This window comes from Lepisma saccharinum, chromosome 8, assembly GCF_977018435.1.
Source record: "Lepisma saccharinum chromosome 8, izLepSacc3.1, whole genome shotgun sequence".
Classification (NCBI taxonomy): domain Eukaryota; kingdom Metazoa; phylum Arthropoda; class Insecta; order Zygentoma; family Lepismatidae; genus Lepisma; species Lepisma saccharinum.
Window position 1 is genome coordinate 60,141,859 of NC_139236.1, and position 72,089 is coordinate 60,213,947.

At 38.5% G+C, this 72,089-nt stretch overlaps 1 protein-coding gene across 1 annotated transcript; it reads right to left on the reverse strand.

The window, feature by feature from the left end:
- Positions 1–35,439: 35,439 nt before the first annotated feature.
- LOC145991495 (DENN domain-containing protein 10-like) lies at positions 35,440–57,352 on the reverse strand. The gene is made up of 9 exons (XM_083127513.1): positions 57,293–57,352; positions 52,605–52,801; positions 51,600–51,696; positions 48,491–48,622; positions 46,363–46,466; positions 44,307–44,405; positions 43,413–43,530; positions 37,184–37,319; positions 35,440–35,747 (listed from the first exon to the last, which is right to left on the reverse strand). The coding sequence occupies exons 1-9, from the start codon at positions 57,330–57,332 to the stop codon at positions 35,612–35,614; spliced, it is 1,059 nt and encodes a 352-aa protein (XP_082983639.1). The 5' UTR covers positions 57,333–57,352; the 3' UTR covers positions 35,440–35,611.
- Positions 57,353–72,089: the final 14,737 nt, after the last annotated feature.

Sequence of the window (72,089 nt, forward strand, 5' to 3'; positions counted from 1 at the left end):
TCAGGAACGTCACGCTGCAAGCACCAGCAATAGTCGGCCATCATGTTTTCATTTCATCTCTCCTGATATCGGTGGTCCATGGTTTTTATGTCTTGGTGGAAGCGTTCGCCCTGTTCTTCACTTACGGCACCAAGATTGGACGGAAATACTTCTAAGTGGCTGTGCAGGAAGTGAAGCTTGACACTCGTATTTACTCCTAACTTTTGAAACGTCACCAACAAATTTTCAACTAGAACCTCGTAGTTGTGCACCCTGAAGTTTCCAAGAAAGTTTGTAATGACATCAGAAAAGGCACACCATGCATCTTTCTCTGTGCGGTTCATTGTTTGTAAGAATTCTTCATCTTTCATTAGCATCCTTATCTGAGGACCATCAAAAATACCTGCTTTTACTTTCTCAGGCGTCAATGCAGGAAATTTTGAGCAAATGTATTTAAAGCAAGCCCCATTCTTATCCAGAGCTTTTACATACTGCTTCATTAATCCAAAATAATGTGCAGTGGAGGAAGTAACACTTTCTTAGGATCAACAAGCGGCTTGTTCTGGATGTTTTTCGCCCCGACTTCAAAGCTTTTCCTGGCAGGCCACAGTCTTCGTACCCAATGTTCGTTCCTTGCTCGACTGTCCCATAAATACAAAAAGCATGGATATTTCGTGAAACCTGCTTGTTGACCAAGTAACATTGAAATGACCTTGAGATCTCAGCACACAAGCCAACTGTCATTTGCATACTTTTTTCTTTCGAAGCAGTTCTTTCATTGTTTCGTAGCTTTCCTTCAAATGTACGGAGTGGCCAACAGGAATGGATGCTAACTTATTGCCATTATGCATCAACACACACTTCAAACTCCTCTTGCTATCAATAAAAGCCTCCATTCTCCTGCATTATACGTACATCCCATAGCTTCAATTAGTCCCTTCACATCTGTACAATAGACATATTCTTCGTCCCTTTGAAAATATCTTAATAGATGCCTATCTCTGTCCAGATACATGAAGGTTGTTCCAGACGCTAACATATTTCTTTCCTTCTTTTCTACACAGTTCCTGCATACTTTATGAGGTGCCCAGGATTTATCTTGGTCACCCAATTTAATTCCGAAATATGCACTATATGCTTTCCTTACAAAGTTAGTAATATTTGTCCTTTGTTTTGAGGTTAACAATGTTCAAATAACTGATTTAGATAATAATCATTATAATATTCCATGTGCTGCCATCTTGTGACCTCTTTACGGACTACGTTGTTTCATTACTCTAAATATACATCCCTAATATTATATAATTTTCTATTTTCCTCCGAAACCTGACGTGATAGAAAAAAACGGATTTCGGTTTTGGATTTACCACCCTCGAATTACTAAAGAACAACCATCAGCCTCCAGTCAGCAAAATGGACGTAGACCAGTGTAATCTTTACATTACTTACATATAAGAAAACATTTAGGCAACGATATTAATGAAGATATGGTGATATTAAAATGGGGGATCTTCAGATTCAGATCAAAATATGTACAATTTTACTCTTCCTTACCTTAGAAGAATGGAGTATTTACGCCATAATAGTTTACCGTCAGCTCCTATCCTGCTTCTCTTCAAGCGATGAATGGCTGTGGTAGTTTTGACACTTATTTTAAGGTCTTATGTTTATTATATTTCTATGTTGTTACGAGGAAACTAATGCTAAACAACATACAATGATATATAACAATCAGTATATACTCTTGTCTCTATAGAGATAACATCTGCACAGGGAACTAAGTAGATTGTTGCAAAGGAAAGAAGATTTTCATTATTGGAATGCTGACAGAAACAATGGCCAATTACAGGGAAGCTTTAAGGGGGATAATACTACTCAATTCAACCACATATGATGCCTAAAAAACTTTGGTTGTAGGGGAAAGTGGGGGAATTGTGACCACCTAAGGGAGATTTTAAAAATCTCAAAAACTGTACGCAGTGAAACAAAAAGCAAATGTGGGCCTGAAAAAGCAATGTTTGTAGTACATCTCTGCGTATCACTTTGCTCCCTGTCGTTAATAGTTATATCTGTAAACGTCAAAAAGTAACAATATGCGTGTGAGCGCAATTGCCCTATTGGTAGGGTAATGGCACTCAGTAATCATCCTAACAGTAAATCAATACTATACTATGTACTATACAGAAACTATATCTTTAAGTACTTATATTTATTAATATGCAGATACAAATTAAATTGAGCACAATTTTGCACAAAAATGCACACATGGGACGCTTATTATGAGAAACGTCTTTGCACCCTTCATGTTCCCATCACAAACAGCGTGAGCGTAATTGCCCGATAGGCGCCATATTATGTTCTTTGTTTCTCGTCTCATGAAGAACCTCAAATGTTTACTTTATAATAATTAAGAAATAAACAGGAGATACTATTATTATATCTGTAAAATTTTCAAGACTCTAGCTTAAACGTTCCGTCTACTTACCTTGCACTTTTTTCCTACCCAATTTTATAAGAAAATATGACAAATTCGTTTTTCGCCCCCTGCTTCTTAAAGGTCAACCCCACATGTGCCGCCTTTTGTTTGGTGCCTCGTAGTACTGGGTTCTAGATGTCAGCACAGGTTACTCTTCAATAACACCCTCCGTAACGACTACAGAAGGGTGAGCGCCATTGCCCGCTGAGCGCCATTGCCCGCTGAGCGCCATTCCCCCACCTTCCCCTATTAAAATTTTATGTCGGATAAATTATAACCTCACCCCGAAAGACTTCTAGGAAGATTGTAATATCGCCATGCTGCCAATGTGATGCAATTGAATGATCTCATTATATTATCTTTGAATGTCGATTCCATATAACTACGCGTGATTGTTCTTATATATATATATATACAAAAGAAGAAGAAAATATTATGGGCAATACACCTTGTCAAAACATTTGAAGAATCCAACTACGAAAATAACATGCATCAGCATCGACTAGTGGCTCTGAATTTTGATGAAGAGCTAGTAGGAAGAAAATGGGGCAATAGAGAAAATTAGATCAATAGTTACATTGGGTTTCTAACAAAAAAAAACACCTGTTAAAGTCACAGTGCGCACTGATGTTTCTTAATCTATGTGATCAATATATTCTTAATGCTTAGATTAACGTAGAGAGATGGTAAAATTACTTAACTTTATTAAAATGAACCATGTTGCTGTACAACGCTTATAGCTAGAAACAAGGTCAGTCCTAAATGGGTGCGGGGCCTGGGGAATAGAACCAAACCAAAGTTTTTCAGACTTCCGAAAAAATCAGAAATTCGGACTTCTGTAGTCCGACCTACAGGTTTCCTACACGCGTATATTCGGAATATAAACATTATTAAAATTAATATATGTATTTCGTATTATTACATAAGAGTAATTAGCAGAACGTGTGTAAAGGTGAAAACCAAGAACTATAGCCACGTGGCGTAGTGGTTGGCACAACGAACTACGACGTTCGAATCCCGACTTGGGCATGGGTGTTCTTTGTAAGTGTCCCTTCATCAATTTAATATCATCTCTCATCCTCATCTTTGCGATTTTGCCAATAGTAGCAGAAAAGCGAAGTAAATTAAACCAAAGCAATCAATATATCAATAATTCTCGGAGATTAATAAGCGTCTAAGCTAATGTTTCTTTTCATTTCCGATGTGCCACTGGTCCATTTCTCATTATATTTAACTAGCTGATTGCCCGGCGTTGCCCGGGTAATTAATATTTACCCGATCTTCTATTAGACAGGAAAATAATGAATTATAACTATTCTGTAAAATGAACTTGGAGTTGAACGGCATTGGAAGTGTCACTATTCACCTTAGCGACCCCGAAAACTATGGATTCCACACTAATATTGGTTTTTTCACATGTCACCCGCTTCCCACCCGCACCCCTAAGGGTGCCAAAGGTGTCTTGGAGTTGAACGGCATTGGGAGTGTCAGTATTCATGTTACCAAACCCGGAAACTGTGGATTCCACACTAATATCGGTCGTTTTCGATTATTTTTACCTGTCACCCTTTCCCACCCCCACCATAGGGGTGCCAGGGGTGTCTTACCCCCACAGTATTTATTTCCAGATTGCAAGTGATACGTGTACCAAGTTTGGTTGAAATCGCTCCTGGCGTTCGAGAGTTATGGCGGAACAAACACACACACACATATATGTACAGTCATGGAAAAAAGTTCTTCCCCATAGGCTTTAATAGGAGCAAGTAATGCAGGAGGGTAGGCAACACATATTGCACCCTTCGATGATCGGGTGATTTTGCCTGTCTTAACACCGAGAAATGTGTTCCACGCGAAGGTCAACATGACAGGAAAGCAAAGAGGGTCACGTGACTATTGGTTACGTGAAGTTTTGTGCTTCTCCACGTCCCCAGTTCTTGATCCACATTGCAGAAAAAGTAGAGCTGCATGCAATATATGAAAATAGGTTGTTTTCAACTACACGCTTAATTATGATTTTCCCAATTGTAAATCTATCAGACGTGTCTCCCGATTTAGTCGGGACAGTCTTTTACTTTGAATTCCTGTTCGTCATAGGCGTAACTTGACGGGAGCAGAAAGGGCATTTGTAACCCCCCCGCCAAAAAAAAATCAGATTTCTTAAAGCTGCTAAAACAGGAATTAAATACTATGATTTGACGCGTCCAAAAAAAGTATTATATTGAAAGATTTTTCCCAAATACGTAGATAGAAATTTAATACTTTGAAAGTGTCTCAGATTTGTTTATTGTCACAACTTAGTGTGGCACAGGTCTACTACAAAAGTGGAATTTCGTAACAGAAATATGAACCCACTCCTTTTATTTCGTAGCCGATTTCATCTTGAAACTGAAATTAAGAATATTAGTTAATAATGTCATTGGTAAACAATAAAAAATGTGTTAGACCCAATTCTTTAATACCTTATCATAATCTTTATCGCAAGTTGAAATTTTGTTGTAGGTCCACTGTATGCAAAAAAAAAAAAAAGGTAAAGTTCTCACCTGTGCTTGGCGCTACGGCATGAAGGCGTATAGGTGGTGTGGGGGTAACGCCCCACACTTTCTTGATTCGTTCGTGAGTGGGGGTGATGTGATCAGCATCACGCCGCCCCACACTTTCTTGATTCGTTCGTGAGTGGGGGTGATGTGATCAGCATCACGCCCCTGACCGCCTTTACCACCAGGGTTTCCCCCAGGTACCCATGTCATTCGACGCTGGTTGGGCGCTGGGGCCGCTTCCAACGTTAGAAAAGTTCCCGGGCTTGAACCGGCCGGGAATCGAACCCGGGACCTATAGCATGGTAGTCAGACGCGTTACCGACTGAGTCACCGGCACAGATAGACTAATCTGAAGTGCATACAGTTTAAAGTGGGATCCGAACCACTATGTGCGATCACCTGGTATCGTACCCCAGGCCCCTTGATTACAAGGCTGATTACAAGGCCTTACCACTACGCCATCAGTGAGGCGCACAGAATCTTTGTATTTTGACCTTTTTAAACCTATATGTATCATATAAGAGGTTGTTTAACGTTGCTATGCCTCTATGGATTATATTTAGCCAGTATTCGAGCACATAGCGTCAGGTTTCATAGAATATAAGCTTCTCTTCCATGTTTATGGTTTCCTGTCTGCAGTAGAAAAACTGGCAGGTTCCCATAGCTTTTCTTTCAATAGTCTTCCAATGGTTGCATATCATATCACTCAAATTTGATTCATTCGTTTCGAACACAATCCCCGATGGCGCAGTGGGATCGTGGGCGCCTTGTAATTAAGGGATCCCGGGTTCGATACTCGGTGGAGGAACATAGTGGTTCGGATCCCCCTTTAAATTATAGGTCCATTCACGATTAGCCTAACAGGACATAAAGTGGACTTAAGACACCAAATCAAGCAACTAACACAATCCCGTTATTGTTCAGATTATCGAATCCAGAACCTTCGTCGCGAATAACATAAGCAGGGAGACAACGTGAAATAACCGAACAGAAACAGAACCTAAAACCTACATCGGATAGATTGGATTAAGTCGACGATACAGCACGGGTTCTGAAATGAAAAAGAATACGAAAGTTGAAGGACCTTTATACGCACCCACTTTTCCTCCACCCAATGGGGAAGATATCCTTCTAGCTGAGAAGCCTTTACGTAGGAGTGCCCTGAGGGAACTTCAAGGCCACGACGATAAAGTGCAATGACGGGACCAAAACATACGGCAGATAGCTGTGTTCCTCCTTATTTCGTACGCCATTGATAACTGGAACACGTGACCTCGTCTTTGGTAGAGCAGAAGCCTGCTTGCTTGCCACCACCCTTTAGTTCAGTGACCTTCGCCCGTAGTCAGCAAGAGTGAATGACTCACCATATACTTGTCTGTGAGGCTACACAAGAATAGATATTTCGTTAGTGGCTGTAAGTATTGTTTCATCTGCAGTTATATCAGTTACCATTTCAATAGTTTCCTTCCTAATGGTTACTTTAGTGACAAACATGTAAATTAGTTCTCGAGAGTGAACGTTTTATCTATTTGAACGGGGGATTTTTATACAGCCTGCATGTATTATTTTTTCCTGAAACAAGAAGAAATTCGAAGACGCAAAAAGAGTTGTATAAGAGTAGTTAACAAAAGGAAAAAAGAAGAAGAAATCGAAAATGTAAATGCTGAAATAAATTATGGTAGAGATCGAGTGAATAACATTTTGTCATGGGGCCTCCTCTATGGCGTAGTGATAACGTCGTCGCCTTGTAATCAGTGGATCCCGGGTTTGATACACGGTGGATGCACATAGTGGTTAGTATCCCACTTTAAACTGAAGGTCGAGTCCAGATTAGCATATCTGTGCACCAAACCAAAACTAAGAAAGAAGTTGTCACAGTGTAAGAAAATTTCATGTTCAACCACATACGAAACACAAGGGAATAATATATTGCAGTTTGCCCGACCCTGTGGCCGAGTGGTTAGCACATCGCGCTGCGACGCCAAGGGTCCCGGGTTCGAATCCCGGTCGGGCTTGGTTGTTTGTGAATGTCCATTCATCAATTTCATCATTTCATCACTCATCCCCATCTTCGCAAATTAGCTAAGAGGCACAAAACGCGAAGTAAAATAAACTAAATCAAATAAAAATATATATATATATATATATATTGCAGTTTGGAGTTCACATCTGTAGCATCTAACCAGCACAATTATGAATCGCAACATATCGTATCAGATCCATTTTTATTATACATGTATGATAATATAAGAGAAGTAGAGGAAAGAGAAAACCAAGCGAAACACGGACGCCTTCTCCAGAATTTCAAATCTCGTTACATAAGGTTCTGGGTTGGAGTCCCGAACAGGCATGACTTTCTTGTTCTTGCCCTTTTATCTGCTTCATTTCATCATAATTCATCGTTATGGTTTACCTGCAGGGGAAGAATACTGGCAATAATTGCCAATACAAAGCCAATGACAAACAGAACAACTCGATTACGGAGGTGCCAAGAAGAAACGAGACTTGACAGTTTCTCCGTCTCTCGGTTTGTCGAATTGAAAATTGCTCTCCCGTTCTCGGTCTCGATTAGTTAAATATAGAAATCGAAAATGTATGTGAATGAATATACATGTATTTTATATATTCCGGTTTTGTAGGAGATTTCGTGAGAGATGAAATAAGTACTCTTCCATCGTATTTATTTTTATAATTTTTATTCCCTGTTCGATGATCTCGACGATAAGGACGAGTGACCATTACATGAAATTGATGACGAAATAGTCAAACACCCCCGACAAGGACGGTACTCAAACCCGGGAACTTTGGCGACGATATCGAATGTCAATCACTTAATGAGCTTGACCACCGAGCCTGCTTAATGTTGTTTCTGTCAGGTAATTCGTAATAATATCCCACATTCACTATCATTTGCTTCATAATTTATCTTATTGTTGTGATTAACCTGAATTCAAAGAATTAGTTGAAAGGCAAAAATTCAAGATTGAATGTCTCTGATGTTACTTCGTGCCGAATAATATGACGTGGTATTATGATATGAATTTATTAATCATATAATATGCCTATTCATTCCATTGATTGATCCCAACTGAGCACACAAAATATGCTATAATGTCCACTCCATGGAGGAGTGGTTAGCACAGCGCGCTACGATGCCATGGGTCCCTGGTTAGAATCTCGACTTGGGCGTGGGTGTCCTTGGTAAGTGTCCCTTCATCAATTTCATCATAGCATCACTCATCTTCATCGTCGCTATTTGCCAAAAGTGAAAGAATAGCAAATCTAAATAACAAACATCCAATCAAATCGAACATCTCTACCGATTTAATTCTATACGGTACCGAATTCCCACTTTATTACTGCATCTTAAGTCATTTTACAGCATCTCAATTGTATTCCGATTCGAAAACATTTGGAATGTTGTTTTGTGCAGTTGATTGTGCATTGTTTCGTTGTTTGGATTGTTTAATTAACGTCGCATTAATTAGTTTTAGACCAATCGTGACGGGGGAAGCACAAAGAAAGCATAAAAGACAAGGAAGAGACCACGGCTTTCTTTAAAGATAGCATCCTGTGAATACAACTCAAGTGACTGCAGAATATTATGAATAAAATTTATTTCGCTTTTTCCTTTTATTTCTGTTTCAGTTATTTTACTTCGCTTTTCTTCTACCACTCGCGTTACTCGTGTCGGTGAGGAAGAATTATAAACTCGTGAAATGGACGATGGTACAAAAAAATATATGCCTCTCCCACGGTTCGAAACTGTCAGTACAAAATATTGTCTTATTTTTAAAATTTACGGGGAAATATGGTTTGTCACGCAGCAATTTTCGCTTATCTCTTTCTCAATGGGTTCCATTGCCTCTCTGATGTCGTAGTGGTAACGTCTTCGCCATGTAATGAAAGGCTTCCGAATTCAATACCAAATAGAGAGGCATTTGGTTCGGATCCCATTTTAATCTGTAGGTCCAGTGCATGAACTGGACTTAAACAATTAACGTGTGGCATGTGGTCTGTGATGAGAACCATCATTTCAGCGAACCTCTTGACAATGACTCTAATATCACTTGAAAGAATAGTATTTCTTTACGAGTAGATCTTGTCAAGAAACCAGTTCCTGAAATTTTCTTCTGGAGGCATCGTAGCACCCAGCTGTTTGTTGTGGCTGGGGCACGAGTCATGTGACTCATGCTATCAAAGCTCAATCCTTCCCGAGAACTCAGAATCACCAGGCAAACATAAGCGAATATTTTGTTATTTGGGTTGCATAAACAACAGGCTTTAAGACGTTACGAAATTCTACGTCCCTTGGCCCAGGTATTTTTTTCTAAGACTGTACACATAACCTACATCCATTTTTATACATATAGAGATTACAAATCTGAATGTGTTCAATATCAAACTATTATTTTACGTACCAAAGTGGCCATTTTTAATCATATCCAATAACATTCTCTATCATAATTCTCGTTTGTTTACTTTTCATTGGATTTTGATTCTGTAATGAAGTTAACATTGTTTCATGTAAAATAATATTTTCATCTCGTGGCTTCATTCTATAATTAAACGAATAGTGCATATAAACTATTTTGTTACTTAATTGAAGATGATTGTCATGTAGTAAGATACCTGAACCCAATATGGCCTATTTGCTGTTTCCAAGTTACATGGTTAATTCAACAGATGACGGTAGTATGTCATTTAGACCGTCCGAATGACGTGATTGAACCTGTTGACTGTACCTATAGTACAGTAACCTGAAGACAAAGAAGCGAAATAGCTGGATCTTGTAATTGTGTTCTACGTGATCTAATATTGCATATGGAAGTTATTCCTGCATCTTACAAGTGATAGGTGGTTTAGGTTACATCTCTAGGACATATTATGGTAGCTCATAATTTGTAGCCTACTTTACAACAATGTACTTACAATATATTAGACTTTAATCTAAATTATTGTTTATAAAATGGTAATGGTATAGGTGTAGTATGTCTCCACATTGGAAGAATGTCTCCACATTTGTGTAGTATGTCTCCACATTGGAAGAATATAGGTGTGATATGTATGTATGTTTCAAGTTCTTTATTTGTGTATCTTTTCTTCACTTTACTTACTTGTTAACCACGTTAGGTTAGGTTAAGTTAGGTTGGGTTAGGTAAGGTTAGGTAAAGAAAATAGACAAAAAAAACAAGGTGTGTATGTTTTCTTTACCTCACCTAACCTAACCTAACCCAAGGTGGTTCACAATGATTTATCGAGAAAAAATGTGGATACATACTGCCGTGATTAAATGAGGAGACATACCACACCTATACCAGAAAAAATAACACTGTGTAATGTGGACTCAATATGGCGTACATAGGAAAAATATCGTAAAGGACATGCGCAAATGTGACATTTGTTACTCTTATGTTCACGTAGAGTGTGTTGGAGTCTCTAAGGATGAGAAAGGACCATTCATTTGCCCAGACTGTGATGTGTAACCCATAGTCTTCTGGTAACAAATTGTGACATGTCACTCCCTTGTTTATTGGTTTGTAAACAATGTTATTTCTCTGTGCAAATCTCACATGTCATTATGTAAATAAAATATATGTATATCAATATACTTATCCACCTATAAACACAACATTGTAGTACTTTCTTTACAATTTCTGTTGAACTTTTTTTATGTTAAAGAACAAAATATATGACTAGGCCATATTGGGTACATATGTAACTACCCAATATGGCCAAAACGTTACTTTTTTAATAAAATCTTCCCTGCACCCATGTTATTATTTGGAACTAACTCCAATTTTCAGTAAACGTCCAGGAATGTTTCCTTTTTTGAATCTTGCATTAGTTATACCATTCTGACTTTATACACCACTATAAACAATCGCAAACCTTGGTAGGTCATATTGGGGTTCAGGTAGAGTGAGATTATTTCCGTAACAGCTCTGGCCGTTCTGCGCTTCCACCTTGGGAGCGAGTCGTATCTCCCGACGCCTCCAATCAAGAAGTGAACCGCTGACGTCATCTCTACTCTGCGCCTATAGCTAACTCTATTGCTCACGCTGTACACTGCTCGCAGGCTCGCTGGCTAGACTCGCGCAGTCAGCTGGATATGTTCCGAATGCACTCGGATCATACCTTACTCTGATTGGAAATGATTTAATTAATTTTGAATATTTTTAAGTACGTCAAAACAATCCATGAAGACAGGAAAAATCACATTAGTTGCTTAGTTGGAACTAAGTCAATCATCCCACACTGTACACAAACAATTATTTTCATCTGCAACACGAAGCTCGAGTTGTCCTCCCTAGGGCCGGCCGGCTATGGCTAGAACCTATACGCAGAACTGATACATAGAGTTCTTTGCATAGGAGCAGAGGGAACATGACTGTCAGAAAAAAATAATGCACAGCAGAGCCATCTGCGGTGACTTTTTGGTATCTGAGGTTTCGCCATTCGTGTTCAATTAAGCGGGAAGGGATCGGGTGTCCGTTTCAGCTGAAAGTGGTTCCTGAAAAGGGCGTCTTTCAACGGAACACAAAACGATTACGGTTTTCGTTCGAGTGTGTGCTCCCTCTCTCTGCAAAAGATCCTCGCTGACCTCTCGCCAAAGATACAGCGCCCCGAAAACCGCCACACAACATAGAGGCGCTGTCATCGCTAACAAAAGATGCTGGACGTGAATAATTTATGTTTCGGTAGGAGATCACGTGCGGTTGGAGATGGAGATTGGTCACTTGCGAGCACAAGGGAGAGGGGGTGAGGTGGGGGATCATAGGGGCTTGGGAGGGAAGGGCTATTTGGTTCCTCCACCACCCCCTCTCCCCCGCACACTAGAAAAAACGGGTGGCTTCTCCCAAAATATTGTCGGTGCGTGCAGATGGCATCAAGAAGAGACAAGATTTGGCACAATCTCGGTTTCGCCTCGTTCTCGTCTCGATTTATAAGCATATGTCTCGGTGTCGTATCTCGAAACATATTGTAGAAACAACAGTGGCGCAACCACAGCAACCACAGGGGGGGCGGGGGGCAGGGGGACATTGCCCTCCCCCCAACCTTGGTCGGAAATTGCGTACATATCAATAAATAATTTACAATACATTACATAATTCTTGTGAAACATCATAACATCAATCAGACGTTATCTCTCGAAAGTTCGGAAGCCTATCCGGAAAATATCTGGTTCATATCCAGAGAAAATCTCTATCGTGAAAGACACAGTTTGATAAAGAAATATAAATGTAAGTAGCTAAACGCACTGAAATTAAAAAAAATAAAAAATAAAAAATAAATAAAAAAACTGCATATGGTGACCAAGACAGCCTATATTTCAGTAAAAAGAATAAACAACTTCAGGTTTCAATCCTCTATCGGGGTTTTCCTCAGACTTGAAACCAAACTAAAATTTTAGATTTTAATATTTCAGTTTGGTTTCAAATATTTTTCTGTCATGGAAACAAGAATTAATCGTGTTACCATTGAAAAGTTAATAATAGAAAAATAGCATGTTTATGACACTGTCATGCAAAGAATTGAAAGGCGAAGAATGCGACGATACTGATTACCTTGTGCCAGTGGCGCCGATTAGGGGGCGAGGGAGGGCAGTTGCCCCCCACTTTTCACCAATTTTGCCCCGCACTATACTAAACCTTATCTAAAAAGGGAAATATACTGTCTTTGCCCCTCCCCCCAGTTCTGGCACCTTGCCCCCCCTGTTTTGGAACCCAATCGCCGCCACTGCGTTGTGCTTATGGCATCGTTTGATGTTGTTTCAGTCTTCAGAAAACACTATAATTTTACAGTGACATAACTGGCATCCTAGCTGCCTCTGAGTACACCGGACATTAACTGTAATTTTTTTTACAGTGCAAATTCTCGGACATTAAGTCTCGACTTTACAGAGCTCTGTCTTGTTCTTGGACTCGTCTCGGAATATATCGAAGGGTCTGCTTTCTTCCTCGGCTTGATATATTTAAAATATCCATCTCAATTTGTCAAATAGTCCAAAAATATTGATTAATGCACCAAAGATATCAGGCTGATATCTCAGTTTGGAAGCAAAATGGGGGGGGGGGGGATTACATTTAATATTACCATATTAAACCATAGAAGCAGCTATTCGCTTAACTTCAAGGCTCGAACTACAAGCGCTACTCACCCCTGCATTCGTCGGCAATATCCCAACAAATGTATGCAAATTTGTCCATGATGGCGCATACTTTATGAAGAAAAAAACCTAAGGTTTACATGCTCTAAAGCTCTACAAGATACAATTTAAACCTTGTGAAGAGAGCCCTCAAATGCACTAAATGATGCTAATTACAGTAACTTATGCATGGATGAGTACCGGTAACGAGTAATGTGGGAAAATACAGAGAATCATCATTTAGGAGAGTAAACTAAAATTTTAAATTTAATAGTTTTTAAAATAATTTGACTGAAGTTAAAGATGCTATTAAAAGGCTAAAGAATAACAAAGCGCCTGACATTGATTTAATACCAGCTGAGTTAATTAAATATGGTGGAAATTCATTAATATGTCAAATTCATAAATTAATTTGTTTAATATGGAATAAAGAAGAAATCCCTCAACAGTGGAAAGAATCCATAATTGTTCCTGTGTTTAAAAAAGGTGATAAAATGAACTGCAATTATTACCGTGGAATTTCTCTACTCTCAACAACATATAAAATATTATCTAACATTCTTTTAACAAGACTAACACCATATGCTAATGAAATTATAGGTGATTATCAATGTGGATTTAAACGTAACAGATCAACTACAGATCAAATTTTTCACATCAGACAGACACTTGAAAAAAAGTGGGAATATAATCAAAATGTCCATCAGCTATTCATTGATTTCAAAAAAGCATATGATTCGGTCAAAAGAGATAAATTATATAATATATTAGTCGAGTTTGGAATACCTAAGAAGCTTGTTAGTATGATAAAAATATGCACCAGTGAAACAGAAAGTAAAATTCGTGTGGGTATTAATATGTCTGACAAATTTACAATTCATGATGGGTTAAAACAAGGAGATGCATTATCTCCATTGCTTTTTAATTTTGCCTTAGAATATGCTGTAAGGAAGGTAAAAGAAACTTAAGAAGGACTAAAATTAAATGGTGTGACTCAGTTGTTAGCATATGCAGATGATGTAGACTTACTGGGGGATGATGTGAATACAATAAAGAATAATGCTAAAATATTTTTCAAAACTGCTAAAGAGATAGGTTTGGAAGTTGACAAAGAGAAGACTAAATATATGCTTACAGGCCGAAACCAAGTGTAAGGTAATAATCAAAATCTAATTATTGATAACAACTCGTTTGAACCAGTTTCCAAATTCAAATACTTAGGAGTAATATTAACAAATGAAAATTATATTAAAGAGGAAATAAAAAGTAGGCTTAATTCAGGAAATGCATATTACTTATCTCTTCATAAACTTTTGTCTTCTCGTTTAATATCTAAGAAACTAAAAGTTAAAATATACAAAACAGTAATTTTGCCTGTAGCATTATATGGATGTGAAACTTGGTCCTTACATTGAAAGAGGAACATAAATTGAGAGTATTTGAAAATAAGATCCTTAGGAAAATCTTTGGACCTAAAAGGGATGAGGAGACAGGTGAGTGGAGAAGGTTACATAATTTAGAACTACATAATTTGTATTCATGTCCAGATATTATTAGAATAATTAAATCAAGAAGACTTAGGTGGGCAGGCCATGTGGCACGAATGGGAGAGGAAAGAGGAGTTTACAGGATTCTTGTTGGGAAACCTGATGGTAAGAGACCTGTAGGAAGGCCAAGACGAAGATGGAGGGACAACTTTGAGATGGACCTAAGGGAAATTGGTAGGGATGGAAAAGAGTATATAGAACTAGGGAAAGATGGAAGGCCTGTGTTGCTGCAGCCATGAACCTTCGGGTTTAAGAAGGCTAGGGAATTAGTTAGTTAGTTATAGTTTCTAAAATGATTTTAAAAATATGATAAAGAAAACTTTTCTTAATGATTTCATTTTTGTTCTTTGGCGTCGCTTTTCCACCACTTTTTGGCTACGACGATGAGTTGAGTTTTTAAAGTTCAGTTTATGCACAGATAGGTTAATCGGGCCAGGACCTGCAGTTTAAAGTGAAATCCGAACCACTATGAGTCTCCACAGGGTAGCGAACTCCGGACCCCTCGATTACAAGACGACATTAATCACTACGCGACCGGGGAGGTCCGATCGTGACGATGAGTGATGATATGATGAAATTGATAAAAGGACACTCACAAAAAACTACCCATCTTCATCGTCGCGATTAACTAAATGCGAAGTAAAATAAACTAATCAATCAATATACGTATCAAGAATTGCCTCTAAATGGGACAGTTTAGTTTCGTGTGAGCCACCCCCCCTCCCATGATGTAATGCCACCCCTTCCCTGCATTCCTGTGCAAAACGGAACTTCTGACGTTAAGATGCCAAAAGAATTGAATGAGCGACCGGGGTCGTGAATGTTTAAATTGACCTCGCTATGGACTCGGTCGCCATCGCTCTCCTTTCAACGAGGCCATCTGGTCGCAGCGCTTTGTGCGTAATACAGATCTTCATTTGACAACCGAAGCTAATCTTTTATACGGAACGGACCACCAAGCTTGAGGAACGACCGTGCACGAAAGGCGAAACGAAATGTTTACATTGGCTCACCCAAGGTGGCACTTATTTCCCCTCACTGATAGGTCGGAATGTTTCGGCCGGTAGGGAAGGATTTTAAATCACTGTTACAGTTATCTGTACTAGAATTTTCTCTAGTTGCATTGGTTAAAATTACCACCTGAGCACTAGTGTCGTCTCCAATATGGCCGCTCCATGTAATGTTTGTTTACATTCAGTACTAGTACGTAATAACATGGTAATAGCAGCGTGTTGTCATTGCTGGTAGGGAAGAAACGTTTAAATTACGCGATATTTTTAAATATTGCGAATGCTATGTGAATCCCAGGAACTACAACATAACGAAGGTGAAGCTGTGCTGAGAGCGAAGGATTTACTTATGATAGGCAAAAATAACACGGAAAACGCAGACGAAACTAATGTATACGCACTGGTTCTTCGGTTGTAACTGGGGCTCTCAGAAATGATTTGAAAATAAAGCAATTCACCTGTATTGCAAAGCTTGGGCAGGAGAAAGATGTAAACATGCCGTTGCAATTGTTTCCCCGAAGAGGCAGGCTAGTTTATAACAACACAGGATAATATTAATAATAATAACAACAACAACAATTTCATTGAGGTTATCTTCACTGAAAATTAACTTACTGAATGAAACAGAGACATTAGCATGCCAATTTCCCTTTTCTGACTTACCTTTACGATTACAGACATTAATTAATTCTCAAACTATTTTCATCTTCGCACTTAATTGACTTGCACCTGCTCCAAATTACATACGTAATACATTGTTTTCGAAAAAAAAATTATATTCATAAAGAACAATTTAAAACTTACTTTCATGGTAATATATTTCGGAAAATAAAGTGAACAGACTCGTGCATTCTTCGTAATTTCCTTGCCGCATTTCAATTATGCCAATCAGTTGTTCTGTTTGCCCTGATTTATTTACAAATTTCATTTTGTTGATTCCACGGGATGGAAAACACATGTAAGCTTTTCACTTGTCCTGACCCACAAAACGATTTAGAGCAAAAAACTAAACAGTAGACGTTACTTTCTCGCATGTTCCCCATGCTTTGAATGGCTTCAACACAGCGAAGTGTCCTACGTGGAGTGGTTCCTGAAAATCTCATCAGATGGCATATCGGATAATTTTAATCGCGAATAGCCAGATACACGAGAGCACGAAATGCTTTCCAGAGGTTTTTCTTGCTTTGGTAGCGTTGTATGCCAGGATTCTCTCTCTCTCAGTATCCCATTTTCGATATCGATTTATTTCACTACCTTTCTCTTTCCTTCTCTTTATATTCCTTTCTCTCCGTTTCACTCTGTATCTCATTCTTTCTATATCCTATCCTTCATTTCTATCTCTGTGTGCGTGTGTCTCTAGCTCGTACTTTTCATCTCTATCTTTTATTTTCCTTCCTCTGTCATTTTCTTTCTCTTTATCTCTTTATCTCTCTCTCTCTGTCACTGTTTCATTATTTATTTATCTTATTCTTTCCCTCCCTTCCTTCCTGTTCCCTCTCTTTCTCTCTGTTTCATATCTTTTTCTCTCTCTCTCTCTCATTTTTTCCCTCTCTTTCTTTTCTTTCTCTTCCCGTTTTTCTTTCCGTTTCACTATTTATCTCATTCTTTCCGCTCTTTCCTCTCTCTTTTTCATTCTCTATCTCTTTCTTTCTATTTCTCATCCATTGTTCCTCTCTCTCTCTCTCTCTCTCTCTCTCTCTCAGCAATCGGGTTGTTAAAATATATATTTTTTAAATTACCATTTAAGCTATTTGGTCAGCAGTGACACCCCCCAAAGAAAAAATAGTGCGAAGGCGGTGACATTTACATCACCAAATACCAGACAAAAATTTGCACATTTATTGATTTAGTTTTCCTGCCGTCACTGGTGGGCAATAGAGACTAGAGCCATTTTATGCCCTTTGATATATCAGCCTGCAAATATTAAACGAATGTACTTTTCCGAACTTACAATATCAACTTGTATTTCTCGAAAAAGCCATTATTTCAAGGTTGTTGTGAACATAGGACTGTACATTACGTTCAATGACAAACTTACAAAATGCACTTTGCAGAGTTCTAGTGCGATAGAAAAAAAAAAGAGGAAAATTTAACATTAGAGAAAGACTTGAAGCCTTCGCATCGCACTCGAACCTTCAGGTATCGTCTGTTAGTAATTCCCGCAACATAAACACCTGGGACCTGACAGTTGACAGAAAGAGCTCAAAATAGCAGCGAACGTGGGGTGTTAGAAAAAAGGATTCGGTTCTGAAATCCGCACAAGAAACAGTGGCAGGCGTTCACAGATCTTCCCTTTCTAGAGCGACCGGGGGGGAGGATCTCGGTGACAGCGACCACAAAGGGGTTGTCGGAAACCCCTTCAAGTCCTCAAGTGTCACCGCGTCTTTGCCACCACAAAGGACCAACTACAAACAACGCGATAGATTTGTAACCGAGACCCTCTGGTGACTTTGCATTGAAGGGTAGGCACCCCTCCCCCCTTTCCTTCCCCCACCTCTTGGTATAGTTAACCCCAAAAGTCCCCCGTGAAGAATTAAGAAGCTCACTGAACTGAAAGATCCACTCTTGAAAAAAAAAAGTCAAAGATCATTTGATGCAGAAACCTCATGCGGTAGCTGTGAAGACGCAGCGGCTTATTTCTAGCCACCTAGCGGCTGCTTTGGGAACTAGCGTGGAAACGAGAATGTTTTTCTTGAATGGAACCTACCTGTGCCACTGTTGAGTCTCTTGTGGAGCATGGCTAATGCAATTTTTCTACCACAAATAAGATTGGGCGCTCGTTTTCATGAAGACCGCTGTTCGTCGTCCTCACCAGGTGAAAGGAAACTCTCTTGTCGTCTTTATCGGTGAACAAATTCCCTTCGCTTAACAGGACCTCATTTGTAAGAACCTCGGCGGCACTTTATTTTGCAGCACTCTACGAGGCTGTGTTCTTTTGTGGGAGCACATGCTGTGCAACTTGTTCTGAAGTAGCATTTCGTCACGATTAGCCAAACGTGGCAGAATAGTGACGTAAAACAAATGCAAATACTGATGTAGCTGAAAGTTACTGCTGTCTATTCTTTGTAATTGTATACTATGATTGAATTCACATTTATTTTTGTTTTATGACCTAGAAGTCCACTCAAGAATAGTTTGTACGACAGAACAGAATTTATTTCTAGTGCTGTACGCACACACCCAATTGTTTTGGTTTATTTTACTTCCCTTTTCTGTAACTTCTCGCCAATCACGAAGATGAGGATGAGGGATGATATGATGAAATTGATGTAGGGACACACAAAGAACGCCTATGTCAGGCCGGGATTCGTCTTAGCGCGCTGTGCTAATCACTCCACCACGGAGGCCAGCAGGATGTACAATGTGGAGGAGAGGTTGGCATTTTGGGTGTCCTCAGAAAGGATCACCTCATACCCCCCCCCCCCCCCAATTGGCACTAACAGATTGACTTAAACATGACATGTGTCATATCTACAAATAATCCGCTTGCTACGTCTGAAAAAGTCGTATAGTAAAGTAAATTTGGTTCAAGTAAACCTTTTAAATATCTTACCACACTGTAAAACAAATCGCAACTTTAGGATGTCGTCACCGTTAAATCTACTCGCGATTCGTCTACAGTTTTTTTTCCACAGTAAATAAGACAAGTGTGAAAACACCGGATTCAAATTTTAATTTGCAAATTGCAACTTCCCAAATATCCTCAACACCCCTCTAATTTTTTTCACAAAGCCCAATTTATTGTCATTTTAGCTGTAAAATTACCCTTACACCCCTCTAAATTTGGACTTGCATCCCCCAAATGGAAAATTCTGGATAACCCCCTGACTGTAGTCGTGCATTCTTCCATATATTCCATTACTCTTCTCCTCTTTGTTAACCCAATTACTACCTTCCCTTTCCTGCTTTATATTACGTTTCACTATAATCAGTAAGTTATTCGTTGTGGTTTTAGTACCACCCCCTTTCATTCGTTTTCCATCTCACCCAGGGGTGTAAGTTAGGCTGGGGCAGCCGGGGCCCGCGAGGTAAATGGGCCGAAGACTGTAATTTTCCTGACCTTGTGTTTTTGTTAAGACTTGCCCTCTGCAGGCAGATTATAGTAATGTGTGAGGCCCAAAGTTGCTGGTTTGGTATGCTACTCGTCTCTAGCATTTATATAAAAAAAATATTTAATCATAATAAAAAGTATTATATTTCAGGGTAGCTACTCTAGGATCATGATAAAATTCAAGTATAATTCCCGGTTTTCAAGGCGAACTTTCAAAAATTACAAGTACATGTTTTCTTTATTTCAACCTTACGTATTACCGCCTCTCACCCTCCCCCCCCCACAAATGCTAACAATATAATGGGTGTGTGTGGTTCCAATGTATGCAACAAAATTAATTCAAATTAAATTGAACGATATATTTATTTAAAATATTTAATTTAAAGTGCGGAGTTTATACGCACCTTAAATTTGCGTATACACAAATCGCAAATGTTTAGGTTTACATTCCAACCTACGAAAAATTGTTAATTGCATGAGAATTTCAGACTAAAATTTACCTAATCATCTTCAAGATATCTTCCGTCTGTCTGATATTGTTCTGTAAAGGGACGCTAACAAAGTAAACGGATTGAGAGAATTCTGTTTCATTTTCCACTCAGCTTTCTTCTCCTTCCTCGAGAGAAATAAAAACTAAACTGTGAAAAACTTGCCTGTGGGCATTTATACATATGCATAAATTCAATGGGATTTGGATTAATAAAAGTTGAAATTTTTAACGTTGAAATTAAGCATAATTCACGCATAATTCCCGGAGCCAGTAATGCACACAGTATTCCCTGAATTCAAGGAATTCCGGTGAGTAGCCACCCTGCATTTTCTTACACCCCACATGCTAAAATTATGCATTTTTTGGTATTCGTATACCAAGCCACTATAATAGCAATAACTGGGGGCCCCATTAGAGTAGTCTTCCCCGGGGCCCCCATGACTCTCGTTACGCCCCTGATATCACCTCTGACAATCTCTGCCCTCTTTACCCAAACATAATGTAAGAGACTTCTCCATTTCTTATTTGACCTTCGTCACTCCTCCGTTCTTGTAATCGTTGTCATTATCCAATTGAACTGTTTGTGACTACATATTAAACTTTTAATCGCAACTTGAACTCTTTCTAAATCCGACGTTTGGGAGACTACAGCCACTGAACGCATATTGGAGGTAACGATGTCCACAACCATTCACGAGTCGACAGTTGAACCCAAATGGCACTGAGGAAGAGAACACAACATAAATTCTTGGTCGATTTTTCTCAATTGTTTACCTTTACCTGAACACGATGTAGCAAAATTATGTAATTTCCAGTATGCTGTTGGTGCCAATGAAAATTTCAAAAGACAGTTCTCTGGAAATATTCTTGTAACAACCCGTAAAAAGTATATCGTAGTTCACATCTCATCTAAATCGCCACGGCAGGTGAAATGTTGAGGCTGAATTGGAAATCACCCGACTTCCGTGACATGCTCTCCAGCTTCTCAATAAAGAAGCAATAAGACATAAAGTTATATATATATATACATATATATATATATATATATATATATATATGTATGTGTGTGTGTGTGTGTGTATGTGTGTGTATTTGTATGCGTGAGAGAGATAGATTGAGAGAATAGCACCTGATATACATTTATCTGATGTATCGATTAACAAAAATATTCGTATTATTAGTTTATTATTAAATTATTGTTATATTTATTGTTCAATTTCATATCAACAACCTGACCGTTCCCTTACAAAAAATTCTGACGACACACATGGTGACATCATTTGTTGCCCTGCATTACGGTGACCCTAAAATGCAAATACCTTGCGTTGCTACTTTGTTGCCAAGTGATAGAACATTACGGTCGTTACGTAAATTACCGATGGAATTATTGTTTCTTTATATTACGGACAAGTTATTTATTGTATTTATTGTTACTGTAAAATGTGCACAGAAGAACTAAAGTTGCTCATGCCCTAGCGACCATGTAACCAACTGGCACTATAAATAGGCCTTGAAACCACAATATGGGACACTTTTCATTTTTCAACTCTCAGTCGAGGCAATGTGCAAAGCGATCGTTTCCATTGGTTCACGAGGTGAGTGGCGACCTAAATGGCGTGCAATTAGAAGAGCCTTCGATTGTTTTTGGTTTTTTCTAGGGTGGTATTTGAAGATTGGATAAGTGGGAATTCCCCCATTTGGATACGGCATCGCCTCGCTGGTTCAAAATGTTAGCCTTTGGGGAGAGGAATGTTTTAACTGCAATACCGCAATGCTCCAAAAGAGGTTATTGGAATTTCCCCACTGAAAATTATTGACATACAACTATGCATATATTGCTTCAAAATTTCTGCAATGAAACATGGGAAATGAATTTGATAGAAACAATTATATTTGTGTATTGATTTGCAGTTGCAAAATTACAAAATTACATCATTTTGCAAATAGAACCATCAGATATCCTGCTTTGGATATCCATTGGATATCTCTGGATAACCATGGGATCTCCTTTTCAGTATAACCATGTGATTTCCAATTCTAAGTATTCATAGGACGCCTGTTTAGATATTCAGCTGTATGCTAGGACTCAACTCTGTGCGATATACGTAAATAAATCATAGTCGCAAAATATCACCTGATCCAGCGAGTTACGCATGCTCGCAAGCCCAGGCTAACTTTCCTTCGCTTTGAGACTTGTCTGTCTCACTCACAACGTCAGTTTGCATTGAGGAAGTTGATTTGGATTGGATTGATTTGGTGTTTTAAGTACACTTTATGCACAGGACGCTAATCGGGACTGGACCTACAGTTTAAATTGGGATCCGAACCACTTTGTCCCTCCACCGGGAATCAAACCCTGGACCTCTTGATTACAAGGCGCCGACGCTACCACTGGGCCATCGGGGGGGCCCCATTGAGGAAGTTGAGGATTTGCGGTGTGGTATACGTTGTTCCGGGAGTCTGTTTAGCAAGTTAACGAAAACAAGCCCTCTGCACAAGGATGGTCAGAAATTGCATGGAGGGGACAACGCGACGGCAGCTACCAGCTGTTTGCATATGTCAAGTTGCACCGACCCATCTGGCAGAGACAGTACGGCCCTACATATTATCGCAAACATCGTATTACATGCAGTGGCGGATCCAGAAATTACTGTTCGAAGGGGCGAATTTCAGTGTCGGGTACCTCACCGAACCTACATTTGCACTGTTTTATATGAACAATAGCTATATGGTTCTTCTAGCAGGAGACAACTATGCTCTACGGTTGTTATTGTATATTGTTATTCATTGGCGTAGCAACATATTGCGGGGCCTGGGCTAGATCAGAATGAAAAGCCCCATCCGTTCTTTAAAATTTACGTCTCAAAGTGCATAGATACGAAATCTTCAGGCATACGTCAGCAAAGGTATTATGAAATTCAAATACCGTATTTCTTCGAATTCCAGGCGCACCTTTTTCTAGGGTCTTTCGTCTTGAAAATGTAGGTGAACCTTGGATTCGATGGCATATTGTTCAGAGTATGTATGCATAAACAGGGGTAGAAAATACAGGACGCCTGAAAATTTTCACCTGCTGCCTGAATTTTCAAATTCAGTGCTAAAGATTTTTTTTTAATATTTCTAGTTCACTTATGGAAATTCCCATTACCTTTTTTAAAAAAATAACGAGCACAGTATGTGTTTTTTAATGTTTGTGTTTTCTGTACCACGGATAACTTTACATCATAATAATAAACATGCCATTATATTTTTTTCACTGTTGCCAGCCGAATTTTAAAATCTGTGGCGATGTGGTAGAGTCGGTCATATTAGAATTATTGCAGAGTTTTTCATGCTGTTACCAGTTGAGCCTTCTTGAGGAAAGCCACTCTCGCTCAAGAATTAATTACTTTCAATCCAATCCAATTAATAAATTTAATGTTTTTAGATAATAGTTCAAAATGTGTAGCTTTATCTTAGTTGGAGTCATGGCTTTCTTAGACCCTGAGGAATAGGGGCTGGCGCCTGAATTCTGCCCCTGGTGGTAAATATATCATGGTATTAGTGTAATATAGAATGAAGTATTTGCAAATTTCAGTAATCAAGTATTTTCCTCGATGTTTTACCGAAGTACAAGTATTGGTAAAAAAAAATCACCCTTAACGAAGTTTGTTTCCTTTAAATTTGTTGTATTAGAACAATCAACATTTCACAACAAAGAACCAGTCTATTTTTAGTAGTGAGGTCTGTGATTTTTTCTTATGCTGGTGTTCCTGTAAATAACTGGTCAGTGAGCCAGCTTTGCAAAGTGCACATCAAACGGACATTGAAAATGTATGCTGAGGAATTTGGAAACTGTGAATCCGGTCGACCATTTAACGTAAGTGAAGTGTCCGTTGGAGACGTCCACGACAGCAATCTGTCTTTAATAGCCTCTCTCTCATACGTGGCAAGAAGTGGTCTCCTGCCGTGGAGGCTGTTAGTACATTCCTCCTTCCACTCCTGGATGATCTGGGAGTTAATTCTGCAATGGTAGGAGCCTATCTGCCAATTACTTTGTAAAGTCCCTCTTCTTGGCCTTCCTTGCATCAGTATATGGCAGTTCTGTGTTTGATTATTTGGTCCTAATTTGTGATGATGCTATTTCTGTTACATATGTTGTATATTTTAGGTAGTCTTCTCAGGTTAGTCCGCCGAAAGAAACTATCGCGTTGTACATTATGAATATGTACGGGTTTATAAGCGACATAGGGAGTTTGAATGTGTTCGAACCTATTGCTACCATTTTATATATTACAGGCTCAGCTTTTGAAGTTACGTAATCCAAGTCATCATTGGTAATCCAAGCAGTAGCGTACGCAGGATTTCGTCAAGGGGGGGGTTATTTCTAAAACTTTCTCCAAATTCACATTACCTTTGATTTATTATACTTTAATTAAATAATAATGATCACAATTAATTAATAATACTTATAATTAATTAATTAGCTGAATTACTACTAATAATACTACTAATACCACTACTACTATTATGTAGTAGAGATCTACATAAATATACCATTTACGAAAACAACAGAAAGAAATTACTTTCTAATCATTCAATTTTTATCAAATCCTGGGAGCATTTTTTTGGTTTTGTTTTTGTTTTTTGTCTGGTCAACGAGGTGAGACATTTTAAGGGTGAAGAAAATCCATAAAACAAGAAAATATATTAAAATAAATTGAAATAATTAAAGTATGGAACTCATCCAAGAAGCTGCGGTGGTCTGGTCGGTAGAGAATCTGACAATCACGCGGGAGATCCGGATTCGATTCCCGAAATTGGTTGGAATTTTTCCGGCTTCTTCCCCGCATAAATGTCCCCGATAATTCACATCTGGATTGTCTCACTGTTCTTACCAACAAAACATTTTCCAATAGTTAAGCTTATTGTCGTTTGAATAATTGTCTAGTCAACAAGGTGAGACATTTTAAAGAGAGACATTCAAACGTGCTGCGGTAAATAATACAATGGGAAGGCAGACTGGTGACTGTATTCTTGTCCGCCTAGCCTTTGTCTATACATTAGAATCTAACAACGAACCAAGAACTTTCTTTAGTTAATTCTCATTGTTCACACAAAAAAATACATGTTCGTTGAACACTGGCGCATGGCCGATGGTTAGAGGCACATACTTTTGGTAAATAAAAAAGCAAAATATCAGTATAAAAACAGAGTCAATTTCGGGTTCAAAAGCTGTTATAGCGATGAAAAAGCTGTATATAAAATTACATTTTGGTTTTAAAAATGTGAAAATAATCCCAATTGATTTGAAAACTGCACTATTACACAAAATAAACATATCCCTTCTAATAGCACATTAAATCATTACCAGAATATTAAGTTTATTCCTGTATAGAGGAGTCCATTTTTGCTTTTCAAATATTTACAGCAAAATTAATCAATTTTCCGTGAATTGCATAACACACAGGATACTTCAGACTTCAGAAAGTGTCGCGTCGGTATATAAACGGTAAATTTCGTCTTTAAGAGTCTATTTCGCATTTTGCAGTTCATTTCGCATCATTTCGTGACAAAACAGGGTAGAAAAATGCACCTCACACCTTTCAGAAACCTTAAAAATTAACATTGCAATGTGTTATTTCAAATTTCGTTTTCTTTTTGTCAAAAACGAAATATGCATGCCTCTACCGATGATGCTACAGCCCCTACCAAAATTTTGAGAAAATCAGAATTTTCAAATAAAAATCCGTTAAGAACTTTAAAAAATCAAAATGTGTAAATACGAAACCTCTTTTAAAGTGAGTCCCGATTACCATTTTTGTCTTTGAATACAATTTTAATAGACTGAAAAGCTCCAAAAATACGAAATATTTTATTATGCATCCTGCCCTCCAAAACGAAACCATGTGTTATCCACATTTACTATTCCGGCCCCTCTCCCCCCCCCCAAACTGCGTACGCCAGAGTATTGAAATACAAAACATTTTATTTCTCTTTTAAATCACAGTTACCCTCATATTTCACTTTCAAGAACTTGTGCTTATTTTCAAGTCATCACTCTGAAAGACGCGTGTGCTTGGAATGCTGTGCTTTTCTTCATGCTACATGGAAATAATAATTCAAATTATTATTATTATTATTAGTGGTAGTAGTAGTAGTAGTAGTAGATGTAGTAATAGTAATAGTATTGTCCCAGATCTTTGACTGTGGTAAATTGGCCATTTAATTTTTTTTCCACAGCATTTTTCATAATATTTCACAAGCTCAAGGGGGGGGGTTTAAACCCCGTAACCCCCCCCCCCCTTGCGTACGCCACTGAATCCAAGTCATCAACTTTTAGGTGCATGTCATGACAACAGACGCCATCTTCGATCCAACTTCATTTCTTTAAATGAGAAGGGGGCATATGGGGTATGGTTTTGGGCTAGAATTTCACCAGGAATTCAGTGGTGATGTTAGTTTATGAAAACTTTAATGATAAGGAAATTATGGGCACATGAAAGCGATAATTACATATCATTTGCAGGTGCTGAACCATACCATTGACCAAGGCCGAAGGAATCCAGATCATCAAGCTATGTGTGTGTCTGGGGGGGGGGGGGCTAGAAGTGCCGGTGCTGTAGCTCGTGATTTCAACGAACGGAACCCAGTGTCGCACGTTACAGGGTCCCAATTGCTGACCAGGTTCGAAGAGAGCGGTACAGTCTAGGACAGGTCACAATCTGGTAGGCTCAGAGCTGCCACTGACGAAGGAACAGCTACATTAGCCAAGCCGTAGTAGCCTTGCAAGCAAATCACGAATCGCACCAAGGAACTATCTTTTCGTATAATACCTAACTTGTCTCATTTGTAGATAAATCCAGCCTTGGCTTTGCAGTCTACCTCTAGTTGCTTCACAGAAATAGTGGCCCCATTTTAGGCGGTATTTTGCTCTTTTCTGTCAATCCAATGTGACAACCCTGGCCTGTGTCCGGCAGGCCTCACTGGTAACTGGGTCTCTAAACAGACATATGAATAGCCTCATACTTGCCCCAAAGTATTTACCAGCTCTTCCTTTGCATTGGCGCCTTCTCCTCTTGTTACCTCTTGAGGGTGTGGTACGCCCTCCCTCTTCTCGTCTGTCGGTTGTAGAAAAAATGTCCTCTGCTATTGGTTAACGTATTTAACAATGTTGTCATTTTATTGAAGCAAGGTTTTAATTCTTTACATTTTGCTGTTACCTGCAGTAACACCGGTTACATGCACGCCACGCCGCTGGCAGATGGCATATCAGATCAATTAAATCGCGAATAATTACTTTAATTACTTGCGCTTGAAATTTTAATTGATTTAATTTGCTTCATCTTCGAAACTCTTAACTTTGGTGAATACGAGTGACTAGCCACTCTACCGCACTTCAACGTACAGCTTAGGGTAACCAACGAAATTCTCTGACACAACTATCTGGTGCGCCCCCACCGAAAAGGTGTGGCAGCCGGGCAGTGAACCTATTCACGCAGGCATATAATAGCTGAATAAGCATGTAAATATATTAGGCAGTTTAAATTTGGTGTATTCGAGCTATTATATGCATACTAAAATAGGTTAGGCAGGCCAGGTTTGGTGATGTTAGTATGTATTTCCAAGTTGCTAATGCTGTCCCTAGCTGCTCGTGTGAACAGCCACATTGTGAGAACGAGAGAAACATCATTCTACATGACATATAGAATTGCTTGTTGACAGCAAGTTGTAGAAACGGAGAGATTACGTTTATGAATATCACCAACAGATGGCAGAGTGCTGGTAAACAATAATAAGGGTACAAGCACAGAGAAGATTTATCTTCTCTCTTAATCTTCTCTGTTATGCCAATTGGGAGCTCAATTAATATAATAATAAAACACATTCAATGCATTAATTAACGACTATAATAATTTAAGGAGCAACAGTTATGAAATTATATTAACAATCTCGTTTAGGTAAGCTATTGAGATTTTTCAAGTAGGGTACGAGTTCCGTCTTCACATTCAGGAACCATCCAACAATAATATCAGTGATCTGTTAGTTCGCATGAACTTTCCAGCCTGATCATTACCAGTGCGTAGTTAGAGATCGATTGGTTCATTCCAGCATAATTGTTGCCCATTTTTGTGGGAGCAGGAAAAGGGTTATTATCCATTTTGCTTTGACTCATCTCACTCAACAGGTCGCTAGGTGCCGTGGCTTGCCGCGAGTTGATAGCTTCCTGGAGATGAGGCCTTGCTCGAAAAGGTTTATTATCCACGTTCGATCTGGATTCGTTCGTCATGCGTTAATGGCATGTTCTTTTTGCAAACTACTATTTAAATAGTAGTTCATAAAGACTTATTATAACCGAATCCATCACATATATGTCATAAATAAATCGAATTGCACGGCAACTGCTATGCAAAGAGCTTACAGAACCGAGGAGCGTTATATGAAAGGAAACTTTCTAGTCCATACAGTGTGTTTCAAAAGTCGCGCAACCCAAACGTTGAATATTTATATATTGAAAACCGTAAGAGATATTTACACCGGACTCCATGCAGGTGCAAGCAACATGTGGCTAAATATTGCCCATACATTTACATAAACAATCATAAAATTACATAAATTTATAACTGGCTGAAGGGAGCGTTAATTTTTTCCAGAATCCCACTTTTTGGTTAGAAAATATATTTAAAAAATTATCGAAGGGTCATATTTAGACGTCTGATGACTTACGTCATGTCAATCTGTCATTTGCGACCAATATTGACCATGTGCAGCATTTGATGGATTTATGACTGCTGATGATTATATGGATTAAGTTAAAAGTGTCATTTTAGGAGCATATCACATTATCTGGCAACACTAGAAGGTCGAAATTGTATGCACCTGGCAACGCTGTCATTGCATGGTAAGCTGTCATGCATAGTTTCGAAACAGCAAGAGTGAATCAATAATAAATGCGGCTACAACTACTAGACGTCCCAATTTCGCCGAAACATTCCATTTAATTATTATGTCTACTTTTTATTATTACAGTTTAGACTAGTGACGTCGCCAGAGGGGGGTAGGGGCAGGCTCCCTTTCCACCCCACCCTCAAAACTGACGTTAATGAAATATCGAATATTAAGGGTCTTTACTTCCAAGAGTATGGCGATTTTCATCTTCTCTAAGTGGTGTATTCTGCATATTATCACTGGGAACAGATTTTAAGGTGCAGTACCTTTCCAAAAATTTAGCTGTTTTTATACCGATCGTTTGAGACATGGGTGTATTTAAGGGAGGGTTCAAAGGTTAAAAATCCACCCTTTGGTTCAGTAAAATTACCAGATTACCTGTTCTCTCTGCTATGCACAGAGACTTGTTGGTAAAAATTTATACAGACTTATTTTGTTCTCATAAATTACAAGCGTATAGAACGGGATACGGATGAAAATAATTCCACACACCAGATGGGTCTGCACAGCAAATGTCTGCAATTTCCTGATAGTTTCGGAATTTCTCTGGAAAATACTCAGAGTACTCCTGACATTTCACAAATTCTATAATGCCACATGTAATTTCTGCCCGAAGCAATGCTTGTGAACTTATAGCGCAAACATTATAATTTCATTTGAAGTCCCCGATATGGTTTGTTACCATTCAAGATTTAAGTATTCCTCAAGTGGTCTACATCCAAATCCAATTGCAAGACTGCCAAGAGATTTGATTGTCTTAAAAGGCAAGGATTAAATTAGGATTAAAGATGGAATTATTTTTAATGACGTCAAATGCGATATGTAATAACTTAATTCTAATTTTTTGATAATTTGAAATTTCCGAACTGCTTGATAATCCCGAAAGTCGATAAACCATTTTCCAAACTTTAGATTGGAATGGAAAACTTGTCCCTATTGGAGATTGTAACTGCATCTGGGTTAGCTTCAGCTATTAGTACTTCCACTCTCACGTCACGTCAACTTGAAGTACTGGTGATTCTCGCAAATGGCCGCAGTTGCCAGTCCCATACAAACAATAAGTTTCATTTGAAGTTGAATGTAACTAAAGTTATACTGTTTTGTAATGTTAAAGGTCTAAGCCGGACACCCTGTACAAATTTCAGATTGTTAGGCTTATCAAAATGTATTGAGTTCTCAAACTTGCGAACAAGAGATAAGTGTATTTGAAGATAATACTACTACAATGAAAAGGCTTAGTTTATTTATTTACGTAATTTCCTTCCTTTCTGGAGAAGAAGGAACTGTTTCCACAATTCTCACTTTTTCATTTCATAAATAATAAGACTTGAAGCCATATGCTATTATACATAAATATAATGCGTAAAATTTATTATGTAAATATTAGAATTACTCCCCCGAGTTTCTCTGGTGAAATGAAAGGGGGAAAACAATCCTGTATGACAATTAACTTAAACAAGCAGAAAAGTGCCGTAAATTAAGAAAATACAAACCGTCCCCCACTGGAAATTGGCAAAATACCACACTGCTTGAAACATAGGCTTTTGCGACACCTAAGATTTTCCCGTTTCACCCCAGAATGTGTTTAGCAGTGGCGTGCGGTGACATTAAGACTAGGGTACGCAAGAGAAATACGTAAGTGAAATCCTTAGTGGATAATTTACCAAACTTTGAAATAGTGGCTGTATCAAATGCATTCATATGCACACAAAAAGAAAAAAAAGATTTCTACCGCATTTTTTGGTATGTTGAAGGAAGTAGAATTTAAGCTTCCTTTATGCACACTAAAGATGATTGAAGTTAGTTGAATTGAAATGGGATCTAATTCAGATTTTTTTTATATAAAAATATAACCTTGAAACGCTACCGGAGAGATTCAGATGTAATACGATAAAACATTTGTATGATATTTTATATACTTGCTTCGCAAATATATTCTCAAAAAACGTGCAGCCCAACAATTCAACCTTGATTAGTTTCTTCATGCAGCGCGATGCACATTGAACGGGAACGAAAGGACAGACAAAAGTTTAAATAAGTAATATCTTAATTAAGGGTTGAGGAAGAAACACACACATAAGTAAGTTTTTTCCTGAAAATGCCTAACATACTGCTTACCATCCTTCGTAACTCCTGCCTGAGACAAGTCCTCCAATTCAGGAACAGGCCTCCCATTTCGGATTATTTCCACTTTATTTTCATAACTATATGACGAAAAACCCCTCTCCAGAACGTCGTCAACAACTCCCGATTCCATATTATTTCTATTTCACCTCTTCACCGCACTGACAAAACAATAATAAGAACGAAACACTGCAAATTTCACACGCAAGACGGAAGAAACAAAAAACGTCAACTTCCCGCGGTAACAAGTGTCTCCTTCCTCGAAATAGCCAGTCACATTTGTAGATAAATGGATCAGGGTTGTCAGTCGACGAGATATTTTGTAGAATGAAGAAATTAAGGAGACTCGTAGAAAATGCATCAGAATAGAATGGTATTAATCCCAACACACTTCAAAAGCTCAAATAAACGTTGGGCAGGGTTAGAAGTTCTGAGGGGGAAGGGAGGGATTTCCCCCCACCAATAATCTTGGCCTCAAAAATCCCCACACCAAAATTTCCCGGGCGGGAGAGTTTTTGTTATAACAATGAAAGATGAAGGATAATATTGAAAACATACACTACCTCTTCAAGAGATCTTTAACAGATCTACACCAATAGCAAAATATGTACAATAGAAGTAAAACAGGAATGCAAGACAAATATAAATATGATGTTAATTGAAAAACTATTGCATAATAAAACGATTCCAACTATTTTTGTAATTTATTGACATCTTTAACCCGTCAGTAAATGGATTAGTTTGCTACTTTATAAATATCTCATGTATATAAAAGTAACAAATTGATTTCTTTGTATGTATTTATTAATAATGCATTTTTAAATATTTAGAAATTCATTATTTTTTTTATATTGAATGACATTATAAATATGTATATCATAATTATATTATGTGTATATGTAATATATGCGCGCGTGTGTGTAGATTGAGATATCCCCCCCACCACCAATATGATTTTGCACCCTTATGTTGGGCAGAATGTAACGTCCATTTACATAACTTTGTAACGTAAGGGAGCGGGGGTACATTCGAATCCCATAGTAAGCAATGTGTTTATGTTTTTTTCTTTCGTTCATTTATATCGTCAGGTCAACAGTCAACACCCATCCTTATCATAAGCTGAAATGCAAAGTGACACGAATACAATTTTGATCTCTAGAATGAGAAAGACAGATACTGAGAATGGTGTGAAACATGCAAATTGTCCATATAATTTCCCTCTGACACATTGACATGACAACGCCGAAAAAGGTTTCAGGTAAAACGCAATGCTCAGTCGATCACTCCATTTCCCTCACCTCCCGATAAACATTTTCTTGCCTTCCGCTCCGATTTCTATGTCAGTAATCAATTTTTATAACGCATTTTTATTGCAACCAAAGCACAGGGATTAATTTATCTAAGCGTGTCTGTCCAATGTTAGTAAACTAAACATTAGAGAAAAAATATATGTTGACTACTACCAACACTGCAGACGCTGCCAAAATCTTAGGTACCCTTGCTTCTTAGAACCATGTGCTTTGAACAGGAAAATGCACCGTGGGATGAGCGAGGGAAGACCCAAACATATGGTGGGGGTTGATCGGAGCCAATGGGGATTGCCCTCCGAATTTCTAGGGTACCCAACAGAGGCAGCAGCTTTTGCTCGTGGAAATCGGCAGAAGCCACGGTGGATGGGGTGGGTGCGGGCAACACCGAAGGCACAATCGGGATCATTCGGGCAGACGTTCGGGACTGCCTGGAGGGCCAGGCTACTCGCGCAAGGCAGCAGCGTTCTCGGACGGAAGATAGAATTTCTGGCAGTGGAAGGGGTTTCGGAGAGACGATAGTTGAATTTTCATGCTCCGAGAAGGTGTGGAAAATTATTATTTTTTCTTACGTTGTTGTGGGTACGCAGTGCGTACCTTGAGTACCCAGAATGCACGCCGCTGGTTTTTAGTAACATTTTCTCCTTAATACTGGAAACACTGTATCAGCAGAAAGTGCAAGCAAGAACCGGGGGTTCATCCCAAGGCAATTAATTACCATTTCCAACATTATTGTTTGTTTTTGCATGCTGAAGACTAGTAACTTCTGTTCACGATGAATTTAAAGCTAAATATTAACATTTCCTTTGGCTGTTTTATAACTCTTTTCCTCAAAGCTGGATAAACACACATTTATCAGTTCTCACTGTTTCGCTCCATGTGCCTCGACCGTTTTTCCTGGTGACAACCATATTAACTATTTATACTGCAGATGTGTACATAAGGAAAAACAAAGGCAGCAAATATTAAAACCTTGTTGTTGGTTACTTCTCAGAATACAGAAATAGTTAAGAATAGCACTTCAAATTGTACCCATTTGCAGGTGATTCCCTCTTCTCTTCCATTATTTTCTGTACATCAACTACAAAATTACGACAGTTGCACCTTGGGTTGCACAAATCTTTTTGATACAAGTCAAACATACAGGGTCCGTTCTGAAAGTATCCGAACTGTCCGCAGCGGTCGAGGGTTCGGGTAAGCTGCGCCAGGTGGCAGTGGGGACCTTAACCTTCAAAACAAGGCCTCGCTCAGTTGCCTGCGAGCAGTGGTTGAGGTGCAATCGCTCGTGTTGTGTACATGGAAAAAACGTCACGTCGAGAATTTGCAGTTTGTGGTTTGGTGAAAATGGGAGTGCACTTTGGAACAGTGCTACACTGTGCAATTTTATGTTAAACTGAAAAAAAAACTTTACGGAGACTTTAACCATGCTACGGGAGGCTTACGACCCCGAACCCCGAAAGGAAGAGACGAAGTTCAGAATGGCACAACCCCGCGTCCCCTCGTCAAAAGAAGGCCCGGATGTCAAATCAAAGGTGAAGACAATGCTCCTTGTCTTTTTCGATGCGAAGGGGGTGGTGCACAAAGAGTTTGTACCTGCTGGGACCACCATGAATGCAGCTTACTACAAAACAGTGCTTCAGCGTCTCCGACAGAGGGTCCAGCGCGTCCGGTCTGACATCGCCGACAGGTGGGTGCTTCACCACGACAACGCGCCGGTTCACACAGCCCTGTTGATAGGCGAGTTTTTGGCCAACGTACACGTGGCAATGCTGCCTCATCCCCCTTACAGCCCGGACTTGGCACCAGCCGACTTCTTTTTTTTTTTCCCCAATTTCAAAAGAGTGCTCAAGGGGAAGCGTTTTGCATCAATTGAAGAGGTTAAAGCTGCCACGACTGCAAAGAGGGTGTCAGTCAAGGACTTCCAGGACTGCTGTGAACAGTGGAAAAGTCACTATACTCGCTATATTGAGGCTGAAGGTGCCTACATTGAAGAATATTGACAGCAGTTATAATAGTTATCAATAAATTGTTTGCAAATAAATAAGTTTGGATACTTTCAGAACGGACCCTGTATAATCTAATCGTGTTTATTATGAACGTCTCTGATTGGTTAGCATATTCCTATAATACAATGTTGATTTGAACCAAGCCAGAGAAAAGGTTCTTCCTGGTTTCATGCACAAATATCTATTGTATGGGGAATAAAAGAAAGAAGTGAATAAGTTAATTCACTCGAACTTAAGAGCTCAGGTATGTACAGTCAGTGTTTAAACTTTAAAGTTTGATAGAACTTGACAACTTGGGCATCTGCCAGAGTAGCCAAGATAAGAATAATTGATTGTGCACGATTTATTACTAGTTCATAGGCCCCTGGTGCTTCGAATGGAGCACCCTCCTTCTTAGACGTAAGGTACCTGAACCCAATATGGCCTAACTAAGGTTTGAGATTTTTTCTAATGGTGTACAATGTCAAAAAGGTAAAACTAATCACATGATTCAAAAGAGAGAACATTTCTGGATGCTTACTGAAAATTTGAGTCAGTTCCGAATAATAACATGGGTGCAGTGATTTGATAAAAAGTAACGTTTAGGTCATATTGGGTGCTTTGCCACATACCCACCTTGAGCTGCCTGCCGTCAGCTGCTTTCACTATGGAGTTGTCCTGTAGGTTTTCAAGTGAAAAACTGCCCCAGCTTTATCTTTTTCAGGATTCTCCAGTTCTTGGAAGTCAAAAGCTTTATTGCATGTGCAGAGGGAAAAGGGGGGAAATATGAAACACGATCGGACAGGTCATAAGTGAAACAGAATCAACACAGTTAAACAATGAAACTTATCTTCATTTCTCAACGTAATATACAATATAACTATCTAAATAACAGTTATTTCATATCACATGCATGTGATATGTATTGATGCGTAACAGGTACTCTCTCTCTCTCAATGATTGGAATGACTTATGAATTGGTCCTTCCATCTGGAATGCTTTCTCTTGATCACACTGTCCTTGTGTTCTTACAACATCATCAGGTTTTCTGCTACTGCCAAGTTGAAGAGGAAGTTTTCGAGGGCTGGCGGAAGGTTCTTCTCCCTCAAGGTTTCTATTGTCACCATGCATCGGCCTTCTGGTGTAGTTACGGTGGCAAGGGACCTAGAAATAAATGGTACTCACACTCAATCAACATGAAATGCATTTTTAGACATACTGTAAGGACCATGTTTGCTTTATTCGATCTTACAAAACAGTGCTGAGAACATTTGGATCGATATTGACGCTCTTCATAATTCCGAGATATACAAGGGCAGGCTGAAAAGTAATGATGCCTACTTTTTTTGCGACGGTGTAAACACATTTTGGATTTTGAGCAACCATGCACTGTACTCTACAGAATTTCCCATTTCTCCATTCCAAGTTTCAAACTTCTATCACCATGGGTTGCTGAACTAGAGCAAGGAAAATGGCAGCATGTAACCATTCTATGTTGGTGCACCTGAAACTGCGTGTTGTGACAGAGTTTCTAACTGCAGAAAATGTGTCCCCCAATTGACATTCATCAGAGAATGAAGGTTTTTTATGGCAATGAATGTGTAACGTCAGTACTGTATGTTGTTGGGCTGTTCCTGCTCACAATGAAAACCCCAGCTGAGGAACTCTAACGTGTATGACAAGGAACTTCTTGTTGCCATTTTCCTCGCTCTAGTTCAGCAACCCCTGGTGATAGAAGTTTGAAACTTGGACTGGAGAAGAGGGAAAGTCTGAAGAGTACAATGCATGGTTGCTCAAAATCCAAAATGTCTTTACACAGTCACAAAAAAATAGGAGGCATTACTTTTCAGCCTGCCCTCGTATATTTAAAATGTTCAGAACATTTTTAATGTTAAAATACAAGTATGTATTCAGTTGCAATTATGCTGTATCAATCTCCATTAGCATTTGTCTTTACAATTTTCATAGAATTAGATACTGGATAATGAAAATATCAATATCAAAATCCACTTTTGACACACAACACAGAGACCTCCCCGGTGGCGCAGTGGTAGCGTTGTCGCCTTGTGATCAAGGGGTCCCAGGTTCGATATCCAGTGGAAGCACATAGTGGTTCGGATCCCACTTTAAACTGTAGGTCCAGTCCTGATAAGCCTTACTGTGAATAAAGTGGATTTAAAACAACAAATCAACCAACCAACACACAACACTGGCACAAAAATAATGAAAACTATGTCTTCTGTGTATGTTCCAGGGGAGGAAAAAATATTTAAGAGAATTTACCGATTGATTTGCTTTATTTTACTTCACCTTTGTGCCACTTTTGGCAAATCTGCTAAGATGGAGATGAGGGATGATATGATGAAATTGATGAATGGACACTCACAAACATCTATGCCCAGGCCAGGATTCGAACCCGGGATTCCTGGCATCGTAGCACGATGTGCTAACCACTCTGCCACGGGGGCCGGCTAAAGAGATTTTACAGTTTACAAATATTAAGCTTGCATCTTCAAGATCTGGAATGATTACCATAAAAAAAATTCCATGACAACAATAATTATTGTGCCACTGACCTGTACCTAATGATTTTTACTTACCTTAGTTGATTGAGCAAATCTTTGGTCTTGTCAGCTATCTCTCTGATGAGCTGTTGCTCCGACAGGCTGTTGTTCTCAGCCAGCTGGACAAGAAATAACGCAATTTCCTTGTGAGTTTTCGTCATGACCATGCTCTCTGGAAAGAAACAGCATGTATAGTCTTCACCTGGACTCCAAATGCATGTACAGTGTCTCTCAAAAGTTTTAGGACAACAACATTTTAAACTAGGGTACCCAATTTACACAAGGCGTTGGTGGGTTGCGTGTAGAGTTAGGCTCAATTTCAGGGTTGCCACATGCACAATAGATATTTATGAAATATGCGAAAGTAATAAACCTAAGTATTATTGTATAAAACTAGGGGAAAAAATCAGTATTACATTTGTTGCAAATGAGAAATACTTTCTGAAAGATAGAAAATAGATTTTCTAGTACTTCATTGCTGATGAGTCTACACAAAGAAAAGAGGAGAGAGGAAACTGAAGGGGACAAAAGAGAGGAGAAGAGAGACAGGGGAAGAGGAAAAGTAAAGGAGGGAAAAATAGAGAACAGAAGTGGATAGGAGAAGTAATGAGGAGAAAGGAAAAAGATTCTAGGAGAGATGAGGAGTTTGGAGAGGAGAGGAGGATACGAGAAGAGGGGAGTGGAGAGTAGAGTAAAAGAGAGAAGAACGAAAAGAAGAGGAGAAGAGTGCAGTGGAGTCATAAATCGGAAGACAGGAGAGGAGTGGAGAAGTGGGATGGAGTTGGGTTGAGTTGGTGTTTTTTAAGTCCACTTTGTGCACAGTAAGGCTAATCGGGACTGGACCTACAGTTTAAAGTGGAATCCGAACCACTTGTGCCTCTATCGGGTATCGAACCCAGGACCCCTTGGTTACAAGGCGACAACGCTACCACTGTGCCATCGGCGAGGCCCGAGTGTGGGATGGAGACAAGATGCGAGAAAAGTAGGGAAGGCAATATGAGATAAAAGCAGAGGAGAAGGAGGGGAAAGAAGAAGAAGAAGAAGGGAAGAACAGAAGAGACTGGAGACAGAGGAGAGAAGAGGTAGTTGCAGAAAACATTGTCTCAGCATCAAGAATTGATGCATTGATCAAATTATTGACACGAAACATTCAATAACATTTTGAAATGTATTAGAGAATGTATTCGATCAGTGCAAAATGCCTTTTGGCTGAGTACAGAGCAAGATAAAATCTTCCATGTAAGATCGTTGATTTTATCTGCGATTATATCACTAAAAACATGAATGCAATTTTAATATTTATAAGAATTATCCAATTTTTCTCCACTTCTCGGTCGTTGAAATGGAGATTTTGTAATTTAATATTTCCCCTCCCCAATCGTTAATTCCAAACTGAATCATTCCATTTCACACGGCATGGACAATGAACACAATGGGATATGTCTAAAACTTACAAAAATTTTCTGCCATGGGAAGGTTTGAACCAACGACCATCAGGTTGACAATCCTTAATGGTAACCACTACCCTACAAGATTTTGCTCCTGAAAGCAGGTAGAAGCAGCTGACCAATGTGAAATGTAGATGCAACTCTCTTTCTACATGTAATGTCTAAAGAATACTTGCTTGTAACAAAGAAAACGAAGGTAGTACGAATCGGCGAAAACATTTAAGAGAATTGCACATGATGAAAACTTTTCAGTCGATATTTGTGGAGGTATCTTTGCATTGAACTCGAGTGGGAAAATGGGTAAAATTAGTATGTCCTGAATTGCCACAAATATAAATAGTTATTTCGTCAATGTCTTTGGAGCAGTACACAATTAGTGTTAGAGTATCGGAATTCACGAGCTTATACATGAAAATATCCCTTTGAACGTGTGTCAATTCAGTTGTTTTATATATATATAAATTCCAGATGCAGAACAATGTAAATACTTTACTCTGCTATTACAAATAATGTCACCATGCTCTTCATTAATAAAAGGAGAATTAAATAAAAGTGAACAACTTGTAAAGAGGATCGAACCTGGGACCACTAGCAGCTCAATCAAGAACTCTAACGACTACACCACACCCTTACCTTCCGTTGTAACAACAATTTTTAAATATTCTGTCCCTCTAATATTATACATGGGTAACATGTAGTTGAACTGTTACTTTAGTTTTGAATTGCTTTCTTGTAGTATAGCAGCTATCTTCGAGAAATAATTTTCGAAGTGATGAAGAAAAGCGAGAATATTGGTAGTTGTGAAATTGTGAGTTATTTCTTCTAACTTATTATTGTGATTAGACATTATTAATGGAAAATATCTAGAGGCTCGAACATTCCAGGGCACTGTGATACTGCAACAGACAAAATGCTTCTTTACTGTCGCAGTCTCATCTCCAGAACAGTCTTATGAAATTTATTTAGTGTTGCGTAAGGTAACACTAAATAATTACACTGCTTGCGAACTGCTAAATGTGCGAAACGTTATACGTAAACAGGCGGAAAATTATATTCATAAAATCACATCACATTTGACAGTGTTAGTCAAGAGGTAGAAGAAGCTGACCAATGTGAAATGTAGATAAGAAAGGTGATAAGATGAGATGAAGGGACAAACACATAAGGATGGCACACAACACAAGTCCCATAGAGGATTATACTGGCCCAAGGTCCAGACACCACAGCCTCGTCAGTCTGCAAAATGCAGTCCAAGGTGTACAGACAGGGTGTCTACCAAAATAACATACCCAAAATTCTTGACTTTATCTTGAGCTTGCTTTCTTTTTTCTTAACATTCAATTAATCGGCCCCTACTTAGGTATAGTTGGAAATTAAGAAAATATACATTCTTATTCAATGAAAAATGCCTGCCACAAGGCCGTTTAAGATGAAAACTGAAGCTGTACTTTAAAAAGAGTTAGACTTCCTTTATGCATGTAAAAATTAATGCTTCAGACTTCATCCTGGATGGGGAATGGTCACATTACTTTACTTAATATTTTTACACAACTTCACGCATATAAGAATGTAATTCTTAAGAAACAAAATGAACAAATCTTAAACACAACTCAAAGCAATTTTAGATTTCCAAAAATTCAATTTTTATCAAATCCCAGTATAAGTATATAACAATGTAAAATCACTATACTAAAGGAAAAAAAATGATTTCTTGACATTCTTGACTGATAGACACCCTGGTGTACTACATGGAAGTGAGGTTGACATCTGGGTATCTTCACAAAGGATCATTCCTCACACCCCAAAGCACAGATGGACTACAGGATACATGAAACAGATTTAAAAAGTTTATTAAAATTACATGATGCAAAAGCCTTGTCAGTACCATGGTGTGGGATGCATGATGAAAACACAATATTTACTATTGCTATCTCCTGACAGTGTTGAGCAAAGCGAGACATTTCTTAGGCTGAAATCAGCAAGTACATGCATTTCTCAACTATTAGTCTATTGACAAAATTAGCTGAAATTTTACATATCGAACATTCCTAAAGAGTAGCAGTAAGAAGTATTATCAAAGGTTCATGTTCTAGCTGAAAGGTTAAGAAATAGAAATCAAATATCCATCCATTCATCCACATTTCAATTAAAATAATTAGTACATGCCAAAATTAACACTTCACACATTATTAATGCAAACTTTGAATAGGGTCATTCCACGCCAAATCTACAAAAAATAGTGTCATTTCTGACCCGACCATCTCAGATTTTTTCTGAAACTGTACTATTTGGTAGTCTTCATGAAGATATGAAATCCTGAGAAATTGTAGCTTCCTGTACGGTGTAGTTATGGAGTTTTTGGGGGCTTGAAAATACAAAAAATTGTCGATTTTTAGTGTGCACCTGAGACTTTCATGGATAATTGTTCTTACCCTAATTGACGTAGAGAGCTGGTTGTAGTCTTGTTTGAAAGGACATGAAATAAGCTTTCCAATGGTGTATCACATCACTATATTTAGAATAAAATCTTTTCAAGGTCATCCACTTTGACTTTGGACCTTGAACTTTTGAAGATTCATATCTGCAAATTCCTTGGAACTGAAATATATTGTTAACACAAGGTTACACTATAACATTAACCAAATTTGAAGTTGGGACAATTATGGGATAATTAAAGAAAAACAATTTAATTAGTATCGGTGTATGTTTTCAGCCAGTCATTTCTCGTGGGAGTTTGCAACATTGCACTATTGCATTGCAGACTTGCTAATATGCAATACTTCTGCAACTATAAAGTGAAGAATGTGTGCAGGGGGTCTTGTTTGAAACAAGTGTGGTAGAATGTTGAATAGATAGTGTGTTTAGTGTGACAAATTTAATTTGGGAGGACTTTTTTTTAAAAAAAATAAGATACCTTGATCACCAGCATCATGGCATCATCCAGATTAGAAAGCCTTGAAGATTTTGAGATCCGTGGAAACCTTGACAGTCCATATTTTGAAATTAATAAGTATCACCTGGAAATTAACACCAAAGCAGGAATAAACAGTGGATATCCACAGACAGATCAACACTTGAAACATGAATGAAGCCTGCAGAATTCATAGAAATTCTAGTCGAAAAAATGTGCACCTGATCAGAAATTCTTTCATGCCAACAAGCTTAATTTCTCAAGCATTTAAAAGAAACAGTTCTTGACAGGCACTACATTGTACTTTGTGATTCTGTAGAAAATTACTCCTGTGTGTTGCAAGATGCCTCACAAGGTTTTCACTGGAATAATGGTCAAACAACAACAATACATCCATTCGCTATTTATTATTTTTATTATTATTTATTATTATTATGGAAATCCCAATTCTTTGACAGTCATAACTGAAAATTTGGTTACCATATCAGATAGCATGATACAGCATTAGTTCACTTGCTCCAGAAAGTACTTATTACATTTTTGAAGGATTAAATTGGTTCTGACAACTGGGCCAAGATATTTTACTTTTCTGATGGAGCAGCAGCACACTACGAAAACCGCAAAAATTTCATCAATGTTGCCTACCATGAGGATGACTTTTGTATGTTGTGTGACCGATTTCCATTCCAGGAATCCAAAAGGTTCGTGCAGTACTTCCTTTTACAAAAGATGTCATACATATGAAACGTTATTCTGCATGTGATGAATTTATAGAACATCGTTTCATTATATGTTCAAATGCCTTAGAATTTACAGATATTACTGGATATTTTACTTGTGAATATAATAACAACTGGTGGCTAATGCATGTTCAGAAAGTGTCTGAAGACACCGGTGATTTACAAATTAACTTTCTTCAACCTCATGGACCATCAGGATCATTTTTATGTCCCCATTTGGTCCAACTGGACATTTGTTGGGTCCCGACGTGCAATGTTCTAACAAAAGTGGACCCTTCCACTGCTACAAGAATAACGTACACTTTAACAACGGACGAAAGCCAGCTTGCCATGCAAGGACTGAATGAATGAATACTGAAGAACAACCTGTGAACTATGGTGCATGTAAGTTATTTCTCAGGAAACAAACATTCTTGTCCATTTTTCATTACTGTAGCTAATCATATTATTCTTAAATGTAAATAACAACAGTGTTGCAAACTACCACTAGAAATGACTGGCTGAAAAAACCACTTACTAATTAAATTTGTAATTTTTCTTTCATTATCCCATAATCGTCCCAACTTCAAATTCAGTTATGTAATAGTGTAACCTTCTGTTAACTATTTCAGTTCCAAGGAAATCCCAGATATACATCTTCAAAGGTTCAAGGTCCAAAGTCAAAGTGGATGACCTTGAAAAGATTTTATTCTAGTAAATATAGTGATGTGATACACCATTGGAAAGCTTTTTTCATGTCCTTTCAAACAAGAATACAACCAGCTCTCTACATCAATTAGGGTAAGAGCAATTATCCATGAAAGTCTCAGGTGCAGACTAAAAATCGACAATTTTTTGTATTTTCAAGCCCCCAAAACTCCATAAATACGCCGCACAGGAAGCTACAATTTCTCAGGATTTCATATCTTCATGAAGACAACCAAATAGTAGAGTTTCAGAAAATTCTGAGTTGGTCGGGTTGTGGACTTTGTTGATTTGGCATGGAATGAGCCATAACTAAAAAAAAACTCACTCTTATCTTTCATGTTTTGACTTTTTGACCGAGCGTAAAATTTAAAGACTTAAAAACTGTTAGTAAGATAATGTTTCGTACACATTTTAATTTGACAGGATACATAGTTTACCTTTATTGTATTTGCCTCATTACAGAGATAGTTTTCCAGTACCTTTGGCATGAGGGGCGATGCTGATCTCCCTAGCAGGCAAATTGACGAGTAGGTCGTACAGGTCTATCCGACTGTCCACGCCTGCTTCCCGACACCCTGCCACGAATGAACTATTGCTCTGAAATACAACAGGATAGTAGTCATGATTGATGCGGAAAATGCAGTTTTAGTATTTCATATGCAAAGTTTGGTGATTCCACATTGTGAATTTGGATGTTTTCCGACCTCATTGAATTAATCGGAAAACATCAAATTCGCAACACAGAAACACCAAACTTCATGTACAAAACAACAAAATATGTTATGTTTTTCATAATTCCTTTCATTTTTCTCAACATTACAGACCAAGCTAATATTCCTGAAGTACATAGTTCACTGTGAAGACAAGTTAAAATTATGTTTAAATATAATGAGTCTGTGCCACTGAGGTACCTGTAGCCTATCCACAACTTAACAAATTCATCTCCCACTACGAGTGCATTTCACTGATTCTGATAAACACTAACTCGAGTCCAGTCCTGATTAGCCTGTTTGAACTCAAAGAAAACTTAAAACAAAAAAAACAAACTTTGACAAACAATGATGTACACTGGTTCCGTACTTAGAAAAATGCACAGGACAGCTGAATAAATATGAAAATGCAAAATGAATTGATGTAACTTGAAATAAATAATAAATTAATTCGATGCTGATGTCAAATATATGGACTTCATTTCATAATTAAAAGAAAAAACCCTTAAGATATTTAAATTGTTGTATTATCACTATAAATCTCTATTTGGAGCTACTGCAACTTCTATCTATCATAATTTCTCCAAAAAACTGCATCATGTTGTTGCATTATAGAACCTAACAGACAAAAATGTAAGTAAACCTTTCATTCGCAGAACTTACTTTCAGGTCTAACATTTCCTCAGGCACCAAGTCTACCCACGGGTATAGAGTTTCCCAGCCATCCCGATGCCACATTATTGCAGGGAACGTCCTCACTGACTGAGCAGGAGAGAGAGAGAAAAAAATTGCAGATTCAGTCTAAAAATACCTCACATATGAACTCTTTCAATCCATAACAGTAAACAATTATTATTAATGGTACGAGAGTTTCAAAACTTTTACTGTACAAATTGGTTGAAATTCTGTTAAAACATGCAGCAATAATAACCAGTTTTAAGTGCAAATGGTATTTGGAAAAAAATCTCTAGTAGCTACATATGATGATTAAGAAACATTAAAAAAGCACAAAGAAATTGATGCTGAAACACAGTGATGTGCACTGAGGAGTAGCTAGTCTAGCAGAGATAGATCAATCAATCTCACATCTCTAATTATTTTCAAATCACAATATTTATTGTCTTGTTGAAATCACGCCACAGTTTACATACAACACTTATATTTTCACGTGCTTCACGTCCCTCGGTGAGATCAGCGGGAAAGACTGGAAGGGGCTATTCTAGATAGCTTTTCCACAGCCTTACCAGTTTCAGTTAGAAACGGCCGCCAGAAGGGAAAGGGACGATTTCTGCCTCTACCTCCCTTGCCTCCTTGCCCCCCGCTGTAATGGTTGAAAGGTTGTGCTTTATGGTACCCTGGTCTATCTGCTATACGAACAGATATGGGAATTGGTTTCCCCTCGATACCTTTATAAATCCTCTGAAGAACTCAGGGGAGAAATTTCTGCAGTACTTACGTTCTCTGTATTTACACCACAACTTTATACATGTTGTATAATATGTATGTATAATGTAGGATGTAAAAATATAGTTTTATTGTTTATGAAATGGGAATGTATTATGTGCAGACAAAAATACTTGGAAATATTATGCTTTCTTTTATTTTTTTCAAATATGGAAGATATAATGATTAAATAACAAATATTTGCTCACGCTCTCGCTCACTCTCACCTTAGTAGTGTATCCGACGGTTGGTGCTTTTCTCTCATCTTTGTTGTCGGCAGACGTTCGTGAGGGGAGTGGTTATCACAGCTTGCTACAACAGCACGGGTTCGAACCCCGACCTGGGAATGGGTGTTCTTTGTGTGTGTCCTTTCATCAATTTTATCATATCATCTTCGGGATTACCCAAATGTGCCAAAAAGAGACGCTAAGTAACAAAAAAATCAAATCAAATCATTTACTGATTGTTTGATTTAGTTTATTTTCCATTTTCTTCCACTTTTGGCTAATCGCGAAGATGATCCGATAAAATTGATAAAGGGACACACACAAAGAACACCCATTGTCAGGCCGGGATTCGAACCCAGGATTTCTGGCTTAGTAGTAAAATTAAATGACTTTTTTTCCTAGTCATTCCTCAATTTGCAATCTTTTCAACCGTTGACTTTCTCTTTTTAGGAATACTGGGCCCTAAAAGGGGTGGGGTTGATCCCCAACAACCCCACCTTGGGCACGCCACTGACTGCTACCCCAAGTGTCGACGTCACCGCACGTCACTGGTGAAACATTAGGGGCATACACATGCACATTTCACGAGGATGAAAACATTTTATTGTGTAATAAATTAAAGTTTCCAGCCATTTTTTAAGATTTCATCCACCACAATATTCCCAAAGTGTCATTTACATATCTTAATTTTGAACTCAAAATCCAGTTATCATTTGTACTAAAATGTTTGTTATTAATCTACTGTAAATATGTGCAACTAGCAACTACACATCATGAAAAACAACATTAAAAATATATATATTTCTTTGTTCCAGAGCTCAACAACTCGCCAAGCTATGGAGCTAATTTAAACATCTGAAACTACCAACATGATAAATATTGATTTACATGATCTGGTTACATTACTAACACATACAGTTCAACATAGAAAACCATCAATAAGCTTTATCCGTGAGCTACCAGAAACTCACAATCAGCAGTTATGCAATCCCTGCTCTATTCAGTATGATTAGTAAACTTGCATCTACTCCCAGACATGTAATATTTACCCTCAATAAAAGTTCTAGGCTATGGTGATAGACAATTATTCTCTTCTTTAGAAGTAGTGCCGTGTATATGAGAATGGACTCCAAACCAAAAGTGCTGATAAGATCTGAAAAGCCAAAAAAAAAAAAAAAAAAAAAAAAAAAGGGCATTAATTGAGAAATTAAAATAACAAGTTTCAAAAGTATTACTTGCACAATTGAAATTTTACTCTGAACAGTTATAATTTTAAACAATATGGAAAAAGATAAAAATTTCAGTACACAAACCAAGTTTATAATGGTGAGTTAAATCAAAATTGATTAAAAAAAACTACACTAACTAGAAAAAAAAATAGAAGTTTTATTTCTAACACCGAATTCATAACTTTCACTTATGAGAAATGCCAAGAATAAAAACATTAAGAGGTTCTGTTTTTTTAAGGTGTCTGGCAGTACAGAATTATCGTGTGCGGGTTGAACTAATGTTGGATATAGGCCAACTTTCATTGGCTCTAACAGCACTACAGAAAACTTCAGGATAATTCTCTGCAAGTACAATAAAAAAATCTGGTGTAAACAGAACAAAAAAACTGTGTGTTTTTTAATGAGAAAATAGAACAAAATACTTTATGTTTGCAGCTATGCATATCTTTCATTGATTCCTGCCAACATACATGCTTGGATATTTTGCAGAAATTTAAAGGTAAATAGTTGTGTTAGAGCATACCAATTTATTAATTATTGCTCTGGAATTTGTCATAACTCTCAAGACTTCAGAAAGTGTTCATTTCTAAATAAACATTAAATTTTGTGTTTAAGATTGTATTTCACATCATTAAATGACAATCTATGGTAGAAAATGTTCCTCATATCTTTTAAAAAGTCCAAACAAGAACATTATGGTGTATAATTTCAAATTTTACTTTTCAACCTAAAAAAAAAATGCATACCCTGGGCTATGGAAATCTGAATATTAATTTTATGTTGGAACTTGAAGTCTTCAATAATAATGCATAAAACATACTAAAAATTATTGTTTGTCAAAAATTGATTTTAAAAATAAGATTTAATGTGCATTTTGTATATGTAGGATACCCCAACTCCGAAACAATGATGTGGCTATGCAATAGCATAGTCAAACATGGGCTCACTTGTGTCAGGCACATATCAAAATTTTACCAAATTATCAAAAATATGTAATCAATATAAGGGAGATGTTTACAAAAGATTTTGTGACATAATATGGTGCCGAGTCTAAAACCACACTTTTACCACTATTGAGTCTGACAAGTCAGTTTCGAACAGTGGGGAAAAGGATCACATTGGTAGCAATCAATACGGAAACACTTGTTCAGTGGAACAAATTATCCAAATGCCTAAAGAATGCTTGTAATTTCTTTCAACTTGTTCCATCACCATTGCTACAGCACAGACGAATGGAGATATACTAATTATGAAACTCCTGCGGTGCAGAAGGTATTAATGAGCTAACTATGATGATAACGGACAGGGATTTAATATCACACCAGGGAAAGTACTGTTATTGTGATTTTTTCAAGACAGCAGACACATATACCGTTACAAGGAGAAAAATTTTGAATGATGAAAAATTACAATTAAAAATATCCAAATAGTATTTTTGGGACACAGTACTCCAAATTAATATACTTAGTGGTAAGTAAATACATTGCCAATTGATAATTATTTTTCTCCTAGCAATTTTCAAACACTTTTGGAAGGAGAAAGGTACCTGAAAAAAAAAATTCTGACTATGCCCTTGTGTTTTAAACTGACACTGGTGGCCCTATTTTTAACTTGCGTTTCCTTTTCATGCTTAAATGATGCTGGCCTCACTACTGAAGTTCCTGGGTTTGAGTCCCATCCTGAGCATGGATCTTCTTAAGAGTATCCACTCATCAGTTTAATTTCATCATCATCACCATTGTGATTAGCCAAACGTGGCAGAAAAGCTATGTAAAAGAATGAAAAAATATAAATAAACTCTTAAATATTTGCATGCATGTTATGTGAGCAGAAGCATTAGCAAAAATTTAAAATTTTGCAGTCAGGTATGAACAACTTATTTAAAATATGTATACTATGAAAACAAACAACAAAAAAAACATTATAACAGAATACTGTTCCAACATACCTTTTATATTTGTATTTGAATATGCCTTTCGTTGATCAAAATCTCTGGCTAGAAATGTTCCATTTTCTTCTGTTGTACAGCTGCCCCTGGTAACCACACTCAAGTACAACTGGAGTAACATTGCAGGATTCCCTGAAAAGGGGTAAAATAAGAGAATGAATTATTTCTAAATTATATGGGTGTTTTAGAATGGATAAATTTGTACATATAAAACAAAGGTCCTTTTACTTGTGCCAATTAACATGCATTTGCACTACTTTATTGGATCACGGTAGAAGCGGAGATTTACTGATCTTCAAAATGTTAGTACAGTCCATTTCTAATATTTATAATACTTACAGTAAAAAAAAAAAAGTGGTACCTAATAATTTGCAGAAAAGGACACTATAGGGATTCAAGTCTGAAAATCTTACCTTCCCCATATTTTCCTATCTTGCATATTTTTTCAATCACACACCACCATTCTATCAACTTTTCTTTTCAATCTGTTTGTTTTATCCCTGTAACAACTTAGAGAGTGCTGCCATCATGGATGTCCGCTGGATTTTTTCCAGGGAGGGGCAAGGAAGGTATTTTTTTCCATGGGGGCAAACGAAGGCAAATTTTCCCCCAAATTAGTGTTGTTCCCTACAAAACATTGCTTAAATTTGAATTTATGGTGTTCACGCAATAATGAACACATATTATTGTGGCTAAAATGAAATTATATGTGTGAAATACATATTTTTTGGTTGACTTTCATTTTACAGGGGGAGCACGGCCCCCCCTTTCGGATGCCCATGGCTGCCATCTATCTTCATCCATTTAATTTCTCCCTTCTCTTCTTTCTTTCAACTTAATATTATGCATACACACAGATATATATATATAATAGATAAAAGCAAGGAGGGCCAAAAGGGCTAAATAAAAATCAAAGAAGAAAGGAAACACTCACCGGACAGTGGAAAAATTCAAAATTTTTGCTAACTTTGTAGCATCTTTGGTGTGAGAAGAAAGAGATGGAACCAAAGTTGGGGCCCTGCATAGTTGCCAGGTCCCCATCGAAGAAGAAGCGGTGCGTAGAACAAAAAAAAACACTGTTTCGTCAACAGGCTCGTTGAAAACTGTGAGTGGGGATGTTACTGGGTGGCCTTGTTCAGGTCAGGTTGATGGTTGCACTCATGGTCGATATATATAGGCACTGACGTGTTGGTTGGTTGGTGTAGGAGATGGATGATTGCTACCCAGAAGCAGTCGTTGAAAGGGATGTTGTGATGGTTGGTGTGGACGGTGACAGTGAAGTCCAGGTTGTGGGTGGAGGAGCGGTTGAAGCGAAGGTTGAGGTCAGTTGATGTTTCCCCCAGGTAAACATTACCACAGATGTTGCAGGTGAGGATGTAGATTAGGTTTGAGGCGTGGCAGGTCCCTTTGGAATGGAGGGTAAATTTGCCAGTGGCCGTGTGCACCTGGAGGGTGTGAGACGTAATGAGGATGGGGCAGGTTTTGCACCTAGGGCGGTTGCATTTGTGGGCAGGGTGGTGTTGGTTGTGTGGTGGAGTGCTGTGGACCAGGATGTTTTGAAGGTTGGGGGGTGTTTGAAAACCACTCTGGGCTTGTCGGGAAATATGTTTTGGATTCAGGATCACTGTGGAGAATGGGGAGAAGACAGTGTAGTGTGTGCCTGATTTTGTTGAGGTGGGGATGATACTGGGTGATGAGTGCAGGTGGGTTGGTGGCAGCAGGTTTCTTGGTGGTAGTGGTGTGTGAAGCAGATCGCGATATTTGTTTGGTGACCAGGACGGAGGGATATCCACGGTTGACCAGGCCTTGGTGTAGGTGGAGGTTATAATTCTGGCGGGAGGTGGGTGAAGTGTTCAGGTGCTGTACTTAGCTCTCTCAGTGAACATACACGCACATTTCTCTTGCTGTCCAGTCACGTGATATACAGCATTTGGGGTGTCAGAAACCCCATGTATACTGTTAAAGTGTAGTTTTTTAAAACAAAGTGGAATCATCGATATTGTTTTTTATTAGAATGTGGCACAGCAGGCCTTTATCGGATTCTGAACTTTGCGATGTATTGATGAGGGATGAAGAAGATATTGAAACCAACACCCAAAGTGACGATTCTGGGTCCTTAGACGAGGATTTCATGTTGGAAGAAACACACCAAGACACATCAAGTGATAGTGATGCCTCGGACAGTAATGTTGATGATCAGCCAGCCACATCTCAGTCAAAGAAGCAGGTAAAAGGTCGCAATGGTCACCTGTGGAAAAGCTGACAAGGATTGGTAGGACTCCTGCAAGGAATATTGTCAACTTTACTGCTGGGAACAAGCTCCCTGCGGAAAATTGCAAATCCATTTAGGATGCATGGGCACTGCTTTTTTACGACGATATAATTCAGAATATTACAGTGCACACCAACGAAGAAATCGCTCGGCAATCGACAAAGTATAAAGCAGAGAACAGATTCACAGGGCACACAAACGAACTAGAGGAACTACTTCAAAGAAAAGATGTGCCATCTGTCCCAGAAGTAAGGACAAAAAAACTGCCTTAGAGTGTAAAATGTGCAAGAAACCAAAGTGATCAGACCACCGTGCCGTGGTCTGTATTGACTGCGACGAAGTTTGAATAATAATGAACACTGATGAATATTCAGATAAGTTTTAATTTTGTACTTAATTTGTTGTTATTAAAAGATATTAATAATTCCTTTTACATTTTATGTCGAAATAACATATGGGGTTTCCTGGACCCCATGTATACGTTGTGATCGTAATTTTAGCGTATACATTCTAGGGTTAAGCTTGTATACTGCACAATACTAATTGAAGGACTCGGGACTAAAACAATGGTAAGCAACATTTTAGTCATTATTGAGTTTCTTAAGCAGAAAGGTTATTAAAAGTACATTGTACATAAATTGTTTTTGTGTTGTGTTTACTGATTTCAGAAGGATTCAATACAAATTACAAGATGTGGCAATTACACACAAAACTTGAAGGATGGCTCTTTTTCCTTTGTAACTCAATAATGAAAAAAATATCACTTACCATGTTTTACCTCCAAGTCCTTCAATTATTTTGTACCTATAAACACAGCAGCTATTTTATATTGCTTACCTGTTTTACAGTACGTTCTGCTGAGTATTCTACACAAAGTTTCATATTTCTCAGGATTGAAGTCCTTTGCCCAGAGAACAAGAGCAAACTGTTTGACCTGTTGAACAATAATACAGTGTTGAGAAATAAATCTTTCAATTTTTGTAATGTAGTATTAATCTAATTCAGTTTCTACTAAAGATGAAAAGACGTGAATTTTTTTGTTCATATCAATGTAAAATTTATCATTACTGATATTCTAGTGATCCAATATTGCAAATGTTTCTGGGGAACACAGAATTAACATGTTTAACCAAGTGTACCCCAGGCCTTCAATGGCAAATATCAAAAGTCAATCATTTAATGTGCCCGAAAAGCAAGGTGATGAAGTACTGTAAGAACATAAGTGCACAAACCCGAATGGAAAACAATAGCAAAAAATGCTAAATTTAAGAGAGTATTTTTATTCTCTGTAAGAAATACTTTGTTTTCCTAGCTTAATCACTAGGGGTGCCCAGGATACCCAAAAGTCAGTACTGGGACCAGAAAGAAAATTTCCCATCCCAATCCCAACTTCGGGAAATCATTTCCTGACTTTTTGGGATTCGATTTCCCGACTTTTGGGATCCCAACAGTCAGGAAATTTAAAATGGTCATGTTTAAAAGTGGTTAATTCTCAATGTTGTCTGTATTGTAAGTGTCTGAAACTTCCTGGAAATTGTTAGTTTTTATTCCATAAATGCACATAAGATAAAATTGAATGTAGAATTCGAGATTTCCACAATGTCGGGAAATTTTGATCATTTCCTGTCCAGATCCCATTCAGACCAAAAAAAAATCATCACACCCCTGTTATTCAGTATAAAGAGCAGTCCCCTGATGCCAATACAATAAAATGTTAAGATTACTTTTCAATACTTTTAATTTAAGGGACTTCAATTTTAGTGTCAATATTCTTCTGCTAATACAATGTTCAATGAACCTATTCACAACTTCCATGATACACTGTTAAATATTTATACTTACTCGAGGTAGATTGTCTGATTCGATAACTTCTGTACAAATTATATAGTACCATTGTTTTTTGAAATGTCCATACACGAATGGCTGCAGGCATGCGTGATCTCCTTCAAGACAGCATTTCCTCAACACTAAAGACTGTTGCTGTTCTGTTACTGATGGATATGTCCACGTCCATAACACATCTCCATTGATGTCCTTCTCTGGAAGAAAGTAAGTCACATTGTATTTTGATATAACACATTGTTTTTCCACCTCTTAAACTATCATGATTAGGATGAAAGTTGCTTGTATGAAGAATACGAGACTTTATGATAATGAAATTGTAAATATAAGACTGGAACAGTTGACCCCCCGTACACCTGGTGAAGTGTAAAATTTTGTATGGTTTGTGAAGGTTTTTAGTTCATGGAGATGTGTTATGATGAATGCACCTCCATTAACATAACCTGAAGCAGCCCAGCCCAAAGGCTTCGTGCACATGAATATATCACCTGACATGACAATCCAAAACATGAGATAGGGCACTGCCCACAGCTTCATGGACACAAAATATTAATTGCATAAATCAGTAAACTTACAACAAATACAAATTACTTTATGTTTAACTGTGCTAATTAGTTTCTTCGAACTTACTTTCATAATCGTTTCCAGTATTCTAAAGCACTTGCAAAAAAAATTAAACATTCTGTTACCCCAATATGGATATGAACACACCTTCTCGAAAATTCTTGTGGAGTGCCATGAAAAATTGTGTGTGTGTGGATAAATCACTCATGAAAATATATTTCTATTCTTTCTCAAATATTTCAAAGGTGAGGACACTAATTAAATTGCACTAAAGCATACCAATGTATACAATGTAGAAGGAATAGAATTTATTGAAATACAAAAAAAAAACAAAAAACATATACAGTGGAACCTTGATAACTCGAACTTGATAGGAAAAAGATCAAGGATATCGACTTACAAAGGACTTCATGTATTTTCGAAGAGAATATATCTCCGATGCACAATTGCCATTCTTCCTCTACGTGGACCGGATGTTCCGTATGTCTGATGACGTAACCCCCTGTCAGTGTTTCCAACCATGCCGTTGTTTTGCAAGAAGGCGATTTTTTTTTTTTTTAAAAGCTGTATCGCATTGTTTTACGAACAAAATTTTAACTATGCTTGCCTAACCTAACCGAACCTAACCTAACCTTGTCTGAAATGGTTCGTGGGGCTATCCGTAAATGGTTTTTGGGGCTATCCGTCAATGGTCTTTGGGACTATGCGCTAATGCTTTGGTTTATAATTGGCTAGACTCTAGTTTACGTCTTTCTTGCACACTCCTTCTTGCCCGTTTACAAAACCATGCTAGCAGACAGCCGGCGCTCCGGCATCCGCAGGGTAAGTTTTTCTTTTTACACTTTCTGTCACTAACCATTCACGGGAACGAGGTATGCCTATGAGGTTAGGTTAGGCCTGTTAGGTTAGGTTCCATTAGCATTCATTTCACCAATAAATATGTGCTTCATCATCGAAAAATGTCCTCAGTACGTTCAATCACGCATATCCGGACAACATCGGTATTTCTCGATTTTCTCCTCCAGGAAATTTTTCGGAACGAGTTTACAATACCGGACCACTCTTCAATTGCTATGAAATTTCGCCTACTCACTAATTGAGACCTCCTAATCACGAATCTGCATGTAATAATTGGCGGTGAAGTATGGAAATCGATAAAAAAACGAAATAAACTATGTTTTCTTAACGTAACGTAACCCTACCATAAGAACAGCAGCTCCACGAAACACGCCATTTTCCCCGAATGAGTGTCACCTATCGCACAACACTGTAGCAACATTGTGTTCTGACGTCACGGGAGAGAGCTTCATGTTAGGCAATACAAGGTAACGCATCTCTTAGCGAAAATATTAATTTTTCTTTGTATTTATGCTAATGGAACCTAACCTAACCTCGTAGGCATTCCTCGTCTGACGTCAATATTCAAGGTTGCAAGATTGCTGTGCGTAAAGGAAGAGCATTAACGAATTGCGAAAGAAAGATGGTTCCGAATTGCTGTGTATGGACAATGAACGTGGTAAATCGCAAGGTTATTTTACAAGTTCTACACGTAAATGTACAATTTTAACAAGTGACCGCCAAATATGAACTACAGATACGTCATCAGGACACCGAAGTTAGTAAGTAGGCGAAATTTTATAGAAATTGGAGAGTGGTCCGGTATTGTAAACTCATGCCAATTTTTCCTCGCCTTGGGATTTACTTTGTTGAATTCCTTATAAAATAACCTTTCCAACGATATATGACACACATTCCTTAGGAGAAGGACGTAAACCAGAGTCTTACCTTTTAATTTTAACTACGTTTGCCTAATCTAACCTTCCGTGAATGGATTGTGGGGCATGTTTTTGGTTAATAAGGTTGGAAAAACACTGCATGCCCGCTGATGATCGACGACGCGCCAAGCTGTGCCTTACAAAAGCGAAAAAAGGAAGAACAATAAATACTCGTAATGTGAAAAATTGAAATTATTTTCATGAGAAAAGCAAAATCCCACCTTAAAGAATGTGGTAAAAATTTACTATCCTTCGGACACCTCTATTTTTTTGGTTTCGTCAATTTTTGACATTGATACTTACGTATCTGCTTCGCGGAACATTCCTGAAGGTGTATTAACGTTGTTTTGATGAAATTAATTGCAATTTTTCACATTACCAGAACGTCTTTCTGGTAGGTGTTTTTCCTTGCCTGAGACACAATATCGCGAGTACACCTTCCCACATAATTGCACGTCCGGCTTCTCTTTTGCCAAATTTTTGACATTCGAACTTACGTATCTGCTTCGCGGAACATTCCTGAACGTGTATTGACGTTGTTTTGATGAAAGTAAGAGCAATTTTTCACATTACGACTACCTCTTCCTCCTACCTTTCCGTTTGCCTCACACACAACATGGCGCGGACACCTTCGTAAATAATAACGCGTAGGAATGACGCATCGGCCTTGTTTTTTCTCGATTTTCAATTGTTATGCAGTGTTTCAACCTTCGTAACCCAAGAAATGCCCATCGACAAACTTAATCAGATCTATTTACGAATATTTTTTTCGAAACCAATTTTTAACTATTGAAATCTTTGCGTGGCCCTACTAACCTATCCACGCGCCAATGGTTCGTGGGGCTAGCGCCAATGGTTTGTGGGGCTAGCGCCAATGGTTCGTGGGGCTAGCGCCAATGGTTTGTGGGGCTAGCGCCAATGGTTCGTGGGGCTATCTTTTTCACTATTGAAACCTTTGCGTGGCCCTACTAACCTATCCACGCGCCAATGGTTCGTGGGGCTAGCGCCAATGGTTCGTGGGGCTAGCGCCAATGGTTCGTGGGGCTATCTTTTTCACTATTGAAACCTTTGCGTGGCCCTACTAACCTATCCACGTGCCAATGGTTCGTGGGGCTATCTTTTTCACTATTGAAACCTTTGCGTGGCCCTACTAACCTATCCACGCGCCAATGGTTCGTGGGGCTAGCGCCAATGGTTCGTGGGGCTATCTTTTTCACTATTGAAACCTTTGCGTGGCCCTACTAACCTATCCACGTGCCAATGGTTCGTGGGGCTAGCGCCAATGGTTCGTGGGGCTATCTTTTTCACTATTGTAACCTTTGCGTGGCCCTACTAACCTATCCACGCGCCAATGGTTCGTGGGGCTATCTTTTTCACTATTGAAACCTTTGCGTGGCCCTACTAACCTATCCACGCACCAATGGTTCGTGGGGCTAGCGCCAATGGTTCGTGGGGCTATCTTTTTCACTATTGAAACCTTTGCGTGGCCCTACTAACCTATCCACGCGCCAATGGTTCGTGGGGCTAGCGCCAATGGTTTGTCCACACCCGGCACAAACTTTACAACACACCCACCACACGTCATTCTCCAAACCCTCGATCCACAGTTCTAACTCTCGTCGCAAACGCAGGCAGTTCGAAACACTGGATATCAACAAAACACAATCACGACACGTCATGATAGTCGTCACGACGGTGTATGAAGGTGATGGTGTATGAAGATGTACGAACTTCATGGTATACACAGATGTACGCGCCAAACGCTATCTCCGTCGGAGAATTAATTTTCAACGAACAACCTGAATTTTAGCTCTGAAACATTCCCAAATCACACAAAACACCTTCCTGATGTTCGACAATGCTACAGGAACTAATTACGGTAAGTAGTTTCTTCTGTACAAATAAATAAATGTGTCCGAAGGATAGTAAATTAGTACCAAGAATGTTTGTCAATGCATAATAGTTAAGTAACAATGTCAAACAAGACGAAATGAACGAGTGAAAGGTGTTTTCCCCATACCAAACAAATTTATGAAATTTCATTGTATACTTGAAACATAGTTTAGTGTAAGCAATGTGTGCAGTGTTAATTTGCTGTCATTTGGACCCATCCAAAGTTGTGAATAATCATCGTAGTTAACTTCAAACAGATTACTTGAGAATTTCCAATCATGTTACCACGTACATGAGAAATTTGTCCATCTTTCAGAAGTAACTGTATGAAAAAATAGAAAAGGCCACTATTTCTAAACAGAAGAAATTGCGTGACAATCAGCTGAAATGTACTCTCCAAAATTCTCTTGTACTGAATTTTCATAATTCAAATTATTCGCAGTAACATTGATTTACCTATGATATTGCTTGAAATCAAATCAACACATGACGCCATCTTGTTCCTCCAGCGCCACAGATTACTTCCAGAATGAGTTGGGAAAATGCATTAAATATTTATACACTGTTCCCACCGAAGAATGTGTCCCTGTGATTTGTTGGGGGGGGGGGACCTCTTGAAGACCACGTCATCACGTAAAAATGTAAAACCACAGTACAGTCATGGGCACTTCTGGGTTGTAACAATTCCATTGGAAGTTAAAGGTAGGACATTTCTTTTATAAGGGCGGGGAACATATTTTCCAACATAATAGAATCGTTGGTACTACTTTACTATACCGGAGACACCTATCAATGTTTTATTTCACAATTTTTTACATTACTAACGTACTTTTCTGCATTGGGGAACATTTCTTTAGGTGAAATAATGAATTTCTAACGAAAAATACCTAAATTTAAAAAAATAAACATTTCACGAAATTTTTAACCAAAAAAAGTTGAATTTTTTACATAAAGAGTAATTATTAAACCATTGACATTAGCCCCAAAAACCATTGACATTAGCCCCACAAACCATTGACGTTAGCCCAAAAATTCACGATAGCCCCACGAACCATCACGGGTACGAGGTATGCCTACTAGGTTAGGTTAGGTTCCATTAGCACTCCTTTCCTTCAATTTAGCATATACGGACAACATCGGTTTTTCTCGATGACGTGCAGAAAGCAAATGGCGGCAGCAGCAATAGCGCGTCGGAAATAGATTTTTATAGAAAACCACATGCATTCGCATTAAAATGGATCAAAACTACATTCCCGAACAACAACAACGCTACAGAAAATGATTGGCGTAAGTACTTTCTCCTGTAAATTTGAAGAAATCCGTCTTCGGTATAGTAAAGTGTTATCGAATCGTCCGTCCCAATATATTCCTCCATCTGAAGATATCATGTTCCTTCAATGGTTGGTTGGTTGAGTTGATGTTTTAAGTCCACTGTATGCACAGTAACGCTCATCGGGACTGGACGTATAGTTTAAAGTGGGTTCCGAACCACTATGTGCCTCCACCGGGTATCGAACCCGGGACCCCTTGATTACAAGGCAAAGACACGATGACTGCTCCATCCGGGAGGCCCATGTTCCTTCAATGCAGTTGTAATAGACATAAATTACTGTGGTTGAAATGCAGGGGCGGCGCCAGAAAATTTTGACACGGTGAGCAGGAGCCAAATACTGATAAATTAGGGTGGGCAGATATAAAGTTTATGAGTTTTACAAACACACCTTATTTATCCTTTTCCACCAATTTCCTCTGCTTGTATTACCCCCATCCCCTCTCTAGCTTTCAAATACACATGAGCGCGCGCGAATAGTCCGTTCGTCAAGCCTTATGATCTAGAAACAAGTAGCGAAAGGACTCGATGTCATCACTTGTTGTAAAGTCTCTTGGCTAACATTCCTGTGTCAATCTTGATAATATATATCCCTATTTCTCTTACTTTCATTGCATTTCTCTGTCCATCTCTTCAACTACTCACTGTGTACTTAGCTTTGTACAGTGGAGATATTGTCGTACCCCTCTGAAAATTAATAAGGAATTCATAACATAGCCTAGGTGAAGGAAACAGATTAGATTATTGACTTGATTTGCTTTATTTAACTTCGCTTTTCTTCCACTTTTGCAGGGGCGGCGCGTGCCTTTCCAGGCAGGCAGGGCACTTTTTTTTTGGGGGGGGGGGGGCAGATAACCTCTAAATTTTTCTTTAAGGTTTTTGAGAAGAGTTCCTTGACATAGAGTAAGTGAATTGTTCGAACAATGGATCACTATTTGGAATGAAATGTAACAAATTCCGATCTAATATCAATAACTAACTAGGAAAATGATGATGCACCGTTAAGTTCAGTTACAACACTTTTCATTGTCCATGTACCCCCAAAAAAGTTCGTTTATACTTACGAAGATAATATGCATGTCAAGTTGTCTGGAACACAGACACAACCACACAAATAAATACACACGTACAGTAACTATAAACTCTTTCACTCGCGAAAAAAAACTAATTATTTCATAAGCGATCAACACGCACACAGATGGAACGCAACGCAAACTCACACTCTAACTCAAATCCAAATCCGTATACAATGGAAAGGAAGGAGGATCTTTTTGAAAACACCAAGGGACTAGTTTGTGCAATAAAAAGTGTTGTCAACTTTTCAGGTCGCCGGAACAAGCGCGAAGAAAAGCATTCGAGGGATTTTTTTCTAGCTTATTGCTGCATCTTACTGAGGAAGGTAAAGTACGAAGGCTGGAAGAACGAATGAACTGCCTGCCAAGAGTTGGAAACACTGAACGGTGAATGAGGCAAACATGAATGGGCAGGGCACCTCGTTCACTGCCCAGAGACGGCTACGAATTTTGCGCTTTTCCATTGATAGGGGGTACCGTCCCTTGACTACGCTGTAAAGCTTTGGATCAGTTAGTGACGTCACGTCTCAGGGCAGAGCTGAGATCTGACTCTCTCCAACAGGCCGCAGAAATATATTAGCCTCGCACAGGGTGCACACCCTGTACGTCTGGTTGCAGCAACGTAGGAGTGGAGGGAAAAAAATAGTTATATACCGATCGTCTCTTCAGATGAACTTTTTATGTTAAAATTGTTGTGGGGCAGTGCCCTAGTTGCCCTTTATCTAGCATCGCCACTGCACTTTTGGTTAATCGCAAAGATGAGGATGAATTGTGATAAGATGGAATGGATGAAGAAACAATCGAAAAACACACATGGGCAGATCACCCCGCAGAGGATTATACTGGCTGTGTGTCCAGACGCCTGACCCTTGTTAGTCTGCAAAATTCAGCCAAGGCTGTACTACATGGAAGATGGGTTGACATTTGAGTGAAGATTAGGGTAAGTAGCCTGTACTGTTTAATTCAGGCGACAATTAAAAAAAGATATGGAACAAATTATTTAAACTTAAACTTTCCGCCTCTATTTGGTACCATGAACGTACTTTTCAAAACAAAAGAAAAGGATGAAGACACAAAGTAGGGTAAACACCGACAATAGCGAAGAAATACTTTTTGGTTTTATTTATATTTCAAATGAATGATCTTGAATTTACAGTTTTTATAATATTATAAGTTTTTAACTGAAAAGACCACCTGCTTTTTTGTTGAGATTTAATGAATGATCCTTTTACTTGGCTCACAGGGGCGTTCCAATTTGATGGCCTACTCTTAAGTCCACTTTATGTACATAAAGGCTAATCGGGACTGGACCTACAGTTTATCCGAACCACTGTAACACGTGCCTCCACCGGGTATCGCACCCGGGACCCTTTGATTTCAAGGCCACAACGTTACCACTACACGATCGGGAAGGCTCAGGTTTCTGCCATTGCTATTGCTCCTGATCCTGAAGGTACAGTGCGTTCTAAAAGTAACTATACACCTATATAAACACGAATATATGTTGACGGATTGCATTCCGTGCGCTGCGAGTAATGTTTTCTGCGAAGGTTGGTAATCCTGTGTGTGCAGTTTGCTTCCGCGAGCCAGTCGGGCTGGTGCTTTGAGACCAGAAGGTGTGTCTGGTTCTTTGTTGTTCATTGTGTGTTTGTCGCCTGAGAGGTGTATAGTTACTTTTCGAATGCACTGTATAATGCATTTCTCGGAGAAATCAGCACACAGAATGTGAATCGCAGAACTTTGAACACATCAAAAATTAACCATAGGCTTTTTTGTGATCAAAGACGGTTAAATCAATCCGTCACTACGTTTGCCAGATTGTTCATCTCATTAATTCAATTCGCCATTCAACTTCATTGTAGGGCCATTCCATATTGTTTTGACCATCCCTTGTCGCTTCATCATTTTAAAAAAATGTTAATAATTGAACCACTTGTTTTGTTTCTATGTATTTCAAGTGTTCAAAATCGACGTTAAAAATTTTTGTCAGGCTTACGTTTAGATCTGGCGACCATATTCAATTAGTCGCATGTGGCGACTTTAGCGTTTTCAAACGTTTGTAAAAGTTCTTGTAACTTTTGTTCTACAACTGCAAATGTAATGATTCAGAAGCTCTTTCTTTAAAAGTAAATGTTCTTTTATTTTGTTTATTACCACTTTTGCTTTGAGATTAGAAGCTTCCATGCTATAGCACAATGGATTCGATAGAAATGTTTCATAATATCTAATCTTTGGGGTACAAAATAACCATAAAGTGGAGCAAAACACCTGAACCATATTTCTTACGTTCACTATGCGGTGGCAGGTGTCCGAAAATTGTTAAACATATGAGGTGCCTGGGTCTCCTTTTTTTCTACAAGCTCTCACAATTTGAAAATTTTGAAGAAAAAAAATCAGAATTTTGACTAATTCAAAATGGGGGACGGAGAAAAAATCTGAAATTTGAACCCCAGTGCGACGTCTTGAGGCTCAACACAATATTAAAATTTGGTGAAGGCTGTCTTTCAGAATAAGAAAGATATTTAAGATTAAATTTGTTCAAAAATTATCTCCTTTACAATACATGTGGAATTGGGAAATGAAGAAATTGCCAGACAAAAGATAGCTATAAACGCGTTTCAAACGTAAACTTTGTGTACTATATGTAGATACAGGGTGAGTCAAAAGTCGTGAACCATTCGAATATCTTTATAACACCTTTGAGTGGATATGTTCAAAATATTATGTGTCTCTTGGATATTCGAGTCAAAGTCCTGAACATCCATATCAGTGCTTGAAGTATAGACTTAGATGGGGGCGAGGGGTGCAAAACAATCTAAAACATTTGTTAACACCTTAGCACTTCACAAACACGTGCAAACTGGACACTGAACCACTGACGCGTCCAGTGCCAAAGGTCAGCGTAAAGCTGTGGGTCTAAATGCCGTCAGACGCGCTCCCACCGTCCGGCACGCTAGCCGCCTGTACTCGAACAACTCGAGCACGAGATTAATGAGGCGCACTGTATAATTCGAGCAATAGTTGCATAAATTGCAATAACATTCACCTTTAATATTTTAAAAAATGACAATGATAATATTTTTATAGTAATTTTATTAATAATTTACATAGAGATATGTTTATGTAGCGTATATCAAAGTATGACATTGTAGCTGTTAGGAAAAATATTTAAATTTTATGAACATTTCTTAAACTAGAGTAACTTCATTTTTACCTTGAAAAGGTAATGTAATATTGTAGTAAAGAAATTTAATAAGGATATTAATGGAATTTCAAAACTCAAGATAAAGTGGGAACGTGCTCGAGACTATCTCGAATTAGAAAAACTCAGGACTATACCTATACTATATATTCAACTTACACTTAAAAGAAACGAATTGTTTCCGTTGAGAAACCCACTTATCTAACATAGGCGTGCGCAGACGCTCCGATTAAGGGGGACAAAAGCCTTGATGAAATTTAATCGGAGAAAGAAAAACCTCATTCCAGGTCACTGTTTTATTGTATTGATGGGTACTAAACAGGGGCATATATAGTGTGTGTCCGGACCCACCGAAAATCACTCTATTAGAAGAATTACAGCTTACTTGGCCCAAAACTTCTTTCTTTTCCTCCCTCATTTATTTTCCTTATCTGTGGTTCAGATTAATTTACACATAAACATGATTTCGTACAGGAGATTCAAAACAACTACACATAATTTATTCATTTCCAATGTGTGGCCAATTTATCCTGCGAGCACAGGTGAAACACAACTAGGCCAACGAATAAAATGCGCGAGTAATTTGCTGGAGAACGAAGTGAGATAGTCCAATTACATAGGAAATAAATCCCTCCGTGTAGTTGCTTGTAACTTTCGTCGGCTTGAAAATACTTTAATTTTTAAATAGAACAATGTTGTTTAATAACGGTAATAATATTTCTCTACACTAAATTTCTAATTGAGAGTATTAGGAGGGGCATCTGCCCCATTGCCCCCTCCCGTGCGCACTCCTATTTTATTTAAGCACTTTCGAGAAGGAAATTCGGATATTGTTTGCCTCGCATTACACGAAACATCGATTTATCAAGATTGATCAGTTTTTGCTAGGAAATCCCAAAATAAGATATGAATCGTGTATATTTCAGATAAACCAGTTGCTGTTTTCTTCCTCTCCTGAAAAAGAGGAAAAAAAAGAGTACACCCGTGGCGAAGGTCAAGGAAATCAACCACGTGTGTTCTCGGTAAACTCATCCTACAAGAACTCGTCTCTACTAAGAGAGCAACAGAAACCGGTTCATTAGCTTTTCTAAGTAAAACCCATTCGGAGCATGGATCTGTCTCTATTCGTCAAGCTTGGTCATTGGTCTAAACTAAATTATTTTGGGTCTTTCCTGGTCCTTGCTACTCTAACATGTTGAGTGTTGTTTGAAAAAAATTCCAGTGGTTGGAAATTCCTGCATCTTCTTTCGAACCATACTTATTTTATATACTGTATACCTCCAGGAGCTAAAAAAAAAAAGAAAATAAAAAAAAGAGGAATTCCCCTGGTCTCCCTAACACGAACCACTCTCGTGGAGATCATCGAAATTCGTAAATTCTTTGGGACAATGGAGTGGACATGTCTTCTTGATTTGAGCTAAGCTGGTCAAAAAGTAGGTTTGAATTTGGAGGAAAATCAGTAAACCTTCCAGCAAGTAATGCTTTTAGCTAAGTAATTTTCTTGTTCTTATTACCATACTTCCATTTGCTGATTGTGCAAAACTACTATTCAATTTATCAAAACTTCTTTTTTTCAGATGGATTGATATGGCTTTTAAACGGACTTTACACAGTTTCTGCTTATCAGCTTATCATAAAATTGGCAAGTTTAATATACACACAAAGAAAAATTGTTAAATTAAAATCTGCACATGATTTTTTGTTCATAAAATTAACAGTTATGAATTTGCCAATAACAGATTCTACAAAAGAGAATCAGGTTTTCTAGACGAGGAACTAAAAATGTATACACAAAATCATTACGGAAATTGTCTTGAAGAAAACCACACTCTGAACTCCATATAACCAAGTTTTAAAACATTCGCATGCAAAGGTAATAACAAGAACAGAAACTGAACAGTAATTGGCTGTTGGATAGGAGGTAAGCAAGTATCAGGCGAGAGCTTATACATAATGTACTTGCCACGTACTGACCAATGATTAATATTTTGAACAAAGAATAATTGTTATATAAAAAACATGACAATTATAGTATAAATGATACATAATTATAGTAAAATTGTGTAATGCAAGTGTTAATCCTAATAAATATCTACCAAACACGCACCGAAACTTGTAACAAGAAAGTGTTAAATTCCAATAATGCCTTATTATACAGGGTGATTACAAATGATTCATCGGGTTTTGGATGAATGTATTGCACAAAGTATTACATAAAAAATAGTGAATGATACATTGTAAGAAAAAGCACATTTTCAAGTTTCTTACACATCATTACAAATGTTCTATGTTCTCTCCTCGTGTTACACGACAAACATCTATGCTGTAGTCAAGTTCGACCCATACGCGTTCGAGCATGTCCCTGCCAATGCTCACCAGCGCAGCAGTGATGCGATCCTGGAGTTCACGCAATGTTGTCGGCAAAGGTGGTACGTAAACATTGTCTTTCACGTATCCCCATAGAAAAAAATCACAAACTGTAAGGTCAGGAGACCTTGGGGGCCGCCTGAAGAGTGCCAAATCATCCTTAGAGCAGCACCCAATCCACCGGTTTGGAAGTTCCTCGTTGAGATGGCGACGCACTTCTCTATGCCAATGAGGTGGAGCTCCGTCTTGTTGGAATATGAAGTTGGGGATATCAGCTATTAGTTGAGGAAACAACCAGTCTTGCAACATGTGTAGGTACATTGTACCCGTCACAGTTTTTCCAGGGAAAAAGTAGGGCCCACACTTCGCTACGTGAAACAGCACAGAAGACATTCACCTTTGGAGAATCTCTTTCAATCTCCTCTGTAACATGGGGATTTTCCGTGCTCCATATGCGGACGTTGTGACGATTCACGTGACCGTTTACGTGGAACGTCGCCTCATCACTGAACACGAGTCGGGGGGGGGGGGTAAATTCATATTCCATTGCTTCCTGAAAAAGTTCACAAAAGTTGCTTCTAATGGTGCGGTCGCTTGGGCGTAAACGTTGCAGCAGCTGTATGCGATATGGTTTCTGATGTCATCGCTTGCGCAGAATCTTCCACAAAGTTAGTTGAGGAATGCCCAGTTCGCGACTTGCACGACGTGTAGATTTCTTTGGGCTACGAAGGAATGCCTCTCGGGCACTCTCCACTGTTTCAACTGTAACACCTGGTCGTCTGGAGCTTTTTCCTTTACAGAGGCAAAATGTGTCCTTGAACTGTCGATACCACCGCAGAATGCTTTGGTGGGTTGGTGGCTGTATGCTGTACTGTCTTCGGTACGCACGCTGAACGGTAGTGACGGATTCAGTCTTCTCATATTGCAACACACAAAATGCTTTCTGTTGATTTGTCGCCATTGTGCAAACTGTTATCACCCTGCCGCCTGGTGCATCACAATGAAACCTGCAATGACATAAACAAAACTTTAAAATATGCTCTTTTCATTGGTTATTAGTACAAACGGGTGCGCATTATATATTTGAAGCTATAAGACGTCAAAACCCGATGAATCATTTGTAATCACCCTGTATATTAGAGTTCTACATTCAAAGACCTCAAAACATGACCCCTATTCCTACATTATTTAACATAAAATTTCAACTCACTATTGGTAATACTCAGTACATCAAACTGAAATATTGTTTGTCCACAATTCATTTTTATTTTAATCCTTGTCTTTTTCTCTTTGTTCAAAAGTTTACTTTTACTGCACAGCTACAACCCCAGACACACAGCATTTCCAGATTGTCCAAACGGGTACATTGCTAGCTACGTATTTCTGTAAGTAATCTTAATACACAAGTCTGTCCTATAATTTTCCGGACTGATCTCGCAGTTCATTTACATATTGCATGATTTTGAAAAACGCCCCTTCTCCAACTACCCTGATGTTTTCTCTCTCTTGCTGGTATATTTTAACGTTGGGGAAGGATCCTTTTAAAAGTTACAGTACCCCAAGCGACACCACCCTATATCACCATGTCGGAAATGACCAGAAAAAACAAAGGATTCAACATTGCAGAGACCTGGTTAGGGCTGCAGACAAAGATTCCAATTTGAAATTTCCTCAAAACTATCGTGACAATTGGGTGACGAAACGCGGTGTTTCCAATATGAGCCGTTAACAAAGCGCCAGACTTCGGTGTGGAAGAGACAAGGGTCTCCAGAACCCAAGAAAGTTCGCCTGTAGAAGTCCCGTAGGTATGAAGACGATGTTCGTCAGGGTACATGGTCCCTTTTGATAGACAGTGCACCAAGTCATCGCCCGGTCTGTGTTTGTCCATCAGTTTTTTGCCTCCAAGTGGATTGTTATGTTTGATCACCCCCTAATCTCCTGATCTGTCTCCTTCTGACTACTTCCTTTTCCCAAAACTCAAATTGCGGCTGAAAGGGGCCCAGTTTGATGCTGTTTCAGACATTCAAAGAGCTTCGACCGAGTATCTCAACACTATTCCCGTCAAAGACTTTCAGAAGTGATTTGACAAGCTGTATGAGCGTTGTATTCGGTGTATTGATGCACAAGGAATGTATTTTGAATAATATACAGCCATTGCATATGCGGTTCCTGGTTTTCTCGTCCTAGTCCGGAACATTATGGGACACACTGTGTATATTTGTACTGCCTTGCATTTGATGACAAGATCGCAATAAATCTTGCACAACACCAGCATTTAAAGCTAAGCTAAGCTTAGACAACGGAAAAGGAAACGATTTGCTTATAGCCCTGATCATGTTCCAACATGTTCTTTGTCGATAATGATTCACAACAAACAGATAAACAAAAAGATAAGCCGTTGGCACTAATTTAACGATCACTGTCCCGGAAAAATTAACATTATCATTGCACGAAACCACCTCTTGCTAATAGTAACGTAATGGTAAAGCATAATTAAAACGTCACGCTACAATTACTGGATTTCCTGTGCAACGTAACATTGTTGATTGAAAAAAATTATTAGTGCACGCACAATTTGACATGCACAAACAATTCAAGTGAAACGTTTGTTTCAATAAACAGTGCTCGGAGCACGCACCATTAATGTTTTAATCTACTTAGGTACGCACGCAACCTACGCACGTGGAGCGATGTACGTATGTCGGTGCAGTCAAGCTGCTTTGTCTCAAGCTGTGAACGCAAGACACTTCCACTTCATGCACATTTAGGCTGATCGGGAATGGTTTGAACTGACCCCACTGGCAATTTTCCATATCTTGCTTCGACTTTTATCAATGTTAATTCCTTCACGAACCTCAACATGGGTGCCATTTCATCATTTCATCGCTCATTCATAGCCAAAAGTGGAAGAAAAGCGAAGTAAAATATACCAAATCAATCAATAAATAAATCCTTTTGACAAACTATATTCACCCCACCTCTCTCTCCATATAATATTAATATAAATATATAATATATATGGCCTGATTGATTGATTTGATTTTCTGCCACTTGTGAAGGGACACAAAGAACAACCATGCCAAGGCTGGTGTTCGAACCAAAGACCCCTGCCGTCGTAGTGCGATGTGCTAACCACTCCGCCACGGAGGTGCTCTCGTGTCTCATCAGTGGCAGTATGTGCCGAGTGCTGGACTCTTCATCCCTTGCCACTAACAATGGCGCCCGACCCTGTGGCCGAGTGGTTAGCACATCGTGCTGCGACGCCAAGGGTCCCGGGTTCGAATCCCGGTCGGGCTTGGTTGTTTGTGAATGTCCATTCATCAATTTCATCATTTCATCACTCATCCCCATCTACGCGAAGTAAAATAAACTAAATCAAATCAAAATCAAACTAACAATGGCGCTGTTCTATAGTGTTCTTTCATTAATTCCACCTCATCATCATCATTAATCCACAGCGTCGCGATTAGCCTAAAATACAGAAAAAGGACGTACATTAAGAAGCATACAAAAATATAAATATGCAAATTGAGTCTATAACTTCGCAACAAAATAATTGTTTCGAATTAGATAATAAATTGAACAAACCAAGAACGGAACTTGACGATAAACGCACGGGGCAAGTTTTGAACATAAATGGGGCCAAAGCTACAGATGCATCAGAAGGAGATTTTACGAAAATAATCTGACTCTACCTCGAATATTTCAAGTCTGAAAGCAGGGTCTAGTAACCCCTTGTTGAATAGATCCCTTAATGTCAGGATTTTTTTTAACAGTAGGTGACAAAACACGATTTTGTGCAAATGTAAACATACGAAGGAATCGGAAATCGGAGTGTTATTGAGCAAAATAGCCGTTTCCCCACCCCCATCCCGAAATTCACGCAGCGAAACTCTTGAAATGAAGGCCAACAGGCTTTCCCTCGCGTGTGCAGTGATCGTATCCATCTTCCCCAGCAAAGGCTAAGGGCAAGGCTGCAAGAAGCACGCCTCAACAGTCGCAATGCCAAGGCTGCATAAACGACAGCGAAACCCAATCAAGCAGTTTCTTTATACTAATATATAAAATATTGTTTCAGCAACAATAGAGCTTGGGTACTGTCTACAGACTGCGAGGTTTGTAGTTCCAAATTACAGGTTATTCCACAAACAATGCATTTTCCTCATTTATGAGAATATTTCTGGCAAAAATACTTGGCATACTGCACTCGTATTTTTCTTTACTTTGCGTCTAATCTCGAAGATGTGAAATTGATGCATACACTCTCACAAATAACACCCATGTTCAAGTCGGGATTCGAACCATGGACCCCTGGCGTCATTGGGAGAGACATTCACGAAATATCCATTCAAACTTTAAAAATTGGACACTTGGTTAAAGAGTGTTCGAAATACCGATTCGACGGGGTAATGCAGGGTGTTCGATATTGATGGGACACACTATGTCTTGTATTTTCAGACAGTAGGAATATTCTAACATTTTTCGGATGCATGGTATTTGGAGGTCTGATCTTGGGAGTTTATATTAATTCAATTTTCATTTTATTGTTCTAATGAATTATGGTGTTGTGGACTCCGGTTGAAATTGTTTATGATATGGAAGGGTGCCTCACTAGTGGAAACTTCATTACATCACAAAGGCGATTCAGAAAACATTTCAACAAGCGTGATCACGCTTGCTGCGAAAAGCATCAGTGAGACAGCTAATGCCGACAAGAAACCTTCACATATAGGCGACCTCAAAAGTCTCGTAGTGTAGAGAACATTTAAAGCATGGCGAATACAGTCGAGCCAAACCCGTAGCCAGAATTGATCTCCAGGGGGTAGGGGGGGCTCACGGGTTATCAGGGCGGGCTTTGTAAATTAAGTTCATTTTTCAAAAGTTTAACAGTGTTAAATGAAGGTAAATTGTGTGTGGGGGGAGGGGGGTCATTAAGTTACTTAAAGTATAGAAATATCACACAAATACTACATTTTTCTATATATTTTAAAATATCACTTGAGGTGTTAATTGGCTGATACTGAAATCATCCCATACTCCGTTTGATGATACAAATATTTATATTAGACAAGAAAAAATGGACAATATTCAATCATAGTGCCTTCCGTACATTCCACTCCTCGGCTGAAACAATAAAACTCCCCTTCATTCCCAAAACTTGGGAGCTGTTACCCTTTGACGCAGATGCGGAGGGAATTTGCATGATGACATCAAGGTCACAGATTTCTGTATAAATGGGAGGTCGCATCAGGGGCAACGATGGTACAGATAATTTGATTGAACTTGAATTTAAAATTTTGGGTTCAAAAGCACTTAGGCTATTTTGCACCCGTTACGTTATGCAGAGTCCAGCCCCTTACCATAACATATAAAAAAACTATAGTGTCGCATAACTAAAATCTTAAAATATTCTGACCGGCTAAAAGCTGAGGCTATAAAGTGGCACTCAGCACACATAACAACAAAAAGCAGGACAACATACAACATTATACTGGCCAAAGGGTCAGTCGCCAAATCCTCGTTAGTCTGCAAAAAGCAGTCCAGGGTGTACTACGTGGAAGTGAGGTTGACAATTGGGTGTACTATGTGGAAGAATCATCCCTTGCACCCCGAGGGTACAGATAAAGAAGCTCCCCTGTGAAGAAACTTTCTGAAGTCTGGAGAAGAGAATCTCCTAAATACTTGCCGCTACTTAAGACTTCTTCTTATAAATAAGATGAACGAATGTAATAGCTGCTGTTCATGCTCCCTGAATTTATCCTTCACCAAACTTGTGAGCAAAATTATATCTGCTGTCTACATTTTCACTTTTCACTGCAAACAAATTACACAAAATAGTTTTACCTAATGTCAAAGAGGCTTGGCTTCAGTGCCAGGGGGGCTGACGGTAGTTCCATGGGGGGGGGGGGCCTCAGCATCCCCTGGCCCCTGTCTGGCTAAGGGCCTGAGTCGAGCAATATCCCAAGCGTAACAGTCACTGCTGAGCTCTGCAATGAGATGTTAATCACGTTTTTCATTCTCTAAATGAGGCGGCTCGGTCTTACTTACACAAATGTGGATGCAACAAGATGGTGCCACTAGTCATACAGGATTAGTGTCAATGAGAATCCTTCGAGACCATTTCCCTGGTCACCTCATTTCCAGATTCGGCGATATCAATTGGCCATCCAGATCACCAGATATAGCGTCACAAGATTACTTCATGTAGGGTTACCTACAGAAAAGGGTGTGCATCACAAGACCCCAAACAACTACTTAACTCAAGGGAAACAACCGGAAGGAGATAGACGCCATTTCGGCCGATTCGCTGTGCCACAGTATTGACAGTTTGATTTTCCGAACCCAAGAATGTTCTCCTCAAGGTGGTGGCCATCTACGAGATGTTATATTCAAAGAATAAACAGTGCTGTAAACTCCTGTATCTTGAATATATATTACACATAGCTAGTGCATAATAAATTTGCTTATCCATTCTTAGCATTTAAAATGTGTCCTATCAATATGGTACATAAATTATGTCCATCTTCGTTCGTTTCTGAGATACATGCATTTAAAAACGTTGTGTTTTTTTTAAAAAAAGCGGTCTTTTAAAATCCTTAAAAACAAGGGTGCGAGATCATTTAAGACTTGTCATGTGCCAGTTCCGACAACACAATGAAAAATGCAAGGAAGAACTGTTTCCCGAGAGCAACGATAGATGGCAGCGCGTCATATAAAGAAGAGCAGAGCTCATTGTAGAAACTAGGAGCGGAGAAGAGCGATTATATATATTATAGTAAATGCAAAATACATAAAGGAAGAGTATAAAAATTATAGAAGGACTAAATAAAATGTTGTAAATAGCCAATTAAGATAATTAAGAATATGCTCGTATATGAAACAATTAGGAAAGTTAATAAGTGAGCAAATGAATTCAGAAATGTGTCTCCTTTTTGATCCTAGTGATCAAAATTTGATTCAATACCTCTGACGAGGAGAAAGAACATCGTCAGCTTTTGTGTTTGTCCGTCCCTCGGTGGCGCTGTGTCCAAATTAGACGCCCCGAAGCACTTACGGTTGCGCTCCTTATTAGACGCACTGGGCCATAGACAGCGCTTGCTGTTAGCGATCTTGGGCTATCCCCCTTTTGGTCGTTACATAGGAGGTGGCGCTACTGTCAGTTTAGACGCCCCTAATCTTTCTATAAGTATAGCTTGTGTCGTTTGTATAATGCCAAAGAAGCGGGGAAAGCGAGCGCATATATGTAATAAATAAGATTACACTTTAAAAAGGAAAGACAAT

Coding starts and splice junctions, on each gene's coding strand:
- LOC145991495 (XM_083127513.1), bottom strand. CDS start 57,332: ATGGCGTCATGTGTTGATTTGATTTCAAGCAATATCATAG. Junction 51,697..52,604: donor AATCAGACAATCTACCTCGA/GTAAGTATAAAT, acceptor ATTGTTCAACAG/GTCAAACAGTTTGCTCTTGT. Junction 43,531..44,306: donor AGGAAATGTTAGACCTGAAA/GTAAGTTCTGCG, acceptor GTTGTATTTCAG/AGCAATAGTTCATTCGTGGC.